Source organism: Elephas maximus, chromosome 7 (assembly GCF_024166365.1).
Source record: "Elephas maximus indicus isolate mEleMax1 chromosome 7, mEleMax1 primary haplotype, whole genome shotgun sequence".
NCBI lineage: Eukaryota > Metazoa > Chordata > Mammalia > Proboscidea > Elephantidae > Elephas > Elephas maximus.
This window is the reverse complement of record NC_064825.1, coordinates 109,263,789-109,335,877: the sequence shown is the minus strand read 5'-3', so window position 1 is coordinate 109,335,877 and position 72,089 is coordinate 109,263,789. Positions and strand designations below refer to the sequence as shown.

The window sequence follows — 72,089 nt, the reverse complement described above, 5'->3', positions numbered from 1 at the left end:
TACACATAGTATTCAGGAATAGATACATGCCAAATACATAAATAGATATATAGACAGGTACATAGATGGTTAGATTGATAGATAAATAGGTAGATAGATGATAGATAGATAGATAGATAGATAGATAGATGATAGATAGATAGATAGACAGACAGATAGATAGATAGATAGATAGATGATAGGCTTATTGTAGGCCTATTGTATTTTTAAAATATCTGTGATATATTCAGATGTAGTTTTTAAAAATTATACTTAAATTGATCTCTGAAATCTCCTGTCACATAGGAGTTCCAATGTTTAATGGAAGATGCTTCATGTTTAGGAAGATTTTAATAACTTCCACTAATTTACATATATGTTATCATCAGCATGTTTTCCCTTTCTCTTATGCTATTATGTCATATAGTGATATTTTAAACTTTTTTTTCATAAAGCATAGAGGATGTTTTTTAACAAGGTAGTGTTTGTGAGATCAACATTTCACTATTTGTTCAGATTTCTTCATATATCTTAAGTTTCTGCACAAGAAACAAAAATATAAATGTATCTGATTTGTTCCAATTGAAGGACAAAATATTTTAAGTAGGCCAACAAAGAAAGTCACCTAGGGAATGGCACTTTTGGACACTTTAGTCATAGAACTGGTGTTACAGAATATGGGGCTGGATCAGTTGCAAGGATAGCAGCATAATAAATCTACTCATCATGAAAATGGTGACAAAACACTTAAATCAAGACTAGAAGAATTTACCTATAAATATCTTGAAGATGAAAATAATTAATGAGAACAAAAAAATCATTTTAAGTAATTACTGTCAACATCCAGAAAAAGATAGTTGATGGTGATGATACACAAATGCATGATAGATAGATACACAAATGGAGAGAGAGACAGACAGGCAGACAAGTAGGTAGGTAGGTAGGTAGGAAGGTAGTTAGGTAGGCAGACAGACAAATAATACTAGGGATACACTACTGTTATTTTTATGTATCAGGAACACATTCAAGCATTTATTTCACATTACACTTCCTAATAAAGCTGCCAGAATGTGTTGGAATATGATTTTTCAGGTGGGAATAAACAGATTCATTTAATTTTTGTTATTTGTCCAAAGTACCACTTTGTATACATTACGGAGGTATAGCAGAGGCTTTATCTATATAAATATAGCTTTAGGGATGTTTTCATGTATAAAGAGAAATAAACCACATTGTGATCAATTATCTCTCTCTCTCTATATATCTGTATATCTACATGTACACATGAAATTACATATCTGCCTTTGTTGCTTAGTGCTGCTATAACAGAAATATGACAAGCCAATGGCTTTAACAAAGAGAAGTGCATTCTTTCACAGTCCAGTAGGCCAGAAGTCCAAATTCAGGGCACCAGTTTCAGGGGAAGACTTTCTCTCTCTGTTGGCTCTGGAGAAACATCCTTGTCCTCAGTCTTCCCTTGGTCGGGGAGCATATCAGCCCAGAAACCTCAGGTCCAAAGGACTTGCTCTGTTCCTGGGGCTGCTTTCATGTTGGTGTGAGGTCCGCATATCTTTCTGCCCACTTCTGTCTTTTATATTTCAAAAGAGGTTGGCTTAAGACACTAATTCTGTAGCTCTTATCACTGTAACTGCTGCTAATAAATCTTTTTTTTTTAATTCAACTTATTACATAATACCCAACCCAGTGCCATCGAATAGTGATAGGATTTACAATACAGAGAAATCACATCAGATGATGAAATGGTAGACAATCATACAATACTGGGAATCATGACCTAGCCAAGTTGACAGATATTTTGAGGGGACATAATTCAATTCATAACAATAGCTATCCAAAATCTGTCTAGTATGTTGACTGTTCCATCCTGGACCATCTATAATCATGAGTATTCATAAGACAATGTTTTGAAGTAGAGAGTTCAAAATGCATCCATGTATTTCTTTCAGGTGTACAAAAAAGACAAAAGTTTTAAGAAAAGTACAACTTATCATACTGTGGGGTCTTATGTGTTGCTGTGATGCTGGGAGGTATGCCACTGGTATTCAAATACCAGCACGGTTATCCATGGCAGACAGGTTTCAGCTGAGTTTCCAGACCAAGATAGACTAGGAAGAAGGAACCAGTGGTCTACTTCTGAAAAGAATTAGCCAGTGAAAACCTTATGAATAGCAGTGGAACATTGTCTGATATAGTGCTGGAAGATGAGCCCCTCAGGTCAGAAGCCACACAAAATACGGCTGGGAAAAGTTGACTCCCCAAAGTAGAGTCAACCATAATCACGTGGATGGAGTCAAGCATTTGGGACCTTCATTCACTGGTGTGTCAGGACTGAAAAAATTGAAGAAACAGCTCCAAGCATCTATTAATAATAGGAATGTGGAATGTATGAAGTATGAACCCAGGGAAATTGGAAATCATCAAAAATGAAATGGAACACATAAGCATCGATATCCTAGGCATTAGAGAGCTGAATTGGACTGGTATTGGCTATTTTGAATCAGGCAATCATATGGTCTACTATTCCGGGAATGACAACTTGAAAAGGAATGGCCTTGTATTCACCTCCAAAAAGAACATTTCCAGATCCATCCTGCACTACAACTCTGTCAATGTTAGGATAATATCCATCTGCCTACAAGGAAAAACAGTTAATACAACTATTATTCAAATTTATGAACCAACCACTAAGGCCAAAGATGTAAAATTGAAGATTTTACCAACTTCTGCAGTCTGAAATTTATCAAGCTTGCAATCAAGATGCACAGATAATTACTGGTGATTGGAATGTAAAAGTTGGAAACAAAGAAGGAATGGTAGTTCGAAAATATGGCCTTGGTGATTGAAACGATGCCAGAGATAACATGCTAGAATTTTGCAAGCCCGATGACTTCTTCGTTGAAAGTAACATTTTTCACCAACATAAACGGCTACTATACACATGGACATCGCCAGATGGAAAGCACAGGAACCAAGTCTACTACATCTGTGGAAAGAGATGACAAAAAAGCTCAATATCATCAGTCAGAACAAGGCCAAAGTGTGACTTTGAGTATATCCCACCTGAATTTAGAGACCATAGCAAGAGTAGATTTGACGCCTTCAATACAAATTACCTAAGGCCAGGCGAGTTGTGGAATGACACCAAGGGCATCATAAATAAAGAAAGCAAGGGGTCACTAAAACGACAGAAGAGAAAGAAAAGACCTAAATAGATGAGACTCTGAAACTTGCTCTTGAATGTCGAGTAACTAAAGCAAAAGGAAGAAATGATGAAGCAAAAAAGCTGAACAGAAGACTTCAAGGACTAGCTGAAGAAGACAAAGTACAGTATTATGATGACATGTGCAAAGACCTGGCAATGGAAATCCAAAAGGGAAGAACACGCTCAGCATTTCTCAAGCTGAAAGAACTGAAGAAAAAATTCAAGCCTCATGTTGCAACGCTCTACAGGAAAAATACTATACGACCAGGAACCATCAAAAAAAGATGGAAGGGACACACAGAGTCACTATACCAAAAGAATTGGTCAACGTTCAACCATTTCAGGAGGTAACATCTGATCAGGATCCGATGGTGCTGAAGGAAGAAGTCTAAGCTGCACTGAACGTGCTGGTGAAAAACAAGGCTCCAGGAATTGACAAAATACCAAATGGATGCAGTGCTTCAAGTACTCACTCATCCATGCTAAGAAATTTGGAAGACAGCTTCCTGGCCCACCAACTGGAAGAGATCCTTATTTATGCTTATTCCCAAGAAAGGTGATCCAAGTGAAAGCAGAAATTATCCAACAATATCATTAATATCACATGTAAGCAAAATTTTGCTGAAGATCATTCAAAAACAGCTGCAGCAGTATATTAGACAAGGAACTGCCAGAAATCCAAGCCAGATTTAGAACAGGACGAAGAGCCAGAGATATTCCTGATGTTAGATGGATCCTGGCTGAAAGCAGAGAATACCAGAAAGATGTTAACATGTGTTTTATTGACTATGCTAAGGCATTCGACTGTGTGGATCATACCAAATTATGGATAACATTGTGGAGAATGGCAATTCCAGAACACTTAACTGTGCTCATGAGGAATCTGTGCAAGGGTCAAGAGGCAGTCGTTCAAACAGTACAACAGAATACTGCATGGTTTAAACTCAGGAAATGAGCATCAGTGTTATATCCTTTCACTATAACTATTCAATCTGTATGCTGAGCAAATAATCTGAGAATCTGGACTATATGAAGAAGAATGGCACATCCGGATGGGAGGAAGACTTATGAATAACTTGCACCATGGAGATGATACAACTTTCCTTGCTGAAAGTAAAGAGGACTTGAAGCACTTACTGATGAAGATCAAAGACCATAGTCTTCAGTATAGATTACACCTCAACATAAAGAAAACAAAATCCTCACAAGTAGACTGACAAGCAACGTCACAATAAATGGAGAAAAGATTGAGATTATCAAAGATTTCATTTTATTGGATCCAAATCAACAGCCATGGAAACAGCAGTCAAGAAATCAAAAGACATTTGCATTGGGCAAATTGGCTGCAAAAGGCCTCTTTACAGCTGAAAAACAATGATATCACCTTGAAGACTAATGTCTGTCTGACCCAAATCATGGTGTTTTCAATTGCATCATATGCATGCCAAAGCTGGACAATGAATAAGGAAGACTGGAGAAGAATTGATGCCTTTGCATTGCGGTTTTGGAGAAGAAGACTGAATATATCACAGACTGCCAAAAAAACGAACAGATCTGTCTGGGAAGAAGTATAACCAGAATGTACCTTAGAAGCAAGGATGGAGACACTATGTCTCACATAATTTGGACCTGTTATCAGGAGGGATCAGTCACCACGATTTGTAAAGTGGAGGTTCAGAGAAAAACAGGAAGACCCTCAACAGGATGAAATGACGCAGCGACCTCAAAAATGGGTTCAAGCATAGCAACAACTGTGAGGATGGTGCAGGACCAGGCAGTGTTCCATTCTGTTGTGCATAGGGTAGCTATGGGTTGGAACTGACTCGACTGCAGCTAACAACAACAACAATAAATATCCATGTACCTAACACCTGAACGTTTAACTGTTTATTCATTTTTGTTTCATCTATTAATATGTCACGTATGTATATGTGTGTGCAAAAATTGTAGGAGGTGGGCATACATTCAAATATCCTAAAAAGAAAAGTTAGAATTTATATTTTTCATACTAGCTTTTTGTATTAAATATCTAACAGATGATACTACGTAAAAACTATTGACTATGTTGATGTCTCTATCCAGAATAGGCTTCCTGAAAGACCTAGAAGGACAAACACAATCTAACAGTGCTGAATGAATTCTTTCTGATGGGATTTACAGACCTCTCTGGGTTTGGGCTATTCCTCATCACCTATTTGATCTCAGTGTTGGGAAAGTTGGGCATGATTATCCTCAACAAAACAGGCTCCAATCTACAAATGTCCATGTACTTTTTTTTCAGAAACCTGGCCATCACTGATCTCAACAGCTGGGGACCCGAAATGTTAGTTAATTTTGTTGTGGAAGAAAACACAATCTCCTATTATTTTGTGCCACAGAGCTATCTAGCTTTATTATGTTCATAACTAGTGAAGATTTCATTCTGTCAGCAATATCCTAAGACCCCTATGTGGCCATCTGTAACCCTCTGCTATACACAGTCATCATATCGCAAAGGATGTGTTGGGTGCTGGTGGCAATTCCCTATCTCTACAGCACATTTGTTCCTCTTCTAGTCACCATAAAGATTTTTAATTTATCTTTGGTGCCTATGAGGCCATCAGCCTCTGGACACCATTACCAACCCCCAACCTCCTTGTAAGTAGGGTAGCATGAACCACCTCACTTTCTAACTGGTTTCTCCAGATAATTGTTAGGGAATTGACCATCTTCCTGCCCAAAGTAAAAAAAAAAAAAAAATGAGAAGCTGAGGTCGCATATCACAGAAGAAGTTAAGACCAGATCTAACCCCCCTGACATGAGCAGCACCATCAACCCGTTCTCTGGTTGAACCCAGAACTTTCCTCCCTCTGGACAGAACCAAACTTTAATGGCCCAAGAATGGTGGAAGACTTTCAGAACAAAGGGTCTGAGCCTAAAATCTGGTTTGAGAGACTCTCCTTTTGGACTGAGTAAGGGCAGATAACAAAACCACAACAGAAATGCCTCTTTGGGCCAGACCAATCAATGATCTTGCTCCTTCCTGCCAGGGCCCATCCTCAATATTTGCCCTAATAATTTTTTTCTAGCTATTGTTTGGCAACATGAGTCCCAGTGTACTCCTTTGCTTGGCCAACCAAATAAGGCTTCTGCTTTCACCTTCACACCTTTCATGTGTCCATGGCCACACCAAGCAATATCCGAGAACCCCGTAAAAACTACAAAGTCATTAGTCATTTTTACTGTGACAACATCCCCTTATTATCCTTGCTTTATCCAAATCCTCCTGAAATGGAATTGATCATTCTCATCTTAGCAAATCTTTTGATTTGATTTCATCCCTCCTAATAGTTCTTGTTTCTTACCCACTCATTACTGTAGCCATTTTCAGGATGAACTCAGCTGAGGGCAGTCACAAGGCTTTATCCACTTGTGGGTCCCACCTGACAGTGGCAGTATGTTCTATGGGACTTTGATCTTTATGCACCACCAACCTAAGACCAGTCATTCCCTTGACACTGATAAAGTGGCTTCCATATTTTACAGTCTAGTTCTGCCCGTGTTGAATCCCTTGATCTATAGTCTGAGGAATAAAGACATAGGACTTTGGGACAACTATGCAATATACTCTATCTAAGTTCACTATACCATATGACTAACATAAATTACATTATACAATGTAAACTTTTTTCTGTGTGCCTTGGAGGAGATAGCAGCACCAAACCTCAAAAAAATTCAGCATATATTTCTATATTGCCTTCTATCAGTTAGTCTAAAAAGAAAACCAAGAAAAACCAAACCCATTGCCATCGGGTTGATTCTGACTCACTGGAACTATGGGAAGGAGTAGAACTGCCCCGTGAAATTTCCAAGCAGTACCTGGTGGATTCGAACTGGTAACCTTTTGGCTAAGAGCCACAGCTCTTATCCACTACACCACCAAGGTTTCCAGTCTAACAAAAGCTATAAATAAATTAATAAATAAGACAACAGAAAATGATGCCTTCCTTTTGCAGGAGAGACGCATTATAAGTATAATAATGAAGACATTGTGCAGTATATTAGAATGTGTTAGGGTGTGATAGATTAAAATAAAAAAAAGAAGAGTGAATATGCTGATTGGGATAGGGATGTTGTGATAGACACAAACAAGTGTTTGTGTGTGTGTGTATGTGTGCATGAACACACCTTCTGTTTTAGTGCTCATCATCTGCCCCAGGCGACTAATCCTAATTGCAAGAAGGCTCAGCGCTGTGGAATGAGTTGAAGTACTCAGTCTTCTGAATTTGCTCAAATGTCCACTTTCAAAACCTTGAAATCCCTCACTTTCATCATCAGTGTCTTTGCTTTCATACATGATCCATTACAGTCTGTTTACTTTGTTATTATTTTAAATAGTAATGTAAGCAGTAACAAAATAAAGGTATATATTCACCTGGATCAAGTAGGTCTGGTTTGCCTAGATCAACCCATTTTTTCTTTATCGTGGATATACTAAAAAAAAAAAAGTGGATATACTGGTTAAGATAAATTTATTGATATCAACCATGGAAGTTTCCAGGCTTTTTCTTCTTTTTCTCTACTGGATTGATATTAGTTCCTAATTGCATACTTTTGTCTCGTAGATTGTTATCTTTATCTCTCTAGAAAACAATAATTACTCTTCTTTAGAAGTCATTATCTAATTGTTTATGTATCCTTGCATAAGAGGTCTATTTTATGATGAGTTAGGTTTCTTACCTTATTTTTGGTTGGCAGAATTTTCTCAAATTTGGTTGATATGAATGTGCAGTATATTTTGATCAGAACTATAGTTTGAATTCATCATTTTGATTCTTCTACTTGGAAGAAGCAAAAAGAGATAATCCCAAATTTGGATTATGGTGCATTTTGTAGTGAGTGAGCTGTGATAGTTAGCATTTTACATATTTGTTATGATTTCTGGACATCCTTGCTCCATATTCCTTCCAAATTTTCCATGCATATTTTCTTATTTTTATTCTTTTAATACTAAAAAAAAATTGTAATAAGAAAAAATAAATTCTAGATACATTAATGTTTCCTACTTAAAATAAAAAAAAAAAAAATCAATCTGGGTTTTAGGTCAGGACCATACAAGGAAGGGTATGATGTTTCCATGTATATATATATATATATATATATATAAAAATGTATATAGAGACTGGAAAACACATAAGGAAAAAAAAATTGATAAAAGGAATATCAAAATGGTAATTTAAATTAAAATACCATCCCCAATCAAGTCCAAATGGCTTGATTGGGAAATTCTATTATATGTTTAGTTCTCCACAAACTTTTCCAGAAAACTGAAGAGAAGGATATATTTCCATTTTCTATATCAGGATAGCTTTATTCTGATATCAAAGGTAGACAAAAGCATTAAAAAAGAGGAAACAACAGAGCACGTATGTGAAAAACATTTAAAAAATTTAAAGAAATTGTGTCTTGAAACATGTAAACCAAACTAGGTGTGCTCTAAGAATGCATGGTTGCTTTTTAAAAACCAGGTAATGACATTCACCATTAACACTTATTAGAAATGCAAACAAAGTAACAGAGACAGATGTAGAAAAGCATTTTCAAAGTCCCAATATTGTGATAAAATTTTAACCAAATTAATATTACGTAATCCAACAGATTATGGAAATTATCTAACAGAATCGTTAATATCACACACAAATAAAATTTTGCTGAAGATCATTCAAAAGTGGTTGCAGCAGTGCCTCAACAAGAATTGCCAGATTTTCATCCTGGCTTCAGAAGAGGACGTGGGATGAGGAATGTCATTGCTCATATAAGATGGATTATCCATGAAAGCAGAGAGTAACAGAAAGACGTTTACCTGTGTATTATTGATGACACAAAGGCATTGGACTGTGTGGATCATAACAAAAAATGAATAACATTGAGACAAATAAAAAATTCCAGAACACTTGATTGTGCTCAAAAGAAACATGTACTTAGACCAACAGGCAGTAGTTGGAACACAAAAAGGGTATACTGAATGGTTTAAAGCGAGGAAAAGTGTGTTTCAAGGTTGTATCCTTTCACCATACTTTTTCAATCTATATGGTGAGCAAATAATCCAAGAGGCTGGATTACATGAAGAAGAACAGGGCATTAGGATGGGAGGAAGACACATTAACAATGTGAATTATGTAGATGGCACCATCTTGCTTGCTGAAAGTGAAGAGGACCCGAAACCCTTCTTGATGGAGACCAAAGACCACAGCCTTCAATATGAATTACACTTCAACATAATGAAAACAAAAATCCTCATAACTGGACCAATAAGCAACATCATGATAAACAGAAAAAAAAAAATCGAAGTTGTCAAGGATTTCATTTTACTTGGATTCACAATCAGCACCCATGGAAGCAACAGTCAAGAAATCAAAGGACACTTTGCATTAAGCAAATCGGAGGCAAAAGGTCTCTTTAAAGTGTTGAAAGCAAAGATGTCACACTAAGTACTAAGGTGTGCCTCGCCTAATCCATTCTGTTTTCAATCAGCTCATATACTTGTGAAAGCTAGACAATAAATAAGGAAGACCAAAGACAAATTGATGTCTTTAATTGCTTTGAATTGTGGTGTTGGGGGAGAATATTGAATATACCTTGGACTACCACAAGAACGAAAAATCTGTCTTGAAGAAGTACCAGCAGAAGGCTCCTTGCAAGCGAACATGGTGAAGCTTCATCTAATATACCTTGGACATATTTTCAGGAAGGATCAGTCCTTGAAGATGGACATCATGCTTGGTAAACTAGAGGGCCAATGAAAAAAATGGAAGGCCCTCAATGAGGTGGATTGACACAGTGGCTACAAGAATGGGCTCAAGCATAACAACTATTGTGAGGATGGTGCAAGACCAGGAGGTGTTTTTTTCTGTTGTACATAGGGTCGCAATGAGTCAGAACCAACTCAAAGGCACCTAGCAACAACAACAAAGTCGGGGTTCTGCGGAAAAAAAAATGAAGACCATCAAGACATGGACTGATACAGTGGCTCCAAGGATGGGCTCAAGCATAACAACGATTAAGAGCAGTACTGGGCAGTGTTTCATTGTGTTGTACACTGGGCTGCTATGAATTAGAAATGACTCAATGGGCACCTAACCACAAGTAGTAACAATATTGACATGGAATTTCCTCAAACTGATAGAGGGCACCCATGATTAACCTACAGCTACCATCACACAGGGTATGAAAGACTGAATAAATTCTCAGAAAGACCAGGAGCACAACATGTAAATCTACCCTTACCAAATCTATCAGTCATTTTAGCAGATGTTCCAGAAAACACAATAAGGCAATAAATAAATAAATAGAAAGCATTCGGATTGGAAAGGAAGAGGTAAAGCTCTTTTTATTGATAAATGACATGATTTTTTTTGTGTATAAAATCTAATAGAGTCTACAATAGAGCTGTAAATTAAAAAGTTAACATAGCATTTGTGAATTTGCTTTCAGGTTAGAGGTCAATTTAAAAAAATGCCTGTTTTAATTTTAAATGGGTTTGCATTTACTATATAAATACATTTGGAGATTTCTTAGATAAAACGCTGGTAATGGATTGAATTGTGTCCACCCAAAATATGATTCAACTTGGCTTGGCCAGGATTCCCAGTGTAGTGTCCTTGTCCAATATTTGTGATCTGATATGATTATGGTATGTGTTGTAAATTCTAACCTCTATGATGTTAACGAGGCAGCGCGAGAGACAGCTATGTTAATGAGAAAGGACTCAATCTACAGGATTAGGATGTATTTTGAGTGAATCTCTTTTAAGATACAAAAGAGTAAAAGGAGCAGAAAGGAGTAGGACCTCATGTCACCAAGAAAAAATCTCCACTAATGGAGCACGTCCTTTGGACCCAGGGTCCAGGCTGAGAAGTCCTGAGATCAGGGGAAAGTTGATGACAAGAACCTTCCCCCAGAGCCAACAGAGAAAGAAAACCTTCCCCTGGAGCTGGCATCCCGAATTTGAATTTCTAGCTTCCTAAACTGTGAGATGACCCGGAATTCACTTGAAGCCAAAGGGTAAATGGTGAGAAATAAACTTCTGTGTGTTAAAGACAGCCACTTGTGGTATTTCTGTTATACCAGCACAGACGTCTAAGACAAACAGGAAAAGCAAAATACATGAAAAGTTTGACCACATCAAATTTTAAAACTTCTGCTTTTCAAAAGACGCTTGTATAAAAACAAGTTATATTTTGGGAGAAAATATTTTCCAAAAATACATCTAATAAGTGAACTGTTCTATAATAAATACAGAGTTCTCAAAACTGAAAAAAAAAAAGGAAAGAAGCAGTCTACAAATATAGTCATAAAAATAAACAAACATTAACTTATCCAAAGAAAATATGCAGCTGGCAAGTAAGCATATGAAAATGCTCAGCATCGTTCTTAATTAATAAATTTCAAGTTAAAACATTAATGATGTACCTCTTTAACCTATTAGAATGCCAGGTAGTTGGTAAATATGTGGAGGAATCTGGAACATTCATAAACTGCTAGTGGGTAATTAAAAGGACATAAATACTTTAAAAAATAATTTGTTTTAAAGATTAGGGCCTTAGAAGGCTAACCATAGTTCTGCCATGAAATTTAGCCATTCTGTTCATATATATCTAACCAGAGACATGACAGTATTTTTCCTTATGAAGATGTGTGTTCAAATGTGCATCCCAACTTTATTTGTAATAGTCAAAAACTGGAATCAATCCAATTGTTCATCTACTTGAGAATTAATAAATAAATTGTGGTCTATAGAATGAAGTGAGTACCACTCAACAATAAAATCTCCTGAATTACTGTTACACGCAAATATAGTGCCGAAAAGTACAAATCAATAAATTGGAATTTGTCAAAATTAAAACTACTCACACTTAGATATTTACCCCAGAGAAATGAAACCTATGGTCATACAAAATCCCTTACACAAGTTAGTAGACAAGTGGTAACTTTGGTGAAGTGTAAGACAGTACACAATACTGGGGAAGTCCTCCCCACTTGACAAGGGGAAAGCCACAGAAGCTTCACAGACATCCAAATGCCCTGAGAGACTGAACTACTCTGCTGAGGGCAGAAAACCATGATCTCAGGGGACATGTAGCTCAAGTGGCATAACAGTCTATAAAGAGAATGTTTTACATTCAACTGTTTGTGGTGAGTAAAGGGTCTTAAAAACATGAGAGTGAAAATCTAAGATACATTTACTGAACCCATCCTGACTGGAGCAATGGAGAATGAAGAAGACCAAAGACACAAGGAAAAGATTAGTCCAAAGGACTAAAGGAATGCAATTAGTACAACCTCCACCAGACTGAGCTGAGAAATACCAGAAAGTACCCGGTTCACACCATCAACTATCTGACAGGTATCACAATAGAAGGTCTCAGAGAGAGTAGGAAAAAATGTAGAATAAAATTCAAATTCACACACACGCACAAAAACAGCAGGCTCGCTGGTCTCACAGAGACTGGAGAAACGCCCTGAGTATGGCCCCCGGACACCCTCTTAACTTAGCACTGGAGTCACTCCTGAGGTTCGTCCTTCAGCCAAAGCTTCAACAGGTCTCCGAGGGCCAGAATGGCCCACTTGAGGGATGTAATTCATAGTTCAATCATGTATTTAAGACTAACAGGCACATTAGCCCAAAAGCAAAGATGAGAAGGCAGGAAGGGACAGGAAAACTGGGCGAATGGAAACAGAGAACCCAGAGTGAAGAAAGGAAAAGTGCTGACACTTTGTAGTGTTGTCAACCAACGTCACAAAACAATTTGAGTGTTAACCATTTAATGAAAAACTAATTCGCTCTGTAAACTTTCACTTGAATCACAATTAAAAAAAGAAGGAAAAAAATGTTCGTAGAAACATTATTTATAATAGTTAAAAACTGGTAACAACCTAAAATGTCCTTCTATGGGTAAATTTCTAAGCAAATTGTAATAAACACATACATGAGATAATACTCAGCAGGAAAAGAAACAAATTACTGATGCACACAACAGCGAGGCGGAACCCCAACAGAGTCATTTGACGTGAATGAAGTCCATCTCAAAACGTTGTTGTTCTCTGCCATTGATTTGAATACAACATATGGTGACCTTATGGAAAACAGAACAAAACATTGCCCGGCCCTGTGCTATCCTCACAATCCTTGGTATGTTTGCATCCGTTGTTGTAGCCACTGTGTTAATCCATCTCATGGAGAGCTTCCATCATTCCATTTGGTCCTCTGTTTCACCAAATATGATGTACAATTCCAGAAACTGGTCTTTCCTGATGACATGCACAAAGCAAGAATGTCAGACAATGTTCTGCTGGAGACAACAAAATATCTACCAGTAAAGAATTTTTGTTTTATTATGTGTCTTCCAGTTGATTGAGACTTATAGCAACTTATAAGACAGGATAGAAATGCCCCAAAGGTGGCCTAGGCTGTAATCTTTATTGGTGCAGAAGGCCAGGTTTTTCTCCCCTTAACGGCTTGTGGGTTCAAACTGACAAACTTTCATTTAGTAGTGAGTGCTTAAACATTGGAAAAAAAAAAAAAAAATATATATATATATACACATATTTTTGTGATATATATATCATGAATGTATATATATCACAAATAAGCAAAAAAAAGCATAAATGAATACATTATGAATATTTAAAATGTCAAAATGCCCCAAAAAGATATACCATGATAGATGTATATTCATAATAAAACATTACACATAAAATATCACACTTTACAAGGTGTGACAGTTAAGGTAGTGTGTCAACTTGGCTGGGCCATGATTCTTAGTGGTATGATAGTCATGTGATGTTATGATCATCTCCACGATGGGCTCTACTGTGAGTAGCCAATCTGTTGATGTGTGTGGCCTGCATGGAATATAAGTAGATATTCTAGCAAGGTTCACTGGCTTTTTGTCACTTTGAATCCTACACCAGGCTCCTGTTCCTCTGACCTCTGGTTCTTTGGAATCGAACGAGCAGCTTACCTGTAGTCTTGCCTGTTGATCTTGGGATTCTTCAATCTTCAGTTCATGAGCAAGAGCCCTGCTGTCTGACCTGCAGATGTTGGGTTAGCCAGCCGCTGCAGCTACATAAATCAGAAGAAGCTTCTATCCTGACCCATGGACTTGGGACATTCCAGCCTCTACAGCCATGTGAGCTATTCCCTTGATATAATTTTTTTATATATATACATTTATACCCTTTACCGGTTTTGCTTCTCTACAGAACACAGCCTAAGACACAAGGTTATGTTGATATGGTAGAGCATATGTGAGGCACAGCCAGATCTGTATGAAGGTGAGAAAGATGTTTTGGGATGAGAATTGGACAGAATGAAAAAGCAGAAAATATTGAAATGTAATAAAAGAAAATAAAACAAACAAGTAAAATCCTAAGCAGACTGATGATCACACTTGACCATGAAATGAGAAGCAAGGGTAAGGTTTCTGTTTCTGAGGTCAAAAACAAAACCAACCAACAAACAAAAAAACCCTGAACAATAGCGGTAACAGCAACAATTACAACAGCAAACTATGAAGTGATACCTCACACATGCACAATGTATTACTTTAGTTCCTTTTAAGTCTTTTAAATAATGCAATAAGAAAGCGTTTAAGCACACCTTCATTCTGTCATCCATTTGAGGAGGCCCCTATAGAAACAGGGAGTATTGACAGTTCTGTTTTATAGACACAGTATTTTAATTCAGATCCCTGTGTGGTAAAAATGGAAAGTGAGAAATAGTAAAAGACAAGACTGTATGAAATAGATAAATACAGGCATGTATACATACTATATGATTGAAAACTTGCTTACTGATGAATAAAAATTGTCCTGGGCAATTAAAAAACAACCCCTAGATATTTTAAGCTTTTAAATGGTTCAGGAATAATCAACTAATTGCTTGTCATCTCCTCAGGGAGCGTATCCATGGGTGAAAAAATTCCATAAATTCGTCTCACTCTGCCGTATTAATCACACGGGGAAGTCCAGACAGAAACTTCGTTACAGGTAAAATGATAGACTATTTCTATGTTTTTGTAATATCCAGAATGTTTCTGTGACACTTGCAAGTTCCCACTGCTATTCAATGGCAAATTCATTGCAAAATATTAGGATTTCTGAGTCAGTTCTGTGTGCATTCTACTTTTCAGTAGTGCCTGAGACTAGAATTTCTCTACGTTTTTCTGTCATGCTTCTTTTTTTTTTTTTCAAATATTCACACTTTGTTTCAGAGGCTAAATGCTCATAAGCATCTATGAAACATTATCCTCAAATGCCTAAATACCATTTTATATTATAGAAATAATTATATGAATAAACAAGAAACAAAGAGAAAAAAAAAGAGTCCTGGCATCAATTTTGCCTCATAATTGCCCCACGTGTGTCAGAGAATCGTGCTCCATGGATTTTTCAACAGTTGCGACCTTTCAGACGTAGGTCTTCCTTTCTTCCAAGGCATCTCCGAGTGAACTTGATCCCCAAACTTTCAGTTTATAGGTGAGTGCTTAAGTGTTTGCTCAACTCAGGTGGTCTACCTATGTGAATAATAGGGCTCAAATAGAAAGCAAAGGGAGCATATGCAGTATTAAAAATTACCGTAGCAGAATGATGAAGCTACAGTATTCAGTCTCCAATGTTGATGTCCTTCAAAATCCTTAGTTTTATAGTGGCTCTAGGCTCTTCTTATGTCCCTCTCAAATGTAATTTAATTTTTAAAATATGTTTAAATAACTGTGCAAATGTGCGTTTTTGCTAATCTCTTGATGAGAAAGCATACATTTCCATCTCACACCTTTTGTTGAGATGTGAAAAGCAATTTTGGGAGTTTAGGAAACTTCTAAGTAGCCAGTTTGATGATGATAGTATACTATATACCATATTCTCAACTTCCAGTGGAATCTACCATAAGAAGATATAATTTTCTGAAAGAATATAGCTTTATATAATAAGAATTACATGCTCAACAGAGATAGTAAACTATGGAAAACAACTTCGTGCTCTCCATGGAACTCCAGAGCTGTTGAGAGGAAGTCCTCTTACCTTCCCTTACCTTATAGGAAAAGCAGTACTTACCAATACAAGGACTTTTTTAATTTAGTCTTTCATCATAGTAACTAAAGAAGAGTTATGCTGATTTTATTGGATTCATTGCAGAGAGTTGACTTGCTAACTGTAATATCAACTGATGCTCAATTCAGTTCTTCTTTAAAAAAAAAAGAAAATTGTGCTTTAGGTGAAAGTTTACATAGCACATGAATTTTGCAATCAAAGATTCTTACACAACGTGTGCCAGCACTCTCCTAATTTCCTCCCCTGCTTCCCTGTTTGCATTTGTCAGGCTTCCCTGTACCTCCCCGCCTTCTTGCCCTTTTGGTCTCCTATACTTGGTTATCCAAAGTGGCACCTCCTTCACAGATGCTGTCTTTTAATTTAACAGCCCTGTCTGTTATGAGCTGAAAGCAGGCCTCCAGGAGTGCCTATAGTTTCATGTTAGAATCTATCTTAAGGGATCAGTCTCAGGGGCTTCTCCAGCCTCTTTCAAACCAGTATATCTGGTCTTTTGTTGTTGTTGTTGTTCAAATTGAATTTTGTTCCACATTTTTTACCCATCCTGCCCCAAACCTTCTATTGTAATCCTGGTCAGAGTGGTCAGTAATGGCAGCCAGGTACCATCTAGTTTTCTGTTGTCAGGTTACAGGAGGTTGGGATTCAAGTGGCCCGTTATTTCTTTGGACTAATTGCTTCGTTATGTCCTCAGTTTTCTTCATTTTCCTTTGTCTAGTCGGGAAAAGACCAATAGTTGCTTTCTGACATAGGCATTTTGTCGGTGTAGGTCACAACTTTTTCAGCAATGTTTTATATGAGATAGTATATTTCCATTTTATTATTTAATATGATACTGTTTTTTTTGTTTTTTCTATTTCCTTGATTATTTCTGTCTCAGAGGCTGCTGGTACTGCTGTTTTCATGTAAGTAGTATCATTTCAAACCACTCATTCTTTTACCTTAAACTGGCATCCTCATCCTTTTCTGGAATTTTTTTTCTTTAATCTGTGGTTTATTAGGGATATGTATATACATTATAATTTAAATATTATGCATTATGTACTATATAATAGTTTAGATTAGAGAATTTCATTAACCAGATGGAATTTTTTAATGAAAGTTCCTTTTAAAATCAATGGCGGTGACCTCACTTTCTCTCAATTTCCTCCCACTATTGTAATTAACATACATTTAAATGTTTTAAGTGAGGTAGAAGATATATGATCCAGAAGACTGGTACACTGATGGTCCAATTTTAGTCAGGGAGTTGAAGATGGGGGAAGGAAGGGCTGGGGTCAGTTACATGGATAACACACTACGCAACCTACTCATTTTCATAGCCTGGCTGGCATAGAAGCTAGGTCACACTAGAAGGATTTACATATACATATATAAAGAAAATTCCTTTCAGATATCTTACTGTCATCATTTTAAAAACAGCAAGGACACTATATATTTCATATTTGAGAGTTATGTGCTGATACTTTAAACACATTGAAACATGTAATCCTCATTTAGTTTTCAACAACCCTGAAAGGAAGTGGTCATTTTACAGGTGTGGATAAAGAGATTAAGGTATCTTACTCCATAAGCCACAGGACGAGGTATAACAGAGATTGTATCTGCATGTGTCTACCACCTTGGATATTCCCCTGTATAAAGACGAATAATCCCCACCAGGATCTATTAGATTTTCCCTGGCGAGACATGTGTTTGATTCTTGTCAAGTATGTTGTTTCAGTCTGCACCATCTGTGGCGCAAGGGTTTTATTGGACTATGTTTTGAAGTAAGACATGGTTCCACGCCTTCTGGGAATTTGCAGTTTAAAATTTTTGTAATCAACATATGTATTACAATTTTGTAAATGCCATTATGTGATTGTCATTAAAGACATAACAAAGAGAAAGTTTAGTAACCATTCACACAGCTAACACCTAACATTTTTAATATTTTTAAAGAATTTTTTGCTTCATATATTTATCTGTATATCAAAAAAAAAAACCAAGCCCATTGTCATCAATTCGAGTTTTTTTTTTTTTTTATGACTCATAGAGACCCTTTAAAACAGAGAAGAACTTCCCCTTCGGGTCTCTAAGTAGCGGCTGGTGTATCCAAACAGCTGACTTTTTGGTTAGCAGCCAAGCCCTTAACCACTGCTCTGCCAGGGATCCCATCTATGTGTGTGTATGTGTGTACGTGTATGTGCATGAAGGTGAGCATGTGCATGAGCATGTGTACATATATATGTACATATACATCTACATGTACAGACATGCCTACGAGCACATATACACATACACATACATGTACACCTATACCTACACCTGTACCTTTATCTGTGCCTACATGCACATCTGCATTTACATCTGTATCTATATCTATATCAGGGTTTCTCATCTTCCCCCCCCCCACCCCAGGGACAGTTTGGACTGGAAATTTTCTTATTCTGGGGAGTTACCTGTATATAGTAAAATATTTAGCAACATCCCGGGCTTCCATTAGATACAAGTAGTGCCCTTCTCCTAGTGTGACATCCAAAATGTCTCAGACATTGACCAATGTTCTTTGGGGAGCAAATTTTCCCCAACTGATAGCAAGTTAGATTTCTCTTTCTCTCTCTATGTTTCTCTCTCTATCTCAATCTCTATCTTCATGTACTTATATTTTATTTGTCGGAGGTAGGTTTACTTTCAAATATCTAGGAAAGTTTGGATTTATCTTATTCACTTAGCATATTACCTTTGTATACTAAAAATCCACCAGATGATACCACATACACCCTGTTGACTATGCTGATGTCTCTATCCACCATAGGTTTCCTAATAGACCGAGATGGACAAACACAATCTAACAGTGCTGAATGAATTCATTCTGACGGGAATCACAGACCGCCCTGAGCTGCAGGCTCCATTGTTCGGGCTGTTCCTCATCATCTACATGATCTCAGTGGTGGGCAACTTGGGCATCATCATCCTCACGAAGATGGACTCCAGGCTACAAACACCCATGTACTTTTTTCTCAGACACCTGGCTATCACTGATCTTGGTTATTCAACAACTGTTGGACCCAAAATGTTGGTAAATTTTGTTGTAGATGAAAATACAATCTCCTATTGTTTTTGTGCTCTACAGCTAGCTTTCTTTCTCTTTTTCATCACTAGTGAATTATTCATTCTGTCTTATGATCGCTATGTGGCCATCTGTCATCCTCTGCTCTACACAGTCATCATGTCACAAAAGGTTTGTCCAGTGTTGGTGGTAATCCTCTATCTTTATAGCGTATGTGTTTCTCTTCTTATCACCGTAAAGATTTTTAATTTATCCTTCTGTGGCTACAATGTCATCAGTCTTTTCTACTGTGACTGTCTCCCCTTAGTATCTTTGCTCTGCTCAAACACACATGAAATTGAATTCATCATTCTCATCGCAGCATCTATTGATTTGATTTCAACCCTTCTAATAGTTCTTGTTTCTTATCTGCTTGTTTTTGTAGCCATTCTCAGGATAAACTCAGCTGAGGGCAGGCACAAGGCCTTCTCCACTTGTGGATCCCACCTCACCGTGGTAGTCGTGTTCTATGGGACTTTAATTTTTACATACGTGCATCCCGAGTCCAGTCATTCCTATGAAAATGATAAAGTGGCTTCCATAGTTTACACCCTGGTTATTCTAGTGTTGAATCCCTTGATATATAGCTTGAGGAACAAAGATGTAAAACATGCCATTCGTAGAACATGGAACAAATTAAGCAATATCTTTTCTACCACTTAACACATCATATGGTTCTTATAAATTATATCATGGGCTTCAAACCTTGTCTGTGTGTCTCTATAGGGTATAGTGAGCAAAAATACATTCCACACATATTAATAAATTTACTTTTATGTGCCAGTCACTCTTCTAAATGCACTGATGAACAAAAGAGGAAACTAAACAGTAAAAACCTTTGTCTTCCTTGCAAGGAAGAGGTGGATCACACACTTAATAACTACGTAAATGTTATAGTGCAGAATAACATGTTGGGGCCCTGGTGGTGCAGTGGCTAAATTGCTCTGCTGCTAACTCTAAGATCACCAGTTGAAACCCACTAGCCACTCCATGGGAGAAAGATGTAGCAGTCATCTTCCACAAAGATTTACAGCCTTGGAAACCCTATGCATGAGTACTACTTTGTCCTATAGAGTTGCTAGGAGTTGGAATCTACTCAACAGCAGTGCATTTGGTTTTTTTTTTTTTTTTGAGAATGTGCTAGAAAACAAAATCTTTTGTCATTGAGTCAATTCTGAGTCATAGAAAACTTAATGGACAGGGTAGAACTGTTCCATAGGGTTTCCAAGAAGCAGCTGATGGATTTGAGATGCTGACCTTTTGGTTAGCAGCCAAACTCTTAACCAGTGTACCAACAGACCTCCAGGAGAATGTGTTGGGAACCATGAAGTCAGGGAAGGAGAGTGGATATTCTCAGCAGAAGTGGGAAAAGGCACTAATTACAAAAGTGGAGCTACAATGACTCTGGTGTTTTTTCTTCTATTAAAATAAGCTTTGCATTGTCAGTACTTTCATTTGTGTATGTGTGTTTGTGTAAGCACTTACCTTCTGTTTCAGTCTTCATAGTTTCTGAGGGGAGTTAGATTTGGGCCAGGTTGGAAGGAGTCACAAGGTAGTGTGATGATTTGAAGTACTCAAGTTATCTAAATTTGCTCAAATTTCCCTATTCTGGACTTTGGGGTTCCATTCTTATTAATGCATTTAATTTTACATATCAATCTGTTAACTCAACATACCTTGCAATTTAGCAGTCTACAAGTTCAGCTCTCCATCTGACTTTGTTATAATCAACCCATTTTGCCTACATCTCAGAGTGCGGAAGGAATCCCAAACCTGGGAGCAATTCTGGGTAACCTCGAGGATTTATCTTAATTAATATATGTTCTGATCTATGTACCAATTAAGATAAATTTCTTGATGTCATCCAGAATTGCTCCCAGGTTTGGAATTCCTTCCTCACTACTTGTTCTTATTTAATAATTATCTTTTGTTTGTTTTTGTTTCATGGGTTGTTATCTCTTCTTATCTATATGAAAAACTTTTAAAAATATTCATTCAGTTATCTTTTGTGCAGTTCCTTGGGTAAAAGAATATTCTGTTTCACAGGTTTGACTTTCCTAAACTTTGGTCAATATTTGTTATGTACTATATTTTCATTGACTTTTGTTCACCCTACTTATGAGAGGGAAAATGAGATAATTGCATGTTTTATACCGTGCTGTATATCTAATGAAAGGAAGGTCTGCTCTGTGGCAAGGATACAGCTCTCTTGCCTTATGGACATATGTGCTCCAGATTACTCCTCAAAATTTTTCATGTATTCTTTTTCCAACATTTCTAGGATTTTATTGAAGCTCCTAGACTCTAAATTATTTTCTTCGTTCAAGATTGTGAAAGAAGATCCCCTGTGTAGCCAATGAAATTTGAATAAAAATAGCTCATTGGAATATAAGAAAAAGATGCATGTTACATTGTCATGTGAGCATAAATATTTTTGAAAGTTTGAAGCATTTAGAAGGTGAAGATGGTCATGGTAAGACAGAGCTCCCCAGGCTGGGGAAGATCCCACTTCCTTGAGCAGCTTGCTTGACACAGCACTAGCTTTACATTAGAATCCTGGTTCCTTTGCTTGGCTGCTGCAAAGCTTCACATTAAAATCATGATTCCCCTCTCCTTAACTGCTTCCCAAAACTAGAGGAAATTGGCAAAAACAAGTTTAGACGCCATGTTGACATTCAGGACAACCTTTCAGTTCTCATATATAGTAATACCGTGGCTCTGGCTGTAGTTTAACCACCATATTCTGAAGATGTGATGCATGAAGTTATATGTAAACCTATTGCAGCTCTGCAATGTGGTTAATAATGTTGCTGCTGTAACTTGTATGAGCTTCCAATTTGTAAACCCCTTATAAGTAATGTTTCCCCTCGGCCTGTCTGAGCAGTCTGGGCAGAAGCAGCCCCAGCTGTTTCTCATCCTTGCACAATGACATAAAGACTTCTTTCTACTCTCCCACTCTTCTACTTTGGTCTATTGTTTATTGGCTGAGATGAGTTGCGCTGGGCAGAGCCTGAAGTTCCCAGCCGGCAACATTTCTGGTGAGCCAGCCAGTAGTCATCTTCCCAGTTCCAGAGGTGGATAGGACAACAGGCCACCCCAACATCTGGTGCCACCAGGAGATTTCTCCTAGAGACCTTCCAGTAGCCCTGGTAGATGATTCGCCTGGCACCCAGCAATGACTTCTTGGGAGATACGAAATGCACCTGGGTTATACGGTAAGTGTCTACATAAAACCTTAGAAGAGGACCAAGAAGCAGGAGGAATTAACTATTTAGGGCAATAAAGGCCCTAGATATTTGGAGTTATTTGGCAAATAACAGGATAATTCCTAGGTAAGACCTTTAGAGTCCCAAGAAGGGGCAGGAATTGACCCTTGAGGGTGTAAAAGGCTCTAGGTATCAGTTATTAGGCTGGTAAAACTAACTAGGTTGTGTGAGTGTGTAACAGTGTGTAGGAAGCATTTAGACAGTTCTCAGACACAGACTCTGAGAGTCTTGAAATTGCTCACATCCTGAATATGATTTTTATTAGACAGAGCACCCAGGATATACAGAGAAAACTCCAAAACCTTGAGGAAGATGCTGAGATGGGGATCTTGTCTTTTTGAGCTTACCTACCAAGTGTATTCCTATCAGGATCAGGAAGAAGAAAAGAGAAAAATCACCGATCAGAAGAGACAGGTTGCATTCCAGGACACCAGCTTGTAGGGAAATGACTGGTTTCCTGGTGGCTAGAGAAGAGGAGGGGCCCTGAAGAGACAGGGAGTTGGGAGACCCTGGACCCCATTAAGCCGAGACCAGAGCGCCTAGTGCAAAGAGAGCGGGCATTGGAAGAAAGAAGCCCTAAGTTCTTACACAGAGGAAAGAGAGAACATGGGGTGCTCAGTGGCCCATGGTGTCAATCTGTAAAGCCCATAATGAGGAGGACTGGGAGAAAGTCTCCCACCTGAGCCACTGGTTATAATGGATGTGTGTGGGGGGGGGGAAGAGCTGTACAGTTTCCAGTGGAAATCAGAGCAGCCCACTCTGTCCTGAGCCTGAAAAAGACAACCTGACAAACTGTCAGTCTGGGATTCTCAGGTAAGGGGAGAACCATCCCTTCCTCCAGCCTCTAACCTGCTCTATACAAGGAAAGTCATTAACACATTTTTTTCTCTATATCCCTGACTGTCCCTTTCTCTTGCTGAGAAGAAACTTGTGCAAACCGGAAACACAAATTTCTTTTGATGAAGAGATCATGCAGATGCAGGTACCACCAGAGAATGGATGGTGAGTGCAGATGGCCCCTACCACACAGCCACCCATCAATTACAGCATGGAAGGACACTGCCAGAGATCAGCAGTGCCAGACATCAAGCATGAAGTGGTCCTGTGGTTATGGGTATGGGCCACAATGTGCCAGCACATGCTAAAAATGTGAAAGAGCCAAAATTTCCGGTATATTAGCTATTGCCATGATTACCATAAACATCCAAGAGCTTCCCACCAAAGTAATCATGCAGATCAAAAGGATCAATACACAATTCAGGAATATCCATCAACCCAAAGGAAAAAAAAAAATGCCTAATATAACTACATAGGTTTTCACTGAAGAGGCTCCTGAAAATAAGACAGACAGAGAAAAAGAGAGAGAAGGTTAAGAAATACTGAGGAGCTTGAGTATACAAGTTAGATATTATTGAAATTAGAATAAGAACTAACCTGTGATTCATTAAAATATTGAATGATCCCCAATAATCTTAATACTTCTTTTTGTGAGGTGTCATCGGGTGGGTTCTAATCACAGAAACCCCATGAACAAGGGAAGAGTGCCTGTCCTGCACCACCTCACAATCCTTGCTCTGTTTGAGCCTGTTGTGGCAGACACTGTGTCAATCCATCTCACTGAGGGACTTCCTATTTTTCCCAACCCTCTAGTACAACAACCATGATGTCCTCCTCCAGGGATTGGCCCCTCCAATCACATGTCAAAAAGTACCTACATATAATTTCTGTATTAGAGTAAGTTACCACCAAGCAGAGGGAGCTGAGGGAATTGACAAATTTCTACTACCTACATTGCTGGACTCCCTAGAGAAAGAGTAAACCATTGGAGAGCTGAACAGAAATGCTTTGAGGTAGGGAAGACTCAGAAGTCAAGGCACAGGAGAAGTGATACTCGAGTTTCCAGCATATGTGACTGACACTTTCCTAGAACTGTGAGGGGCATGCCCTTCACTACAACATGTGGTGTTTCTCCCAATTTCCACAGTGTCATATTCTAGCAGAAGTTCATGTTGTATTCATAGCCAGTCTTACCTATATACAACAGCACCTAACAACAATAACAAACCTGTCCTATAGGGTCGTTATGAGTCGGAATGGACTAGACGGCAGCGGGTTTTTTTGTATAGTCTCCTTGATGAGAAGAAGAAAAATATTTAGTAAAATAAATTACTTAAAACCCAGCAAACAGGTACAACATACGAAATAAAAGCAAAGTATAAGATCAGATATTTCTCTATTTACATACTTCTTAGCCTAAATTGTTAGTTTATTACTTGAAGCAATAGAAATTAGTCCATCCTAAGTTAAATAGGGAAAATAAAAATTGGACACACTCTCTCATAGAAAATGCAGGTATTTTTAAAACTCATTCTTTCATTGAACTTTCCTTTGTCTGTCTTAACCAATTGATTCTATGGAAATTTTGAACTTATTATAAAATGACTGACACAGAAATAAAGTATAAGGATTTTTTTAAAGGCTTTATTTTTTACAAAGCCAGTAAATTTTCATGGTTTTGTTAGTGATAAAATCATTTAATATTTTTTTTTAGAGGAAATATGGGTTCTGCATCTTTTAAAGTGCTTATACATAGATATATCACTCATTTCATATCTAGAAAGTCAGATAAATTGGCTTTTTTTCTTGTTACTTTTATTTATTAAAACCTTTATTAAGATGTGAATAACATACCATATTATTCACTCACATGGCTTGAATTTTTTCTTCAGTTCTTTCAGCTCTAAAAATGTCGAGCATATTCTTCCCTTTTGTTTTTTTGAGCTCCAGATCTTTGCCCATTTCATTATAATACTTTACTTTGTCTTCTTGAGTTGCCCTTTGGAAATCTTCAGTTCAGTTTTTAACTTCATTATTTTTTCCCTTCTCGTTAGCTACTCTATGTTCAAGAACAAGTTTCAGAGTCTCTTCTGACATCCATTTTGGTTTTCTCTTTATTTCCTTTAATGACCTTTTGCATTCCTCATCTGTGATGCCTGATGTCATTCCAAATTTGTCTAATCTTTGGTCATTAGTCTTCAACGTGTGAAATTTATCCTTGAGATGATCTCTAAACTCAGGTGGAATATGCTCAAGGTTGTATTTTGGCTCTCTCAGACTTGTTTTAATTTTGCAGCTTCAATTTGTACTTGCCTATTTTTTTTATGGAAACCCTGGTGGCATAGTGGTTAAGTGCTACGGCTGCTAACCAAAGGACTGGCAGTTCCAATCCACCAGGCACTCCTTGGAAACTTTATGGAGCAGTTCTACTCTGTCCTATAGGGTCGCCATGAGTCAGAATCAACTCAACGGCCCTGGGTTTGGTTTTGGTTCGAGTGATCAATGGTCTGTTATGCTGTTGGTCCCTGGCTTGGTTCTAACTGATGGTATTTTTTCAACAGGTGCAGTCAATCTGATTCCTGTATATTCCATTTGGCAAGGCTCACTTGTGTACTCTCTGTTTCTGTTCTTGAAAATATATTCGTGATGAAGAATTTGTTGATCTTGCAATATTCCAACATGTAATCTCTGGCATCGTTTCTATTACCAAGGCCATGTTTTCCAACTACAAATACTTCTTTTTTTTAGAACTTTCACATTTTAATCCACTCTTAATGATTAATGCATCTTGATTGCAATTTTGATGCATTTCAGACTTCATAAGTTAGTAAAGTCTCCAATTTCCTCATTTTTGACATTAGTGCTCAGTTGGGAAATTTGAGTACTAGTAGTACTAACTTATGTTCTTTGGATGCTTTTTGAGATCATCCTGTCACTGACAACATTGCGTTTCATGACAGGTTTCTTGAAATGCCCTTGTTGAGGATGAGTTTGATGTCATTTCTCCTCTATTTTTCATTCTAGCGTCATATATCATGTGACTGTCCAATTGGAAATGCACAAGATCAGACCATTTCAGCTATCTAATGCCTAGGAGACTGATCTTTATGTTTTTCATTTTTTCAACTTCCACTTTCCTGAGATTCCTACTCCGTACATTCCATGTTCCAATTATTCATGGATATATGCAGCTGTTTCTTCTCATGTTGTGTCATGCAATAAAATAGAATAGGTTCATCTAATAAAACAAAAAGAGAGAAAACTTAGAAAGAAAACTGGCAATAATTGGAGCTGTCGAAGTCACTAATATCTGTTCCCAAGGTAAAAAAATATGGTAAAAAAATATATTAAAAATATAGAAAAAAAACTCAAAGAAAGGGTGTGTTATATTTATGAATTGTACTACTTTAATTCCATTTTAGAACATGAAGCAAATGGGGGCATATTGAGTATGGTCTGACCTAAAGGTAAAATATTTTACTCTAGATCCTTGGATGGACAAATTGAAACTTAACTGAGAATAAATGTATAAATATCTAAAAGAGATTTACTTCCGGGTGAATACAATTTGTTTAGAAAATTAACAATATCCTACACATTTCATTAAGCTTTCAGGAGCTTCAGATGTAATTAACACATTGCTTGGTATCTCCCCAGGGAGATGCTCAAAGACTGAGAGAAAAGTATATATTGTTTCCTCTATGCCATGTTGCATTCTTCATCTCTGATGGTTGATGTCATTCCAAACTTGTCTAATCTTCAGTCATTAGTGTTCAATGTGACAAATCTACTCTTGAGATGACCTCTAAACTCTAGTGGAATATGCTCAAGGTGTCCAGACAGATTCATTACAGGTAAAAGGTAGAATTTTTTGATGCATTAGTAGGGTTTACTAACATCTAGAATATTTTCGTCACAATTTCACAGGCTCATTTTTATTTGATAGCAAAACCACAGAAAAATATTAATAATTTTAATTCAGCTCAGTCTGGTTTCTACCATTATTCTTGATATGTTTTATATGAGATAAAAATGCACTTCATTTATTCACTTTTATAATTTAATGGTATGAAATTTAATGTCTGAATTTGTTGACTAATAATTTACTCAGAGACTCCACTACTCATAGTATTCAGGAACATATACATGCCAGATAGATAGATATGTAGATGGATACATAGATGGATAGATTAATAGATAGATAGATAGATAGAGAGGTAGAGAGTTAGAGAGATAGATGGAGAGGTAGATACACACATATTCTTATAAGGCAGTGATGATCACAGAGTTTTAAACCTATAATTTTGGCATATTAACCAGCAGGGCTATTCTTTTATTTTTAAAACCTCTGTGGTATATTCAGGTGCATTTTTTACAGATTATACTAAAATTTATCCATGATATATCATGCCACATAGGAGTTCCAATGTTTAACGGAGCATGTTTCATGTTCAAAAAGTTTTTGAATGACTTCTGGTAATTCACATGGATGTCATCATCAGCACGTTTTCTTCTTCTCCAATGCTACTGTATCATACATTTCTTAAAATTTATTTTCATGAAAGTAGAGGATACTTTTTAACAAGCAGGAGTTTTTGGCATCACGTTTTCACTATTTGTTCAGTTTTCTTTTTATATCTTAGGTTTCTCCATGAGAAAAAATATATATACCTGTTTTCTTACAAAAAAATTAGAATGTGTCAGTTACAATACAAATGCCCAATTAGAAATGAAAGTATTTTAATTAGACCAGAAAAGAAAATAATCAAAAGTATGACACTTTTAGACACTTTAGTCATAGAATAGGTGTTATGGAACATAGGGCTGGGGTCAGTTACAAGGATAACGTTTTAATGAACCTATTCATCATGAAAATGGTGACAAAGATCTTAAGACAAAGTCCAGAACAATATACCTATAAATATCTTAAAGATCAAAACAATTAACAACAAAAATAATAATTCCAAGTAACTACGGTCAACATCAAAAAACAACAGATGATGGTAACGATAAATATACAGACAGACAGGTAGACAAATAGTCTAGACACAGTATTTTAGAATTATTTTCAAGTATCGTAGACACATTGAAGCCTTTAACTCTCATTTATCCTTCCTAACAACCCTGCAAAAAAGAGATAGAATATGATTTTCCAGGTAGGGATAAAAAGATTCACATAACTTATGTTATTTGCCCAAAGTACCACACTGTATGCATTACAAATGGAGGTATAGCAGAGGTTGCATCTATGTACATATATCTCTAGGGATGTTTTCTGTAAAAAGACAAATAATTTCCACTGTGATCAATTATGTATCTATTGAAAACCTGTCTAATATGTTGATTGTTCCATCCTGGGCCATCTATATATATATATATATGAGTTTTCGTAAGATAGTGTTTCGAAGGACAGGGTTCAAAATGTATCCGTGTATTTTTTGGGTATGTGAAAAAGATAAAAGTTTTAAGAAAAGTATAATAAATACCCATGTACCTAACACCTAAAGATTTAACATATTATTCATTTTTATTTCATCTATCTACCAATGTATCCATCAATCTATCTTATATGTGTATGTGTGTGTAAAATTTGTGTCAGTTGGATATGTATTCAAATATCCTACAATGGAATGTTTGGATTTTTACTATTCATGCTGGTTTTGTATACTAAAAACCGACCAGATGATATTGCATAAAAGCTATTGATGATACTGATGTCTCCATTCAGAACAGGTTTCTTGATAGACCTAGATGGACAAACACAATCTAACAGTGCTGAATGAATTCATTCTGATGGGAATCACAGACCGCCCAGAGCTGCAGGCGCCATTGTTTGGACTGTTCCTCATCATCTACATGATCTCAGTGGTGGGCAACTTGGGCATCATCATCCTCACCAACATGGACTCCAGGCTACAAACTCCCATGTACTTTTTTCTCAGACACCTGGCTATTACTGATCTTGGTTATTCAACAGCTGTGGGACCCAAAATGCTAGCAAATTTTGTTGTAGATGAAAGTACAATCTCCTATTATTTTTGTGCTATACAGCAAGTTTTCTTTATTATATTCATAACTACTGAATTGTTTATTCTGTCAGCAATGTCCTACGACCGCTATGTAGCTATCTGTAACCCTTTGCGCTACACCATCATCATGTCACGAGGGGTGTGTTGTGTGCTGATGGCAATCCCTTATCTCTACAGTTCATTTTTTTCTCTTCTGGTCACTATAAAGATTTTTAAATTATCCTTCTGTGGCCACAATGTCATCAGGCATTTCTACTGTGACATTCTCCCCTTGTTATCTTTGCTCTGCTCAGACACACATGAGATCAAATTGGTCATTTTCATCTTATCTGTTTTTGATCTGATTTCATCCCTTCTAATAGTTCTTGTTTCTTACATAGTCATAATTGTATCCATTCTCAGACTGAACTCAGCTGAGGGCAGGCACAAGACCTTCTCCACCTGTGGATCCCACCTGACTGTGGTGGTAGTGTTCTATGGAACTTTAATCTTTATGTATCTGCAGCCCAAGTCCGGTCATTCCTTTGACACTGATAAAATGGCTTCCATATTTTACACCCTGGTAATCCCCATGTTGAATCCCTTGATCTACAGTTTGAGGAATAGAGATGTAAAATATGCCTTACATAGGGCTTTAAGATGATTATGCAATATATTTTCTCAAAGTTCATTCTAACATATGATTCATATAATTTACATTTGGGCTTTAAACTTTTTTCTGAGTGCCCCCAAAGGGAATAAAAAAGAATAGCAAGCACAAAATACACAGATAAGTTCAACATATATTTCTATATCGCCTTCTACCAGTCACTCTACTAAGGCTGTAAGTAGATTAATAAGTGAAACAGTACAAAGCATTGCCTTCCTTGAGCAGGAGCGATGCATTATAAGCATAATAATTAAGAAAGTTGATAGTATATTAGAATGCGATGAGGGTGTTAGATTTAAAAAAAAAGAAAATTGAATATCTTCAGTGGGATAGTGAAACTGTAACAGATACAGGAAGATTTCCTAGTGCCTGGCGTTTTCCTCACCTAGTAGAAAAAAAAAAAGAAGGAGAAGGTGTGTATGTGCTTGTGCCCGCGTGCACACTTCCACAAACTTTCTGTTTTATTGCTGACACTCAGCCCTGGGTAGCTAATTCTGATTAAAAGAAGGCTCCGTGTGGTGGGTTGATTTAAAGTACTCAGTCATTTGAATTCGCTCAAATGTTCACTTTCTAAACCCTGCCTCTACTTTCATATTTGAGCCCTTAGAGTCTGTTTACTTTGTTTTTATTTTTACTATTACTGTACTGTAATATTAGTATAAACAGTAAAAAAATAAACTTATATTCAACGAGATCAACTCGGTATCCAGTTTTGTGTAAGTTAGCCCATTTTATCTGTATCAGTGGGTATACCTGTTAAGGTAAATTTCTGAGCTCAGCCACAGAAGTTCCCAGGTTTTTTCATTTTTTCTGTCCCGGATTAATATTGCTTCCTATTTCCAAGCTTTCGTCTCAAAAATTGTTATCCTTATGTCTCTAGAAAAGAACAATTACTCTTGTTTAGAAGTCATTTTCTAATTGTTTATGTGCCCTGGCATAAGAGGTCTATTGTAGGATAAGTTAGGTGTGTTGCCTTGTTTTTGTTTGGCTGGATTTTCTTAACCTTGATGAATATGAGTGTGAACTTTAGTTCGATCAGTATCTGTTGTTTGAATTCATCGTTCCGATTATTCTGCTTGGAAGAAGCATAAGGAGATAATCCATGGTTTGGGCTATGCTGTGCTTCTAGTGAGTGAGGTGTAATATGTAGCATTTTATATATTTGCCATGATTTCTGGACATAGTTGCTCCATATTCCCACCTAATTTTCCTGCATATTTTTTTATTCATACTCTTTTAGTATTCAAAAAATTTATAATGAGAAAAAAATAAATTTTAGGTATGCTAAGGTTGTCTTTAAAAAAGAATCCAATCTGCGTTTGAGGTTAGGACCCTACTACATAGGTTCTGATATATTTCCATGTATGTAGAGACTAGAAAACACATGAGAAAAATATCATTGTAAAGACAGGATACCAAAATTGAAATTTAAAACACACCTCATTCCCAACCATTCCAAGTGGCTGGATTGGGAAATTCTGATAAGCTTTTAGGGAAAAAGAATTAACCAATTGTACACAAACTCTTCTCCAAAACTGAAGAGTGGTATTTTGCATTTCCTACATGAGGCTAGCTTTACTCTGATATCAAAGGCGGACAGAAGCATTAAAAGAAAACAACAGAGCACATATGTGAAAAATCTAAAGTAAAAATTAAGAAACTGAGTCTGGCAATATGTAAAGACAATAGTACACCAAATAGGCATGCTTCAGAAATGCGTGGATAGTTTTGCATTAAAAAATCAATTATTGACATTCAGCATAATTACAAATAAAAATGGTAACAAAGCCATATAATAGAGGTAGAGAAGCATTTTAAAAGTACCGATAATTGTGATAAAACCTTAACCAATCTAGTATTAAAATGGGACTTCCTCAAGCTGATAGAGGGCACCCATGAACAACCTACAGCTACCATCACACATGGTATGAAGACTGAATACATTCCCAGTAAGACCAGGATCAAAATAAGTAAATCTACTCTCACCTAATCTATTCCACATTTAGTGGCTGTTCTAGGCCACACAATAAGGCAATAAAGAATTAAATAAATAAATAGAAAGCATCCAGATTGGAAAAGAAGGAGGAAAACTTTAATTATTGGTAGATGACATGATTTTTTATGTAAAAAATCTAATAGAGCCTACAATAACTAAAAAATTAACCTAGCATTTATTTGTGAATTTATTCTCAGCTTATATTTTTATTTAAAAAAAAGTTTTTTTTGGATTTTAAGTAGGCTTTCATTGATTCTGTAGATACATTTGGAGATTTTGTAGCTATAACACCAAAAACAAAATTCATATAAAGTTTGACAACAGGAAATATTAAACTTCTGCTTTTCAAAAGACACGTGTATAAAAACAAGTCATATTCTGGGAGATAATATTTTCAAATGGTATATGTCATAAATGGTCTGTGTCCATAATATATATGTCCCTCCTCTCTTCCCTCCCCCCATTGCTATCAAGTAGATTCTGACTCATAACAACCCTATAGGAAAGATTAGAACTGTCTCGCAAGGATTTTAAGGATTGGCTGGTGGATTCAAACTGCCAAACTTTTGGTTAGCCACCCAGCTCTTTAACCACTGTTCCATCAGGGCTCCATAATATATACAGAGAAAGGCCTCAAAGCTCAATAATAATAATAAAAGAAAAAGAAAAAAAACAGTCCACAAAAAAGGATCACAAAAATTAATATTCACTTATTCATAGGACGTATTCAGCTGGTGAATAAACATGTTAAAAATGTTCAGTTCATTATCCATCAGTGAATTTCAGGTTAAACCCTGGTGACAAAACTATACATCTATTAGAATATCAGGTGTTTGGTAAGTTTGCGGGGGAACAGAACATTCATAAACTGTTAGTGGATAATTATAATGATAAAAATACTTAAAAAAAATAATTTGTTTTAAGTACCAGGGTCTTATAAAGCTGAACATAGTTTTATCCTAAAATTTATCCAATTTACTCATATCTACCCAAGCGAAATGACAGCATTTATTCTTATAAATATATGTATACAAATGTCTATAACAAGTTTATTTGTAATACTCAAAAACTAGAATCAACCCAAATGTTCATCTACTTGAGAATGGATGAATAAACTGTGGTATTTCCAAGCAAGTTAACACCACTCAGTAATAAAAACTACTGAATTATTGGTACATGCAAATACATGGATGAAAAGTACAAATTGATACATCCGGCTTTGTCAAAATTAGAACAACCCACACTTAGACATTTATCCCACACGTGTGAAAACTTATGTTCATACAAAAATCCTTAGGTAAATGTTCAAAGAAATAATTTTTATAATAGCTAAAAACTAGTAACAACCCATAATGTCCTTCTATGGGTAATGGGTAATCGAACTGTACTAAATCCATACCTAAAGTCATACTCAGCAGTAAAAAAGAACAAAGTATTGATGCACACAACGGCGTGGATGGGCCTCAGTAGAATCATGTGAAGTGAAAACAGTCAATCGCAAGAGGTTGTTGTTACCTGTCACTGAGTTACCTCAACTCAGGGCGACATTATGTAAAACAGCACAGAACATTGCCTGGCCCTGTCCTATCCTCACCATCTTCAGTATGTTAAAGTTCATTGTTGCAGCCACTGTGTCAATTCGTCTCATGGAGGGATTCCTTCATTCTTATTGGCCCTCTACTTCACCAAATATGATGTTCTCACCCAGAAACTGGTCTTTCCTTATAACATGCCTGAAGCAACAAAGTCAGACAGTGTTCTGTTGGAGGCAACAAAATATGTACCATTCAAGACTTTTTTTGTTTTGTTAGGTGTCATTCAGTTGATTGAAAATCATAGTGATGCACAGGACAGAGCAGAAATGTCCCTTAGAGTTGCGGGTACAGATGAACAGGTCTTTTTTCCCTGGGAAGGCTAATAGTTTCAAACAGCTAATTTTCTAATTAGCAGTGAGTTTTATAAATACATATGTATGTGTGTGTGTATATATATATATATACACATACATATATAAAACCAAAATCCAATGATGTCAAGCCGAATCTGACTTATAATGATCCTATAGGACAAAGTAGAACTGCCCCACAGGGTTTCCAAGGAGCACCTTGTGGACTTGAACTGCCGATCTTTTGGACTCTTAACCACTACGCCACATACATACCATTATATAGGAGAAATAAGCAAAAAAAAAAGTCACAAAGGGATGCATTAGAAATATCTACAATGACAAAATGCAGCAAAAATATTTATAGCATAGTAAATATATATTCATAGTGACACATTACACACAAATATCACACTTTATGAGGGTGTGTTGATATGGCAGAACATTATATCAAGCATAACAGAACATTTATTAAGGTGAGAAAAAGTTTTGGAATGACCATTGGACAAAATGAAAAAACATAAAATACTGAAATATAGTGATGGAAAATAAAACAAACAAGCAAAAAACATAAACACCTGATGGCAATTGACTATGAAATGAGAAACAAGGGTAACATTTCTGCTCCTGAGGTCAAAATGGAAAAAAAAAAAAAAGAAAAGAAACCTTGAAAATAGCAATAACAGAGACAGTAACAAAAATAACAGTAAACTAGGAAGTGATACCTCACTTATGCACAATGAATTACTTTTATTCCATTTCAGTCTTTGAAATAATGCAATAAGAAAGTGTTTAAGCACAGCTTCATTTTGTCATCCATTTGAAGAGGCCATTGTAGAAATGTGGAATACTGATAGTTCTGTTTTACGGATACAATATTTTAATCCTGATCCTGGTGTGGTAAAAATGGAAAGTTAAAGTAAAATGCAAGACTATATGAAATAGATAAACATAGACATGAATACATACTATATCAATAAAATTTTGGTCACTGGTGAATACAAATGTCCTGGACAATTAAGAAACAACCCCCAGATATTTTGTTAAGCTTTCAAATGCTTCAGGAACAATCAACAAATTGCTTGGCATCTCCTCAGGGAGAATCTCCAAGGGTGAAAAAAAATGTATAAATTCTTCTCACTCTGCCATGTTAAGAAACACTTGGGGGAGTCAAGACAGATGATTCATTACAGGTAAAAAGACTGTTTCCATATTTTACCAAGAAGTGAAATGTTTCAGTGACACTTGCAAGGTCCCACCTTTATTCAACGGCAAAATCATTGCAAAATATTAGGATTTCTGAGTCAGTTCTGTGTACATTCTACTTTTCAGTAGTGCCTGAGACTAGGATCTCTCTGCATTTTTTTTTCGCATTATTATTTTTTTTTCAAATATTCACACTTTGTTTCAGAGGCTAAATGCTCATAAGTATCTTTGAAACCTTATGACTAAATAATATTTTTACTTTATGTAAGTAATTTTATGAATAAAAAACTAACAGAAAAAAAAAAAAGTCCTGGAGTCAATTTTGCCTCAAAGCTACCCCACGTGTGTCAGAGAACTGTGGTCTGTGGTTTTTCAATGGCTGTGAACTTTCAGAAGTTTCTTTCTTCCTTTCTTCCAAGGTGCCTCTGAGTAGATTCGATCCCCCAACCGTTCAGTTTGTAGCTGAGTGTTTAACTGTTTGTGCCACCCAGCTGGCCTAATTATGTGAATAATAGAGCTCAAATATGAAAGTAAAGGAAGCATAAGCAGTATTAAAAATACTGTAGCAGAATTATGAAGCTACAGTATTCAGTCTCCAATGTTGAGGTCCTTTCAAATCCGTATTTATAAGCTGGCTCTAGGCTCTTCATATGTCCCTCTTAAGTGTAATTTTGATATTTAATGTATATTTAAATAATGTATAAATGTAGATTTTTGCCAGTCTCTTGATGAGGAAATATCAACCAAGCCCTTAACCACTGCTCCACCAGGAATCCCATCTGTGTACATATATAGGTATCTGTATATGATCATGTGTTGTGTATATGTTCATATATATGTAGGTATATGTATGTCTACATATACATGTTCACCTACACTTACAACTATGTCCTTATCTGTGTCTATCTCTATCTCTATGTTTATATCAGGGTTTCTCAACTTCTGTCGCAGTGACATTTTGGATCAGAAATTTTCTTATTGTGTGGAGTTACCCTGCATATAGTAGAAAGTTTAGTAACATCCCAGGCTTCCATTAGATACGAGTAGTACCCTTCTTCTAGTTGTGACATACAAAATGTCTCAAGGATTGACAAATGTTCTTTGGGGAGCAAATTTTACCCACTTGATTACAAGTTAGATTTCTCTTTCTTTCCCTCCTTCCTTCTCTCTCTCTCTTCATGTGCCTATACTTTATTTGTGAGAGGTGGGATTAATTTCAAATAACTGTATTGGAGGGTTTGGATTTATCTTATTCATTTAGCATATTGCCTTTGTATACTAAAAATCCACCAGATGATACTACAGAAAACCTATTGACTGTGCTGATGGCCCTACTCAGAACAGGTTTTCTGGTATACCTAGATGGACAAACACAATCTAACAGTGCTGAATGAACTCATTCTGATGGGAATCACAGACCGCCCAGAGCTGCAGGCGCCATTGTTTGGGCTGTTCCTCACCGTCTACATGATCTCAGTGGTGGGCAACGTGGGCATCATCATCCTCACCAAGATGGACTCCAAACTACAAGCACCCATGTGCTTTTTTCTCAGACACCTGGCTATCACTGATCTTGGTTACTCCACAGCTGTGGGACCCAAAATGTTAGTCAATTTTATTGTGGATGAGAACACTATCTCCTATTTTTTTTGTGCTACACAGCTAGCTTTCTTTATTGTGTTCATAACTAGTGAGCTTTTCATTCTGTCAGCAATGTCCTAAGACCACTATGTGGCCATCTATAACCCTCTGCTCTACACAGTCATCATGTCACAAAGGGCATGTTGGGTGCTGGTAGCAATCACCTATCTCTACAGCGCATTTGTTTCTCTTCTCATCACCATAGAGATTTTTAATTTATCCTTCTGTGGCTACAATGTCATCAGCCATTTCTACTGTGACATTCCCCCCTTGTTCTCTTTGGTCTACTCAAACACACATGAAATTGAACTGATTATTCTCATCTTATCAGCTTTCAATTTGATTTCATCCCTCCTAATTTTTTAATAGTTCTTGTACCTTACCTACTTGTTTATGTAGCCATTCTCAGGATGAACTCAGCTGAGGGCAGGTACAAGGCCTTCTCCACATGTGGATCCTACCTGACCGTGGTGGTCGTGTTCTATGGGACTTTATATACATGCAGCCCAAGTCCAGTCATTCCTTTGACACTGATAAAGTGGCTTCCATATTTTACACTCTGGTTATTCCCATGTTGAATCCCTTGATTTATAGCTTGAGGAACAAAGATGTAAAATATGCCCTACATAGAATATGGAAAAAAATATGCAATATCTGTTCTGTACTTTGATGGATCACATGGTTCCTATAAATTACATCATGGGCTTCAAACTTTGTCTGTGTGCCTCCATAGGGAATAGTGAGCACAAATATTTTCAAAATACATTTATAAATTGCCTTCTATGTGCCAGTCACTCTTCAAAGTGCACTGATGAACAAAAGAGTACAAACCGTTACCTTCATTGGAGAGTGATGGGTCACAAACAATAATTAAGAACAATTTATTGTACAGTAGAACATGTTGGGGCCCTGGTGTCTCAGTGGTTAAAGTGCTTGACTGCTAACTGAAAGGTCAGTGGTTCAAACCACCCATCTCTCCTTGGGAAAAAGTTATGGCAATCTGCTTCTCTGAAGATTTACAGCCTTGGAAACCCTACGGGGCAATTCTACTCTGTCCGATAGTGTTGCTGTGAGTTGGAATCAATCAACAGCAGTGCATTTTTTTGTTCATTTGTTTTTTTGATAATGTGTTAAAAAATAGCAAACCCATTGTCCCTGAGTCAATTATGACTCACAGTGACCATATAAGACAGAGTAGAACTGCCCTATAGAGTTTCCAAGGAGTGGGTGGTGGGTTTGAATTGCTGACCTTTTGGTAAGCAGCCGAGCTTTTAACCGTGGCACCACTAGGCCTCCAGGAGAATGTGTTGGGAACCATGAAATCAGGCAAGGAGAGTGGTTATGCTGAGTTGGAATGGGAAAAAGTACTAGGTGCAGAAGTGGAGTTACAATGATTTTTTTTTTTTTTTTTTAATATTAGAATAAACTTTGCTGTGTCAGCATTTGTGTTTATGTACGTGTGCGTGTTTGTAAGCCCTTGCCTTCTGTTTTCATCTTCATAGTCTTCTGAGGGCTAAATTAGATCAGGGCCAGGTGGCAAGGAGTCTCAGAGTACATGATTATTTAAAGTACTCAGCTGTATAATTTTACTCAAATGCCCCCATTGCAGACCTTGGAGCTCCACTCTTTACTCATCAATGCCTTTACCTTCACATATAAATCTGTTAACTCAACATACCTTGCAATTTAGCAATTCAAAAGTTCAACTCTGCATCTCACTTGTTTTTGTCTAGGTCAGAATATACACCAATGAAGATAAATTTCTTGAGGCTAACCATAGAAGATCCCTGGTTTGGAGTCCTTTTCCCAATGGTGGTTCTTATTTCATAATTATCTTTTTTGTTTAATGGGTTGTCCTTTCTTATCTATATCAACAAATTTTTAAAATGTTTTTTCAATTACTTTCTGCATATTTCCTATGGTAACAGGGTATTCTACGGTGAGTTAAGTTTACTGCCTCTCTTTCATTGGTTTGGCTTTCCTAAACTTTGGTCAATATTTATTATGCATTTTATTGTCATTGACTTTTATCTACCGTACTTGTGACAGAGAAAATGAGATAGTCCTATGGTTTGCATCATGTTGTATTTCTAATTCAAGTAAGATCTTTTATGTGGTAAAGATACAGGTATCTAGTCTAATGGACATAGCTGTAGCACATTACTCCTTGAATTTTTCCACTTATTTTTTTTATTGTTATTATTTTAAAATTTCTAGGATTTTACTGAAACTTCAAAAGTCTAAATTATTTTCTTCATCCATGATCATGAAATAAAATTCCCTGTGTAGCCAATGAAATTTGAATGAAAACAGTCCATTGGAATTTTAAAAAAGATGCATGCTATATTGTCATGTGAGCATAAATAGTTCTAAAATGTTGAAGCACTTAGAAGGCTGTAATGGTCATGAGCACTAAACCAAACAAAACCCTGTTACTGTCCAGTGGATTCTGACTCATAGTGACCCATAAGATAGAGTAGAGCTGCCCCATAGTTTCCAAGGAGAGTCTGGTACATTCAAAATGCTGAACTTTTGCTTAGCAGCTGTATTTGTGGCTTTCTGCCTTGAGAAGTTCAGTCACCTTTTAAAAATTAAGATAGAAGTAGAATAAAAAAAAAGAGAGACAGAGAGAGAAAAAAAGCTAAATCACTATTAGTAATGATTTGTAGAAGTCTGCTGGGGGTTTTTCAACTCTTCATTAAAAAGGGAGGTCCGTAAGGAGAAGACTTATTCCCCATCATCATCTGCTTCCTGGACTTTATTGCAGCATAAGCTTCAATTTTTTTTTTTTTTTTATTAGAGTATAATTTAAACACAAGAGGTTCGTAAATGTATTAACTTTGCTGTTGCTAAACTACTGAACAAATGAGAGCCATCAGGCCCTGCTACTGGACTTTTTTTTTTTTTAAGTAAATTAAACCCTCTTTCTTGAGCTAATTTTGGGTGATCCTTTTCCTTATTGTTTCATTACATGCATGGGAAATCATTTTCAAATGATACAGTGCAGACAGACAGAAGATCCATAAGCAATTGTGACAGTTGAGCACCATGGTCTTGTAGGCTTTGCCATTCATGTAGACTAAGATGTAAAAGAACCAGCTGAAAATGTGCAATATATTGAGTATTGCCATATTTGATGTAAACATCCACCTATATAGTTTTTCATTGAAGGAGCTCCTGAAAATGAGACAGAGAAAGAGAGAGAAAAAAAAGAAAACACTAGCTGAGGAGCTGGAGTATACAAGTTAAACATTATTACAGTTAGAATATGAAATAATCTGTGATTCATTTAAAGAAAATTACAGACCTATATCCCTCATGAGCTTTGAAGCAAAATTCCTCTTCAATGTTCTTTTTGTTGATGGAGAGGAATCCAACTGATTTTTGTATGTTTATCTTGTATCTCGATACTCTGCTGAACTCTTCTATTAGTTTCAGTAGTTTTCTGGAGGATTCCTTAGAGTTTTCTGTGTATAAGGTCATGTCATCTACAAATAGAGATACTTTTACTTCTTCCTTGCCAATCTGGATGCCGTTTATTTCTTTATCTAACCTAATTGCTCTGGCTAGGACTTCCAGCACAATGTTGAATAAGAGTGGTGATAAAGGGCATCCTTGTCTGGTTCCTGATCTCAGGTGGAATGCTTTCAGGCTCTCTCCATTTAGGATGATGTTGGCTATTGGCTTTGTATAAATGCCCTTTATTATGTTGAGGAATTTTCCTTCTGTTCCTATTTTGCTGAGAGTTTTTATCATGAGTGAGTGTTAAACTTTGTCAAATGCCTTTTCTGCATCAATTGATAAAATCATGTGATTCTTGTCTTTTATATATATGATGGATTACATTAGTTGTTTTTCTAATGTTGAACCATCCCTGCATACCTGGTATGAATCCCGCTCGGTGATGGTGAATTATTTTTTGGACATGTTGTTGAATTCTATTGGCTAGAATTTTGTTGAGGATTACACTTTTTTTTTTTTTCCCCCTTTGGGTTGAAGGATATCCCTGAATTGTATGTTATTCCTTTTGATCTGATGATTTCTGTGGTGGGAAGCTCTTAGATGTCAAATATCAAACACCCACCTCTCTGCTGCACAGCTGAAATGGTTGGATTCTGCCAGCAAGGGCTAATTCTCCTGAAGTAGGCCCATACAGGCCCATGCAGAGGGGGAAGGTGCTCAAAGTACACGGACTGTTTATGCCTGGACATAGCTGCTCCTGTCGTGAGCTCTCCTGGTTAGCAGAGCTGGCAAGGTATCTTTTCATCCAGTTGCAAATTATTCCTTCTCAAAGGCCAGGAGGATGGCATTAGGCACACAACAGGGCCTATCTCAGGCCCGGGGAAGTCAGCATCTGAAGCCAGCTCGGGAGGGGGCTGGGGTGTGTTAAAATATACTCAAGTGCTTAGCTTTTGCCGAGAGCGCCATTCTTCTCTGGTTCCAGAGTTGTGAGTAGGCTGTGTGGCTGGGTGCTTCTCCCTGAGGAAACTGCAGCCAAAAGCTAGCACCAGCCTGCCACCGCCAATCCCAGGAATGGTCCCTGAGCCTTCCTCGCAATTCAGGTCTGGTAACTCCTCTCCGCTTCTGAACTGTCTTTTCATCTCCCCGCCTCTCAGTTCATTTTCTAAGCTTGCCTTTGATGCTCAGGGCTCCTAGCTTGTCATAAATATACTCATTTCACTTTTTGGGGGGAGTCTTTTTTGTAAAGAGGGCTCGCAGGAAGCGTCTGTCTATTCCGCCATCTTGGTTCTGCCTCCTTGTTAACTTATTTTAAAAATAATTGATAAGGAAACAAAATATGAAAATATTTTCAAGGCTTTATTTTTTACAAAGTCATTAAATTTTCTTTCTTTCTTTCTTTCTTTTTAACCACAAAAACATTTAATACCTACTGGAGTAAGCAGGGATTCTACACATTTAAAGTCCTTTATATATGCATAAATCTCTTAGTTCACATCTAGAAGTCAGATAAATTGGCATTTTCTTGTTACATTTGTTTTTTAAAGCCTTTTATCGAGATATAAATTATGCTTACATGGCCTGAATTTTTTCTTCAGTTCTTTCATTTTGAGATGTGTCAATGAGTTCTTCCCTTTTGGTTTTCCAACTCCAGGTCTTGTCATGTTTCATTATAATAATTTATTTGTCTTCTAAAACTAACCTTTGAAATCTTCAGTTCAGTTTTTAACTTCATTATTTCTTCCATTTGCTTTAACTACTCTACATTCAAGTGCAATTTTCATAGTCTCCTCTGAACTCCTTTTTTTTTTTCCCCCCTTTTCTATTTTTTTTTAATGACCTTTTGCTTTGTTCATGTATGATGTCCTTGAAGCCATTCCATATTTGTCCAAGCTTTGGTCATTGGTGTTCAATGTGTCAAATATATTCCCGAGATGGTCTCTAAATTCAGGTTGGATGTACTCAAGTTCATGTTTTGCCCTAATTTTCTTCAGCTTCATCTTGAACTTGCATATGAATAATTGTCGGTCTCTCCTGCACTTGGCTCCTGCCCTTGCTCTGACTGATGATATTGAGCTTCTTCATCATCTATTTTCACAGATACAATTGATTTGATTCCGGTATTTTCCATCTGGGGAGTTCCACGTGTATAGCCTCATTTCTGTTGTTCAAAAAAGTTATTTATAATGAAGAATTTGTTGGTTTTACAATATTCGAACATGTGATGCCTGACATTGTTTCTAACACCAAGGCCCTATTTTCCAACTACCAATCCTTCTTCTTTGTTTCCAACTTTCACATTCTAATAACCAATAATTATCAATACATCTTAATTGCAATTTTGATTATTTTCATACTTCGTAAGTTGGTAGAATCTTTAATTTCTTTATCTTTGGCATTAGCGCTTGGTGGGTAAATTTGAATAATCGTCATATTAACTGGTTTCCCTTGTTGGAGTATGGATATATTCTATCACTGAGAGCATTGTACTTCAGGATAAATCTTGAAATTTTCTTTTTTGAGAATGAGTGTGATGCCATTCCTCTTCAATTTTTCATTCCTGGTGTAGTAGACCATAAGATTGTCCAAGTCAAAATGGACCATACCAGTCCATTTCAGCTCAATGAGCCTAGGATATCTGTCTTTCTGTTTTTTGTTTCATTTTTTGTGATTTTTATTTCTCAGAGATTCATACTTAATACACTTCATGTTCTGATTATTAGTAGATATTTGCCACGCTTTCTTCTCATTCTGTGTCATGCTAATAAAACTGAATATCTTAATAAAGTAAAATAAGAGTGGAGCCTTAAACAGATAATTTGCAATGAAAAGAGGAGTGAAGCAGCTAATACCTGTCTCCAAATTAAATAAAAAATAACAGAAATATAATGGAAAAAAACACACAGAACATATATATGAAATGTACTAATTTTATTTCATTTGAGAACATTGTTGAAATAGGGAAATATTGACTGGCCTGTACTAAAGGTAACTTTTTTTAATCAAGGTCCCTGGGTAGGACAATCTGAAAGTTAACTGAGTTAAATTAATAAATGTATCTAAAAGAAACCTACTCCTTGGTGAATACAAATAGTTTAGAAAATTAACAGACACCCTAGATATTTTCTTAAGCTTTCTAGGGCTTCAGGCATAATGAACACATTGTTTGATATTTCCTCAGGGAGATCCTCAAAGGCTGAGAGAAAGCTATAAATTGTTTTCTCTATGCCATATTAAGAAGACACAGTATGTCAAAACAGATTCATTACAGGTAAAAGGCATAACTTTTTATGCAGTGCCATGTTTTACTAATATCTAGAATGTTTTGGTGACAGTTTTTAGGACCCCATTTTAATCAATGTCAAAGCCACAGCAAAATATTAAGAATTTTGTTTCAGTTCTGTCTGCTTTCCATCATTATCCCTGATAAGTTTTATATGAGATAAATGTGGACTTCATGTATTCACTTTTATAATTTAATGCTATGAATTTTAATGTCTGCATTTGTTTGCTAATAGTTTGCTCAGAGACTGCTCTGCTTATAGTGTTCAGGAGTACATATATGCAAGTTAGATAGAAACATAGATGAGAGATCGATACACAAATAGGTGATAGAGAGATAGAGAGATAGATAGATAGATAGATATGATAGACAGATAGGTAGATAGACACACACACATAAAAAAATTTTTTTTTTTAAGTGATCATCACAAAATTTTAAACCAACAATTCTGTTATCTTAACCTATAGGGCTACTCTTATATTTTTAAAACATCCGTGGTAAATTCAGTTACATTTTTTTGAGATTATAATTAAATTGATTTGTGATATCTCATGGCACATAGAAGTTCTAATGTTAAATGGAAGTTGCTTCATGTTCAGACAGATATTAAATAACTTCCAGTAATTCACATATATGGCACCATCAGTATGTTTTCTTTTTCTCCTATGCTATTGTGCCATATGGTGATTTTTTAACTTTTTTCCTTGATAAAAAGTAGAGAATTTTTTTTTACAAGGCAGAGTTTATGACATCAATGTTTCACTATTTGTTCAGATTTCCTCATATATCCTAGGTTTCTCCATCAGAAAACTCCATATATCTGATATGTTACAAAAGTCTTAGAATGTGTCAGTTATAATACAAATGCTCAATTGGTGGAAAAATTATTTTAAGTAGGCTAACAAAGAAAGACATCTAAAGAATGGCACTTTTAGACACTTCAGTCATAGAACAGGTGTTATGGAAATGTGGGGCTGGGGTCACTTACAAGGATGGAACCATAATGAACCTAATCATTGTGAAAATGGTGACAAAGAACTTAAGTCACAGTCCAGAAGAACTTATCTATAAATATCTTAAAGATTAAAACAATTAACAACAGCAAAAAATCATTCCAAGTAATTACTGTCAACACCTAAAAAAAAAGATAGGTGATGATGATGATAGACAAATACATGATAGATAGATATACAGACAGACAGATAAATGGATGGATCAATGGATGGGCGGAAGGGTGGAAGGATGGATAGATAGTCAGATAGATAAGTTATTCTAAACACACACTATTTTGGAGTTATTTTCAGGTAACAAAGACACATTGAAGCATTTAATTCTCATGTATCCTTCATAACAATCCTGCAAGAAAGTGTTGGAATATGATTTTTCAGGTGGGGGTAAACAGGTTCATATAACTTATGTTATTTGCCCAAAATACCACTTTGTATATCTTACAAATGGAGGTATAGCAGAGAATAAAACATACAAAGGAATATTTTCATCTATAAAGACAAATAATCCCCATTGTGATCAATTATATATCTGTCTAAAACTCATCTACTATCTTGATTGTTCCCTCCTAAACCAACTATAATCATGAGTTTGTGTAAGATAAAGTTTTGAAGTAAAGTGTTCAAATATTTTCACATATTTTTTTCAGTATATGAAAAAGAAAAAAGTTTTAAGAAGAGTCTACTAAATACCCATGTATCTAACACCCAATAGTTTAACAGTTGATCTGTTTTTATTTCATCTATCAACCTATCCATTAATGTATAATGTGTGTGTGTGTAAAATTTGTGGGAGTTGGGTATATATTCAAATATCCTAATAAGTAAAGATTGGATTTATATTATTCATACTGTATTTGTATACTAAAAATCCACCGGATAAGACTATGTTAAATCTATTGACGATGCTTATGTCTCTATCCAGAATAGGTTTCCTGATAGACCTAGATGGACAAACACAATCTAGCAGTGCTGAATGAATTCATTCTGACCGGAGTCACAGACTGCCCAGAACTGCAGCCTCCATTGTTTGGACTGTTCCTCATCATATACATGATTTCAACGGTGGGCAACTTGGGCATCATCATCCTCACCAAGATGGACTCTAGTCTACAAACACCCATGTACTTTTTTCTCAGACACCTGGCTATCACTGATCTTGGTTACTCAACAGCTTTGGGGCCCAAAATGTTGGTAAATTTTGTTGTGCATGAAAATACAATCTCCTATTATTTTTGTGCTATACAGCTAGCTATCTTTATATTGTTCATGACTAGTGAACTATTTATTCTGTCAGCAATGTCTTATGACCGCTATGTGGCCATCTGTAACCCTCTGCTCTACACAGTCATCATGTCACAAAGGATATTTTGGGTGCTGGTGGTGATTCCCTATCTCTACAGCACATTTGTTTCCCTTCTCCTCACCATAAAGATTTTTAATTTATCCTTCTGTGGCTACAGTGTCATCAGGCATTTCTACTGTGATGCTCTCCCCTTGTTGTCTTTGCTCTGCTCAAACACACATGAAATCAAATTGATCATTCTCATCTTAGCAGCTTTTGAGTTAATTTCATCCTTCCTAATAGTTCTTGTTTCTTACCTTCTCATCCTTGCAGCCGTTTTCAAGATGAAGTCAGCTGAGGGCAGGCACAAGGCCTTCTCCATCTGTGGATCCCACCTGACAGTGGTGGTAGTGTTCTATGGGACTTTAATCTTTATATACGTGCAGCCCAAGTCCAGTTCCTCCTTTGACACTGATAAAATGGCTTCCATATTTTACACGCTGATTATCCCCATGTTGAATCCCTTGATCTATAGTTTGAGGAATAAAGATGTAAAGTAAGCCTTACATAGGACTTTGGGACAATTATGTAATTTATTTACTCAAAGTTCGCTCTACCATATGATTCATATAAATTACACTATGGGCTTTAAACTGTTTTCTGTGTGCCTCCAGAGGGGATAGCAAGCACAAAAGTACAGATAAGTTCAACATATGTTTCCATGTTGCCTTCTACTACAACCTCTACTAAAAGCTGTAAATAGATTAAGAAATAAAACTATAAAAAATGTTGTTTTCCTTAAACAGGAGAGATGCATTATAAGCATAATAATTAAGAAATTGTATAGGATATTAGAAGTTGTTAGGTGGTGATTTTAAAAAAAAAAACAAACAAGGGTAAATATATATGCTCAGTGGGACGGGATGGGGAAACAGTAGTAAATAGGAAGAATTCCAAGTACCTGTTGTTTTCCTCATTTAGAAGAAAAAAAAATTGTAGAAAGTGTATGTGTGCGTATGTGTATGTGTGTGTTTGGCATGTATACATGCATGTGTGTGCATGTGTTTATGTGTGTGCATATGTGTGTGCATGTATGTATGTGCATGCTTGTGTATATGTGCTTGTGAGTATATTCCTGTGTTTGTATGTGTGTGTACATGTGCATGTATGTATGTGTGCCTGTGCGTGTGTGTTCGTGTCTGCATATCTTCTGTTTTGTGCTTATTCTCTGCCTGGGGGTGGCTAATTATAATTGGAAGAAGACTCAGTACGGTGGGATGATCTGAAGTACTCAGTCATCTGAATTTGCTCAAATGTTCGCTTTCTAAACCTTGAAATTCATCTCTTTCACCATCAGTGCCTTTACTTTCATATATGAGCCCTTAGAGTCTGTTTACTTTATTATTTTTATTATTATTATAACAGTAATGTAAACAGTAACAAAATATAGTTATATTTGACAAGACCAGATTAGTATGTTTTTTTCTAAATCAGCCCATTTTGTCTGTATCATTAGATATATCAATTAAGATAAATTTATTGAAGTCAGCCACAGAAGTTTCCAGTTTTTTTCATTTTTTCTCTCCCAGATTGATTTTGCTTCCCAATTGCATGCTTTTGTCCCATAGATTTTTATCCTCATCTCTTTAGAACACAATAGTTACTCTTATTTAGAAGACATTATCTAACTGTTTAAGGTATCCTTGCAGAAGAAGTCTATGGTATGATGACTTAGGTCATTTGCCTTGTGTTTTTTTTTTTAGCCAGTTCTCTCAAATTTGGGTAATATGAGTGTGCACTATATTTTGAGTGATTTATGGTTTGATTTCATTGTTTTGATTATTCTACTTGGAAGAAGCAAAAGAAGATAATCCCATGGTTTGAACTATGCTGTGTTTCTAGTGAGTAAGGTGTGATTTGTAGTATTTTATATATTTGCCATTGTTTCTGCACATGTTATTGTTGTTAGGTGCTGTCGAGTTGGTTTTGACTCAAAGCGACCCTATGTCCAACAGAAGGAAACACTGCCAGGTACTGTGCCATCTTCACAATAGTTGTTATGCTTGAGCCCATTGTTGCAGCCACTGTTGTCAATTCATCTCCTTGAGGGTCTTCCTCTTTCTTGCTGACCCTCTACTTTACCAAGCATGACATCTTTCTTCCTGAACTGACCTGTCCCGATAACAGGTCCAAAGTATATGAGATGTAATCTCGCCCTTCTTGCTTCTAAGGAGCATTGTGGTTGTATTCTTCAGAGATATATTTGTTTGTTCTTTTGGCAGTCCATGGTATATTCAATATTCTTTGACAACACCAGAATTCAAAGCCATCAATTCTTTGGTCTTATTCATCATCCAGCTTTCATATGCATACGAGGCAACTGAAAACACCAAGCCTTGGGTCAGGGCACCTTAGTCTTCAAGGTAACATCTTCACTTTTCAACACTTTAATGAGGTATTTTGCAGCAAATTTTCCCAATGCAACTTGTCTTTTTATTTCTTGACTGCTGCTTCCATGGGTGTTGAATGTGGATCCAAGTAAAATGAAATCTTTGACAACTTCAATCTTTTCTCCATTTATCATGATGTTGTCTATTGGTCCAGTTGTGAGGATTTTTATTTTCTTTAAGTTGAGGTGTAATCTATAATGAGGTTACGGTCTTTGATTTTCATCAGTAAGTGCTTCAAGTCCTCTTCACTCTCAGCAAGCAAGGTCATCTGCATAACACAGGTTGTTAATAAGTCTTCTTCCAAACCTGATTTTGCATTCTTCATAAAGTCCAGGTTCTGGGATAATTTCTTAGCATACAGATTGTATAGGTATGGTGAAAGATACAACCCTGATGCACACCTTAACTGACTTTAAACCACACATTATCCCCTTGTTCTGTTTGAACAATTGCCTTTTGATCTGGATACAGGTTCCTCAAAAGCATGATAAAGTGTTCTGGAATTCCCATTATTCTCAATGTTATCAATAATTTGTTATGATTCACATGGTCGAATGCCTTTGTATAATCAATAAAAAACAGGTAAACACATTTCTGGTATTCTTTGCTTTTAGCCAGGATCCATCTGACAGCAGCTATGTGTTTTTTTCTGGACAGAGTTGCCCCATTTTCCCTGCTAATTTTCCATACATATTTTCTTATTTTTATTCCTTTAATATTAACAAAACATTTGTAACAAAAAAGCAAAATTAAAATTTACATACACTAAGGTTGTCTAAAAAAAAAAAAAAAAAAAAGATGCAATCTAGATTTTAATTTAGCACCATACAAGGAGGGGTATGATATAGTCCATGTATATAGAGTCTAGAAAACGCATGAGAAAAAAAAAAAAAAAAAAAAGAGTCACTAATAAAGAGAGTATTGAAATGGAAATCTCATTTAAAGTGCTCTGCATCCTCAATCAGGTCCAAGTGAACTGACTGGAAATTCTATTAAGTGTTTAGGGAAAAAAGAAGCAGCCTATTCTATACAAAATCTTCCACCAAAACTGAAGAAAAGAGTATATTTGCATTTTCTATATGAGGATACCTTTAACTGTGATATCAAACTCAGAACAAAACATTAAAAGAAGAGAAAATAACAGAACACATAGGTATAAAATCTAAAGAAAAATTTATGAAATTGAATCTGATGATGTGAAGACAATAACACACCAAATGAGGTGTGTTCCAGGAATACACATAGTTCTACGTTAAAAAAATCAATTACTGACATTAAACATAATAAGAAATTATAAATGAAAGACAATACCATATGAATAGATATAGAGGAACTTTTATAAGTTCCAATAATTGTGATAGAACTTAGAGTAAACTGGTATTAAAATGGAACATTATCAAACTAATAGAGGGCACCCATGAACAACCTACAGCTACCATCACACATGGTATGAAAGATTGAATACATTCTCAGGAAGACCATGAACAAAACAAGTAAATCCACTCTTACCACATATATTTGATATTTTAGTGGATATTCTAGGGAACACAATAAGGCAATAAAAAATTAAATAAATAAGTAGAAAGAATCCAGATTGGAAAGGAAGAAGGGAAACTTTTCTTAATGGTAGAAGACATGATTTTTTTATGTAAAAAATCGAATAGTGCCTACATTACATTTATAGAGCTAAAAAGGTAATTTAATGTATTTTTATGAATATACTTTCAGCTTATTAAAACCAAAAAAAGAAAAACCTGTTTAGATTTTAAGTGGGCCTTCATTGACCCTATAGATTTATTTGGGGATTTCATAGATGTAACACCAAAAGCAAAATCCATAAAAAAGTTTAGCCACATCAAACATTAAAACTTCTGAGGCAGGGCCAAGATGGCAGACTAGGCGGATACTACCGCGGATCCCTCTTGCAACGAAGACTTGGAAAAACAAGTGAATCGATCACATACATAACAATCTATGAACTCTGAACAACAAACACAGATTTAGAGACAGAGAACGAACAAATATGGGGAGGCAGCGATTGTTTTCAGAGCCTGGAGCCAGCGTACCAGTCAGGTGACCTTCGGGGCCCAATTTGGGGCAGAGCCCAGGGGGGCAGACAGCACAAACAAGGGGCCCAGCCCTAGCCCCTGAACTCATTCCAGGAGGGGGCCCAGCCAGTTCCTGGGGCAGCATGGCGGTGCAGCCGGTGGGAGAAGACCCCGGGAGGCAGTGACTGGTCTTGGAGCGGGGACAGCGGCGTTCCAGCTGGGGAGCCGTCCCGCCTGGATTTTGGCGGAGCGGGTGTGGCAAAAGCGCGGGGAGCAGCTCCATCCCCCTGAACTGACCCCGGGGTGGGGGATCCAGCCAGTTCCCGTGGGCAGCGTGGTGGCACAGCCGGTGAGAGAAGTCCCCGGGAGGCACTGACAGGCCTTGGAGAGGGGAGAGTGGCGTCCCAGCTGGGGACGCAGGCGCAGGGAGCTGCTCCACTCTCCTGAAACGAGAAGGACCACATCACAACAGAACCAAATGAAATTAAAAGAATCGTTTCATATTACTACGAAAAATTGTACTCTAACAAATTTGAAAACCTAGAAGAAATGGATGAATTCTTGGAAAAACACTACCTACCTAAACTAACACATTCAGAAGTAGAACAACTAAATAGACCCATATCAAAAAAAGAGATTGAAACGGTAATCAAAAAACTTCCAACAAAAAAAAGCCCTGGCCTGGACGGCTTCACTACAGAGTTCTACCAAACTTTCAGAGAAGAGTTAACACCACTACTACTGAAGGTATTTCAAAGCATAGAAAATGACAGAATACTACCTAACTCATTCTATGAAGCCACCATCTCCCTGATACCAAAACCAGGTAAAGACATTACAAAAAAAGAAAATTATAGACCTATATCCCTCATGAACATAGATGCAAAAATCCTCAACAAAATTCTAGCCAATAGAATCCAACAACACATCAAAAAAAATAATTCACCCTGATCAAGTGGGATTTATACCAGGTATGCAAGGCTGGTTTAATATCAGAAAAACCATTAATGTAATCCATCACATAAATAAAACAAAAGACAAAAACCACATGATCTTATCAATTGATGCAGAAAAGGCATTTGACAAAGTTCAACACCCATTTATGATAAAAACTCTTACCAAAATAGGAATTGAAGGAAAATCCCTCAACATAATAAAGGGCATCTATGCAAAGCCAACAACCAATATCACTCTAAATGGAGAGAACCTGAAAGCATTTCCCTTGAGAACGGGAACCAGACAAGGATGCCCTTTATCACCGCTCTTATTCAACTTCGTACTTGAAGTCCTAGCCAGGGCAATTAGGCTAGACAAAGAAATAAAGGGTATCCGGATTGGCAAGGAAGAAGTAAAGTTATCACTATTTGCAGATGACATGATCTTATACACAGAAAACCCTAAGGAATCCTCCAGGAAACTACTGAAACTAATAGAAGAGTTTGGCAGAGTCTCAGGTTATAAAATAAACATACAAAAATCACTTGGATTCCTCTACATCAACAAAAAGAACACCGAAGAGGAAATAACCAAATCAATACCATTCACAGTAGCCCCCAAGAAGATGAAATACTTAGGAATAAATCTTACCAAGGATGTAAAAGACCTATACAAAGAAAACTACAAAGCTCTACTACGAGAAATTCAAAAGGACATACTTAAGTGGAAAAACATACCTTGCTCATGGATAGGAAGACTTAACATAGTAAAAATGTCTATTCTAGCAAAAGCCATCTATACATATAACGCACTTCTGATCCAAATTCCAATGTCATATTTTCAGGGAATATAGAAACAAATCACCAATTTCATATGGAAGGGAAAGAACCCCCGGATAAGCAAAGCATTACTGAGAAAGAAGAAGAAAGTGGGAGGCCTCACTCTACCTGATTTCAGAACCTATTATACAGCCACAGTAGTCAAAACAGCCTGGTACTGGTACAACAACAGGCACATAGACCAATGGAACAGAATTGAGAACCCAGATATAAATCCATCCACGTATGAGCAGCTGATATTTGACAAAGGACCAGAGTCAGTTAATTGGGGAAAAGATAGTCTTTTTAACAAATGGTGCTGGCATAACTGGACACCCATTTGCAAAAGAATGAAACAGGACCCATACCTCACACCATGCACAAAAACTAACTCCAACTGGATCAAAGACCTAAACATAAAGACTAAAACAATAAAGATCATGGAAGAAAAAATAGGGACAACCCTAGGAGCCCTAATACAAGGCATAAACAGAATACAAAACATTACCAAAAATGATAAAGAGAAACCAGATAACTGTGAGCTCCTAAAAATCAAACACCTATGCTCATCTAAAGACTTCACCAAAAGAGTAAAAAGACTACCTACAGACTGGGAAAGAATTTTCAGCTATGACATCTCAAACCAGCGCCTGATCTCTTAAATCTACATGATCCTGTCAAAACTCAACCACAAAAAGACAAACAACCCAATCAAGAAGTGGGCAAAGGATATGAACATACATTTCACTAAAGAAGATATTCAGGCAGCTACATGAGAAAATGCTCTCGATCATAAGCCATTAGAGAAATGCAAATTAAAACTACGATGAGATTCCATCTCACTCCAACAAGGTTGGCATTAATCCAAAAAACAGAAAATAATAAACGTTGGAGAGGCTGCGGAGAGATTGGAACTCTTATACACTGCTGGTGGGAATGTCAAATGGTACAACCACTTTGGAAATCTATCTGGCGTTATCTTATACAGTTAGAAATAGAACTACCATACAACCCAGAAATCCCACTCCTCGGAATATACCCTAGAGATGCAAGAGCCTTCACACAAACAGATATATGCACACCCATGTTTATTGCAGCTCTGTTTACAATAGCAAAAAGTTGGAAGCAATCAAGGTGTCTGTCAATGGATGAATGGGCAAATAAAATGTGGTATATTCACACAATGGAATACTACGCATCGATAAAGAACAGTGACGAATCTGTGAAACATCTCATAACATGGAGGAACCTGGAAGGCATTATGCTGAGCGAAATTAGTCAGAGGCAAAAGGACAAATATTGTATAAGACCACTACTATAAGATCTTGAGAAATAGTAAAAACTGAGAAGAACACATACTTTTGTGGTTACGAAGGGGGGAGGGAGGGAGGGAGGGAGAGGTTTTTTTATGGATTAATCAGTAGATAAGAACTGCTTTGGGTGAAGGGAAAGACAACACTCAATACATGGAAGGTCAGCTCGATTGCACTGGACCAAAAGCAAAGAAGTTTCTGGGATAAAATGAATGCTTCAAAGGTCAGCGGAGCAGGGGCGGGGGTCTGGGGAACATGGTTTGAGGGGACTTCTAAGTCAATGGGCAAAATAATTCTATTATGAAAACATTCTGCATCCCACTTTGAAATGTGGCGTCTGGGGTCTTAAATGCTAACAAGTGGCCATCTAAGATGCATCAATTAGTCTCAACCCACCTGGAGCAAAGGAAAATGAAGAACACCAAGGTCACACGACAACTAAGAGCCCAAGAGACAGAAAGGGCCACATGAACCAGAGACCTACATCATCCTGAGACCAGAAGAACTAGTTGGTGCCCGGCCACAATCGATGACTGCCCTGACAGGGAGCACAACAGAGAACTCCTGAGGGAGCAGGAGATCAGTGGGATGCAGACCCCAAATTCTCATAAAAAGACCATACTTAATGGTCTGACTGAGACTGGAGGAATCCCGGCAGCAATGCTCCCCAGACCTTCAGTTGACACAGGACAGCAACCATCCCCGAAGACAACTCATCAGACATGAAAGGGACTGGTCAGCGGTGGGGAGAGAGATGCTGATGAAGAGTGAGCTAATTAAATCAGGTGGACACTTGAGAGTGTGTTGGCAACTCTTGTCTGGAGGGGGGATGAGAGGATAGAGAGAGAGGGAAGCCGGCAAAATTGTCACAAAAGGAGAAACTGAAACGACTGACTCAATAGGGGGAGAGCAAGTGGGAGTAGGGAGTAAGATGAATGTAAACTTATATGTGACAGACTGATTGGATTTGTAAACGTTCACTTGAAGCTTAATAAAAGTTAATTAAAAAAAAATTAAAACTTCTGCTCTTCATAAAGGCTGTTGTGCAAAAACAAGTTATATTCTGGGAGATAATATTTTCAAAGAACATATCTCATAATGGTTTGTTCCCATGATATATACAGAGGTCTCAAAACTCAAAAAACAGAAAAGAAATAAGGAGAAGGAAAGAAAAGAAAAGAAACAGTCCACAAATATGGCCATAAAAGCAAATAACAACTTACCCATGGAACATACGCAGTTGGCAAATAAGCACATAAAAATGTTGAATTCAATGATCACTGATAAATTTCAAGTGAAAACATTAGTAACACAACTCTACACATCTATTAGAATATCAGATATTTGGTAAGTATGTGAAGGAACCAGAACTCTCATATGCTGCTAGTGGAAAATTAAAACTCTGTAAATACTTTAAAAAATATATTTTTTTTAAGCATCAGGGTCTTAAAAAGCTGAACATGGTTTTACCATATTATTTCGCCATTTTTCTCGTATATACTCAAGAGAAATGACAGTATTTTTTCTTATAATGATATGTATACAAATGTCCATAACAACTTTATTTGTAATACTCAAAAACTAGAACCAACCCAAATGTTCATCTAGTTGAGAATGAACAATAAACCATAGTATATCCAAAGACTGAATATCATTCAATAATAAAAACTACAGAATTACTGGTGCATGCAAATATATGGAAGAAAAGTACAAAATTGGACTTTGTCAAAATTAAAACAACCCACACTTAGACATTTACCCCAGAGAGGTAAAAATTTATGTTCATACAAAGACTCTTACACAAATGTTCACAGAAATACTATTTACAATAGCTAAAAATTGGTAACAACCCAAAATGTCCTTCTATGGGTGAATGAGTAATGGAACTGTAGTAAATCCATATATGAAATAATACTCAGCAGTGAAAAGGAACGAATTATTGATGCACACAACAGATTGGATGGACCTCAGTAGAATCAATGTGAAGTAAAAAAATCTATCTCAAGAGGTTGTTGTTGTCGTTATCTGACATTAAGTTGGCTGCAACTCACAGTGACCTTATGGAAAACAGAACAAAACGTTACCTGGCCCCGTGCTATCCTCACAATCATTGGCATGTTTGAGTCCATTGTTGCAGCCACTGTGTCAATCCGTCTCATGAAGGGCTTTCTCATTCTCATTGGCCCTCTGCTTCACTAAATATGATGTTCTCCTCCAGCAACTGGTCTTTCCTGAAGACACGTCCAAAGCAAGGAAGTCGGAAAATGTTCTGTTGGAGGAAAAAAAAAAAAAATTACCATTAAATAAATTTGGTTTCCGAGGTGCTTTTGAGTAGATTGTGACTTGTGTGACCTATAGAACAGAGTAGAAATGCCTCATAGGGTTGTCTAGGCTGTAATCTTGATGGATGCAGATGGCCAGATCTTTTCTCCCTGGAATGGCTAGGGAGTAAAAACTGACAACCTTTTGGTTAGCAGTGAGTTTTGAACACTGCACAACCGTGCCTCCTTTCCGTTAAAGAATACATATGCATACATACCCATTAAACCATTGCCGTCGAGGGGATTCCGACTCACAGTGATCGTGTAAGACAGAGTAGAAATGTCCCATAAGGTTTCCAAGGAGCACCTAGTGGATCTGAACTGTCAACCTTTTGGATAACAGCCATAGCTCTTAACCACTACGCCACCAGAGTTTCCTCATGAGCACAACCAGGTAATAACATCTCATACATACTGAGTGCTATATCATAGCCATTTTATACACACACACACACACACACACACGTATGCACACACACACACTGCCACATAGGACAAATAAGCAAAAAAAAATTTAAAAGAAAGGTCACAAATGGATACAATACAAATATTTACAATGACAAATGCAACAAAAGGACTTCTAGTACAATCAATATAAATTCATAGTAAAACATCACACACAAAATATACTACAAGGGTATATGGTAATGGTAGAGCATATATCATACAAATACTGAAACATAATAAAGGAAAATAAAACACATAAGCAAAAAACCTAAACAGACGGATGATGACAATTGATCATGAAATGAGAAGCAAGGGTAAAACATTTCTGTTCCTTATGTCAAAACCAAAGCAAAACAAAACAATCAAAAAATATCCTGAACAATAGCAATAACAGTGACAATAACAACAGCAAATGAGGAAGTGATACCTCAAATATGCACAAAGCATTACTTTCATGCTATTTAAGTCTTTTAAAAAATGCAATAAAAAAAGTGTTTAAGCACTTCTTCCTTTTGTCATCCGTTTGAAGAGACCACTGTAGGAATGAGGCATATTGATACTTCTGTTTTATACATACAATATTTTAATCCAGATCCCTGTGTGGTGAAAACAGAAAATTAACACAGAGTAAAATGTAAGACTGTGTGAAATAGATACAGACATGCGTAAACACTGTATGAAGAAAAACTTGCTCGCTGGTGAATTCCAATTGTCCTGGATAATTAACAGACAACCTTCAGATGCTTTGTTAAGATTTCAAAGCTTCAGGGACAGTCAACAAATTGCTTGGCATCTCCTCAGGGAAAATCTCCAAAGGTGAGAAAAAAATCTTTAAATTGTTCTCACCACGCCATGTTAAGAAGCACTTGGGAGAGTCAAGACAGAGGCTTCATTGCAGGTAAAAAGGTAGATTATTTCTACATCTTACCCATACCCAGAATGTTTCAGTGACATTTGCAGGGACCCACCTTCATTCATTGGCAAAGTCATTGCAAAACATTTAGGATTTCTGATTCTGTTCCTTGTGCACTTTACTTTTAATAGTGTTTGAGACTAGGACCTCTCCTCTTTCTTCATATTTTTTTTGTTTTCAAATATTCTTCCTTTATGTCAGAGGCTAAATGCTTATAAGCATCTTTGAAACATCACTCTGTGGCAAAATAATCATTTTACTTTATATAAATAATTATATGAATAAAAACCAAAATAAAACCAGTTGTCGTGGAGTCAATTCTGACTCATACCCACCCGATGTATGTCAGAGAACTGCTCAGCAGGGTTTTTGAATTATCGGTGCACACAACAGCCTGGATGGACCTCAACAGAATCATGTGACGTGAAAAAGTCTGTCTCAAAATGTTGTGGTGGTGGTCAGCTGTTGTTGAGTTGACTCCAACTTGTAGTAACCTTACGTAAAACAGAACAAAAAATTGCTTGGCCCTGTGACAGCCTCACAATCATTGGTATGTTTGAGTCCTTTGTTGCAGCCACTGTGTCAATTCATCACATTGAGGGTCTTCCTCTTTCTCCCTTACCCTCAACTTTACCAAGCACGATGTCCTTCTCCGGGGACTGGTCCTTCCTGATAACACGTCCAAAGTATGTAAGTTGAAGTCTCACCATCCTTGCTTCTAAGAAGCATTCTGGTTGTATTTCTTCCAAGACGGGTTTATTCACTCTTCTGGCAGTTCATGGTGTATTCAATATTCTGTACCAAAACCGTAAATCAAGGGCATCAATTCTTTGGTCTTTACTCATTGTCCAGCTTTCACATGCATATGAGGCAATTGAAAATATCATGGTTTGCCAGGTGTGCTTTCGTCCTCAAAATGACATCTTTGCTTTTTAACACATTTAAATCTATCTTTTGTAGCAGATTTGCCCAGTGCAGTAAGTCATTTGATTTCTTCATTGTTGTTATCTATTCAGTAGATGTCAAGTGTGTTTTTTCAGTCTGCAGCTTCTGAGGCAAAAGGGCTTTCATAGGACTATGCTTTGAAGTAAGCAATATTGAATGTTTATACACATTTGAGCTTTAGTTTTTTTAATAAATTAACATATATATTATAATTTTGCAAGTGTCATTACATAATTCTCAAATGACAAACAGAAAGTTTAGTAACCATTAATACACATAACACCTAAAATTTTTAGCTTTTATCATTTTTGCTTCATGTATCTATACACATATTTATATGTATATCTATATCAGGGTTTCTCAACACGGGCCTTGTCCTGAGGAGGGGATCGCAACGACTACTCCAAACGATTTGTGTCTTCCCACAATGTCTTTATTAGTTTTTAATATTATAGGCACATAGGTTCTTGACTACCCCAGACCCCAGAGATCTCAATTCACCAGGGGAAAGGGAAGGTGAAAGCAAGCAAGCTTATGACAAATGAGGGCGGTGTTGAGCCTTGTTGTTTTCTGGTCCAGGCCAATTCTTGACCACGCCATCATCGATGGCTCACATGTGAAATCAGCCTTGATCCCTGAGAATCTCTCGTGGATCCCTATCACACCTTTTGAGCACAAGGTCTTATTATCCCTTTGCTCTCAACGTATGCCCGAAGCAACGTGTATCAGGTCAGGAGTGAACTTAGAGTAAGCTCAGGCTAGCTGCTGCAGCCCACTGCTTCCTAGCCTACTGAGTCTCCACCCTCAAGGTATGACCAAGATAGCAGAGCAGCAAGAAATGTGTTTTAGACTAGGAGGAAGGTCGAGAGTAAGCCCGGGCAAGATGCTGCAGCCCAATGCTTCCCAACCTTCTGGACCCAAGTCCTCAACATATGAATGAGATAGGCAACGTCTCTAGGACTTGGGAGTAAGCCCGGGCGAGTTGCTGCAGCTCCACTGCTTCCCAGTCCGCAATGTATGACTGATTTGGCTCTGGTTATGACTCCAAGCAAAGTTGAGTTTCAATGTTCCTTCTTTTGTACTTGTTGGAGCTCTGTTTGGTTGGTGTTGATAAATTCTTGTTTACAACTTAGTGAGTACCAGTGCCTTCTGTTCATAAGGTTATTTTTGTCCTCTCATCTTCCATATTTCCCTTTTTCATATGTTGTTTACTTCCTCATGTCCTCTAAGTTCCATCATCCTCTTTATCTCCTTTTTCCTTATGTTGTTTACGTCTTTCTTTGTTTTCAGCGAGCCTGCCCTCCACAGGCCCTATTGACATTTTGGGCTGGAAAATTTGCTACTGTGGGAAGTCACCCTGTATACAGTAGAATATTTAGCTATAAACCAGTCCTCTAAAAATTAGATACAAGTAATACCCTTCTTCTAGTTGTGACACCCAAAGAGTCCCAGGCATTGATAAATGTTCTTTCAGGAGCAAATTTTCCCCAACTGATAATCATTTAGCAGTCTCTTTCTCTCCCTCTTTGTCTCTCTCCCTTTCCCTCTCCTTCTCTCGCTCTATGTATATATGCTTTATTTGTTGGAGGTGGGTTTACTTTCAAATACCTATACTGGAAAGCTTGGCTTAATCTTATTCTTTTAGTATATTGACTTTGTACACTAAAAATCTACCAGATGATACCACATAAAAGTTATTGACAATGTTGATGTCTCTATCCAGAACAGGTTTCCTGATAGACCAAGATGGACAAACACAATCTAACAGTGCTGAATAGATTCATTCTGACGGGGGAATCACAGAACGCCCAGAGCTGCAGGCTCCATTGTTCTGGCTGCTCCTCATCGTCTACATGATCTCAGTGGTAGGCAACCTGGGCATCATCATCCTCACCAAGATAGATCCCAAGCTACAAACGCCTATGTACTTTTTTTCTCAGACACCTGGCTATCACTGATCTTGGTTATTCAACAGCTGTGGGACCCAAAATGCTAGCCAATTTTGTTGTGGATAAAAATACAATCTCCTATTATTTTTGTGCTATACAGCTAGCTTTCTTTCTTGTGTTCATTGTTAGTGAAATTTTCATTCTGTCAGCAATGTCTTATGACCACTATGTGGCCATCTGTCACCCTCTTCTCTACACAGTCATCATGTCACAAAGGGTGTGTTGGGTGCTGTTGTCAATCCCCTATCTCTGCAGCACTATTGTTTCTCTTCTGGTCACCATAAAAATTTTTAAATTATCCTTCTGTCATGACAATGTCATCAGGTATTACTACTGTGACTGCCTCCCCTTATTATCTTTACTCTGCTCAAAGACACATGAAATTGAATTGATCATTCTCATCTTACCAGCTTTTGATTTGATTTCATCCCTCCTAATAGTTCTTGTTTCTTACCTACTCATTCTTGTAGCCATTCTCAGGATGAAGTCAGCTGAAGGCAGGCACAAGGCCTTCTCCACCTGTGGATCCCACCTGACAGTGGTGGTAGTGTTCGATGGGACTTTAATCTTTATGTACGTGCAGCCCAAGTCCAGTCATTCCTCTGACACTGATAAAGTGGCTTCCATATTTTATACCTTGCTGATCCCCTTATTGAATCCCTTGATCTATAGCTTGAGGAACAAAGTTGTAATAAATGCCCTATATAGGACACTGAAAAAAATTTGCAATACATTTTCTACAGTTTGATGTACCACATGGCTCCCATAAGTTACACCATGAGCTTTAAACTGCATCTGTGTTCCTCCATAGGGAATAGCAAGCACAAATATATACATCATATATTTATAAATTGCCTTCAATGTTCTAGTCACTCTTCTAAGTGCTGTAAATTCGTTGATGAACAAAGAAGTAAAAACCTTTACCTTCTTTGAAGGGGAGAGATGGATCGCGAACATAATAACCCACAGCTATCAAGTTGATTCCAACTCATAGCCACTGCATAGGGTTCCGAGGCTTTAAATATCCACAGAAGATGACTGCCATATCTTTCTCCCATGGAGCTACTGGTGGTTTTGAACTGCCAATCTTTAGGATAGCAGTTGATTGCTTTTAAAAGCAGGGCTCCTTACAAACATAATAATTTAGTAAATTTTATGGTAGACTGTGTTGGGGATCATGAAAGCAGGTAAAGAGAGTGGGTATGCTGAGTGGGAGTAGAGAAAAGCACTAGGTACAAAAGTGAATTTACAATGATTCTGGTGTTTTTTTTTTTTTAACTAGTAGAATAAAATTTGCAATGTCAGCATCTGTGTTTGTGTATGTGTATGGTTGTCTAAGTCATTGCCTTGTGTTTTATCCTTCATAGATTTCTTACGGGTGCAGTAGATTCGGGGCTGTTTGCAAGGGTCTTAGTGTATGTGATGATGTCAAGTAGTCAGTTATCTGAATTTACTCAAATGCCCCCATTCCAGACCTTGGAGCTCCACTCTTTTCTCATTAATTCCTTTACCTTCGCATATGTCTGTTAATGAAACATACTTGACAATTTAGCAACCCACAAGTTTAGCTCAGCATCTGACTTTGTTTTAATCAACTCTTTTTACCTAGATCAGAATATACCCCAGTTAAGATGAATTTCTTGAGGCCAACTGTAGAGGCTCCCAGGTTTGGAATACTTCCCCCACTGGTTGTTCTTATTTAATAATGATTAGTTTTGTTTTATGGGTTATCTTTTCTTATCTATATGAAAAACTTTTAAAAACATTTGTTCATTTTTATTGTGTATGTGTGTGCATGTATAGTTCCTTGGAAAACAGGATATTTTGTGATGAATTAATTTTGCTGCCTCTCTTTCACTTGTTTGGCTTTTCTAAACTTTGGTCGGTATTTATTATGCACTATATTTTCATTGATCCTACTTGTGAGAACCAAAATGAAATAATCTCTGGGTTTGCACCATGCTAAATTTCTAACTAAAGTGAGGTATGTTATATGGCAAGGATATAATTACACTGCCTAATGGACATAAGTGTTGCATGTTACTCAAATTTTACCAAGTATTTTGTACCTAATTTTTTTTTAATTTTTTAAACTTCTAGAATTTTATTGAAGCTAGTAAGAGTCTAAATAATTTTTCTGGTTCACATTTGCAAAATATAATCCCCTGTGTAGCCAATGGGATTTGAATAAACACAGTTCACTGAAATATAAGAAAAAAGTGCATGTTATATTGTCATGTGAGCATAAATATTTTTAAAGAGTTAAAACACTTAGAAGGTTACGATGGTCATGAGCACTACCAGGTAATAATATCTCACATGTATTGAATGTTATGTCATAGTCGTTCTTCAGGTTTTAATTAATCATCACAACAGCTCAGTGAAGTAGCTTCAATTAATATTTATACATTTTAGAAGGTAAAAATAGAGGTTCAGGGAGGGTAAATAAATTATCCAAGTTCAAATCATGAAGGATAAATTACCCAAGCTCATAGAAGTCTTAAGCATTAGACCCAAGTTTCAAAGGCACATGTTCTAGCTCCATTTTCCATGCTCATAACAGCCACTCAAAATTACCTCTTAATGTCAGTTTCCTGACTCATTGGTGTCAGCCCTGAGATGACAGAGAGTAAAACTTCACTCTGACAGGTATCAGATTAAAATAAGAGAAGTAGTAGTGGGGTTCATAAATAGTGAATACTTAGGATAATGTCTGTGAGAGAAAATAAATTTTAAAAAATGAATTAATGAATTGACTCACAGTAAGCTAATTGGTTCATTTGGGATGTGTGACATTGCTGAAACCAAATAATGGAAAATCATCACAAAGTGAATGCAGGATATAGTCTGATTGGGTTTATGATACAATTGCAGTGGGGGATATCTGAAATAATCATTCAGTAGTAGGAAACAAGAAAAAAATAAATAAACAATGAAGTTCCCATTTTAATAAATGATTTCTGCCTGAGAAGTTCAGTTTGCTTTTAAAAATTAAAAAAAACTAGAATTAAAAAAAAATAAGAAGCTAAATCACTATTGTTAATGATTTGTAGAAGTCTGGCAGGGATTTGTCAAGATTCACGTTACATCCTTAAAAAGGGGAGGCATGTGAGGAGCTGCAAGGAGATTTATTCCCCATCACCTTCTGTCTCCTGGACTTTCTTGCTATGTGAACTTCAATTTTTTGAGAATTTAATTTAAGAACAAGAGATTGGCAAATATATTAACTTTGATATTGATGAGAACCATGAGGCTCTACTACTTGATATTTTTTTTCTGTAAAAATTAAACCCTCTTTCTTGAGTTAGTATTTATTTAGTGACCCATTTATTTATTGTTTCACTACATGCATGGAAAAAGCATTTCTAGATGATACAATGGGGAGAGGCAAAAGCACATACAACTGTGAATGTTGGGGACCATGGAATTCTAAGTTGTGCCATTCATATAGGCTAAGATGTGAAAGAGCCAGCTGAGAATGTGCAATATTTTGGGTATCACCATGCTTAATGTAAACATCCAAGAGTTCCTCACCACAATAATCATACAGATCAAAAGGGACAAAGTACAAATCAGGGATATCCATCAACCCAAAGAAAATAAATCTGTCTAATCCACCTATGTAATTTTTCATTAAAGCAGCTCCTGAAAATAACAGATACAGAGAAAAAGAGAGACAGAGAGAAAGAGATAAAAGCAATAAGAAAATATTAACTGAGGAGATTGAGTAAACAAAGTAAATATTATTACAGTTAGAATAAGAATCTGTGATTCATTAAATTATTTAATAGTCCCAGATAATCTTAATACTATTGTTGTTGTTAGTAGTTGTCATCCATTCAGTTCCAACTCCTAGAAACTTCATGTATAACAGAACAAAACAGTGCCTGGTCCTGCACCATTCTCACAATCATTGCTATGTTTGAGCCCATTGTTTCAGGCACTGTGTCAATTCATCTCATAAGGTCTTCTTCTTTTTCACTGACCCTCTACTATACCAAGCATGATGTCCTTCTCCAGGAACTGGTCCCTTCCACCATGTGTCAAATAATATCTGCATATAAGTTCACAAATAGAGAAACTTACCACAAAGCAGAGGGGACTGAGGGAATTGACAAATTGGTACCACATGTATTCCAGGATTCCCTGGAGAAAGGGTAAACAGAAGAGCTGAACAGCAATGCCATGACGTAGGGAAGTCTCAGAAGTCAAGTAACAGGAGGAGTGATATTCTAATTCCCAGCATATGGAGATGACACATCCTAGAACAGTGAGGGGCATGTCCTTCGCTACAACATGTAGTGTTTCTCCCAGTTTCCACTGTGTGGTATTCTAGCAGAAGTTCATCTTGTATTCATAGCCGGTCTTACCTATATACAATGGCAACTAACAACCACAACCTATGCAGGCTCCTTGATGAGAAAAATAAAAATATTTAGTATGATATTATATGACTTAAATCCCAACAAACAAGCACAATATATGAAGTAACAGCAAAGTATAAAATCAGGCATCTCTCACTATTTTACATAATTCTTAGCTCAGAATATTAGTGTGTATTACTTGGAGCAACAGAAATACATCAACCCTAGAATAGGCAAAATAAAAATTAATTTTCTCATAGAAAACACTGGCATTTTTAAAACTCACCTCTTCATGGGACTTTTCTTTGATCATCACAACCAGTTGATTCCATGGAACTTATAAGCTTATTTTAAAGTAATTGATATAGAAATAAAGTATAAGGCTTTTTTTTCAAAGCTTTATTTTTTTACAAAGTCATTATATTTTCATGATTTTTCTAACCATAAAGATAATTCATACCTACTTGAGTAAGCATGAGTTCTGTATGTTTATTGTGCTTCATACATGAAAAAATCTTCTATAACAGACCTTGAAAGTCAGATAAATTGGCCTTTGGCCTTTTTTCTTGTTATTTTTAACTTCACCGGGATATTGTTAGAGATCCCAAAACCTTCAGATTTGGTTGCTGTCTTAATACCAAATAAAGGAGAAAATTAATTATGGAGCAGCCTTAAAAAACCTTTTAGAATTCTTCTTGTTTTCCTCCCTTTTTAAGACAAAGTAAAGTATTATAATGACATGTGCAAAGAGCTGGAGATGGAAAACCAAAAGGGAAGAACATGCTCAGCGTTTCTCAAGCTGAAAGAACAGAAGAAAAAATTCAAGCCTTGAGTTGCAATAGTGAAGGATTCCACGGGGAAAATATTAAATGATGCAGAAAGCATCAAAAGAAGATGGAAGGAATACACAGAGTCATTATACCAAAAAGAATTAGTCGATATTCAACCATTTCAAGAGGTGGCATATGATCAGGAACCGATGGTACTGAAGGAAGAAGTCCAAGCTGTTCTGAAGGCATTGGTGAAAAAAGAGGCCCCAGGAATTGATGGAATATCAATTAAGATGTTTCAACAAACAGATGCAGCACTGGAGGTGCTCACTTGTCTATGCCAAGAAATATGGAAGACAGCTTCCTGGCCAACTGACTGGAAGAGATCCATATTTATGCCTATTCCCAAGAAAGGTGATCCAACCGAATGTGGAAATTATGGAACAATATCATTAATATCACATGCTAGCAAAATTTTGCTGAAGATCATTCAAAAACTGCTACAGCAGTATATCGACAGGAAAGTGCCAGAAATTCAGGCTGGTTTCAGAAGAGGACGTGGGACCTGGGATATCAGTGTTGATGTCAGATGGATCCTGGCTGAAAGCAGAGAATACCAGAAGGATTTTTACCCGTGTTTTGTGGACTATGCAAAGGCATTCGACTGTGTAGATCGTAACAAACTATGGATAACACTGCGAAGAATAGGAATTCCAGAACACTTAATTGTGCTCATGAGGAACCTTTACATAGATCAAGAGGCAGTTGTTTGGACAGAACAAGGGGATACCGATTGTTTTAAAGTCAGGAACGGTGTGCGTCAGCGTTGTATTCTTTCACCATACCAATTCAATCTGTATGCTGAGCAAATAATACGAGAAGCTGGACTATATGAAGAAGAACAGGGCATCAGGATTGGAGGAAGACTTTTTAACAACCTGTGTTATGCAGATGACACAACCTTGCTTGCTGAAGGTGAAGAGGACTTGAAGCACTTACTAATGAAGATCAAAGACCACAGCCTTCAGTATGGATTACACCTCAACATAAAGAAAACAAAAATCCTCACAACTGGACCAATGAGCAGCATCATGATAAACAGAGAAAAGATTGAAGTTGTCAAGGATTTCATTTTACTTGGATCCACAATCAACAGCCTTGGAAGCAGCAGTCAAGAAATCAAAAGACGCATTGCAATGGGCAAATCTGCTGCAAAGGACCTCTTCAAAGTGTTGAAGAGCAAAGATGTCACCCTGAAGACTAAAGTGCGCCTGACTCAAGCCATGGTATTTTCAATCACATCATATGCATGTGAAAGCTGGACAATGAATAAGGAAGAGAATTGACGCTTTTGAATTGTGGTGTTGGTGAAGAATATTGACTATACCATGGACTGCCAAAAGAACGAACAAATCCGTCTTGGAAGAAGTGTGGCCAGAATGCTCCTTAGAAGCAAGGATGGCGAGACTGTGTCTTACATACTTTGGACATGTTGTCAGGAGGGATCAGTCTCTGGAGAAGGACATCATGCTTGGCAGAGTACAGGGTCAGCGGAAAAGAGGAAGACCCTCAACGAGGAAGATTGACACAGTGGCTGCGACAATGAGCTCAAGCATAACAACGATTGTAAGGATAGCGCAGGACCGGGCAGTGTTTCATTCTGTTGTGCATCGGGTCGCTATGAATTGGAATGGACTCGATGGCACCTAACAAGAACAGCACAATGCTTAAGGCAACTTATACCCTATTCCCTGAAAGTCTTCTCAACCATGCAGGCTACCCAAATAATCAACCTCAAAATTGAAGTCGAAATATCAAGAGGTCACTGGGGGAAGTCAGCACAACTTGACCAAGGCAAGGTCATGGAGGCTTCATAGACATATGTAAATTCCCTGAGGGACTGAATTACTGGGCTGAAGGCTGGGGACTACGGTCTAACTCAAAGGGCATAGCATAGTTTATAAAGAAAATGTTTTACATCCTACTTAAGCGAGTAGTGTCTGGGGTCTAAAAACCTTGTGAGCAGCCATCTAAGACATTCTGTTAGTCCTACCTCATCTGGAGCAAGAGAGAATGAAGAATGCCAAGGACACAAGGGAAAGATTAGTCTAAAGGACTAATGGACAACTACCACAGCCTCCACCGGAGTGAGTCTGACACAACTGGATGGTGCCCAGCTACCACCTCCAACTGCTTTGACAGAGATCACAATTAAGAGCCCCAGAGTTGGAGAAAAATGTAGAACAAAATTCTAACTCATAAAAAAAGACCAGCCTTATTGGTCTGACAGAGACTGGAGAAACACCAACAGTATGACCCCCAGAAACTCTTTTAACTCAGTACTGAAGTCACCCCTGAGGTTCAGCCTTCAGCCAAAGATTAGACAGGCCTGTAGAACAAAAGATGATTAAATGGGCACAACTGCCCAAGGACAAGGATAAGAAGGGAGCAAGGGACATGGAAGCTAGTAATGTGGAACCCAAGGCCTAGAAAGGGAGAGTGTTGACATGTGTTGGAGTTGGCAACCAATGTCATAAAATAATGTGTATATTAATTATTTAATGAGAAACTAATTTGCCTTGTAAATCTTCATCTAAAGTACAATTATATATATATATCTACCTCAAGAGGTCAGTTGCAGTATCTTTTTCTTTAATTGCTATGTTGACCGTTTTGAGGCCCTGGGTGGATGCCAGTCTGCTCTATTTCTTGAGCAGTTGATTATTTCCACTCTCTACTCACTCCGCTTATTAGTCCCTCACCCTCCTGGGCAACTATATACCCATCCTAATCACCCAGGGGACAAAGTACCAAATAATTAGGGATAGTCCTATACATTCTGAGTCAGAAAAAATAATTCAAAATGTCAAATATCCAGGAAAATTGAGAAAGCTAAATAACACCACTCTGCTTGCCATACATAAGCCTTCTCATGCAATTCCAGTTGGTTGTTACTTTCTCCTCAGTGGCAACCCCCTGTGTGGTCCTGAGTCAAGGCATGATGTCCCTCTTCACTTCTGGGAACCACTACTATAATCAACTTAGTTACTTTTCTTGGCCTCCGTGACTCCTCTTTTCTGTGTCTCATCGGACATACCATCCCTTGGATTCTTTAGAGCAATAAATGCCCTCTAGTTACCCTTCTGGTTTCAGGAAGTATATGATATAAGAAAAGAGGACATTTTTGTTTGGAAGTTCTATTAAAATAACATGACTGATACGTAGTAAGCCAAACATCGTTTTAGTCACTCTGCCCTCATCTACCTAAGCGGTGTAATACAGGATTCATAACATCGCTTGTAAAGCTGAACAGAAGTAATACTTATGAATATATTGATCTTGAGGAAGATATTATGAGAAAGGGACCAAAGAATGTAATTAATGTAAAACCCATCAGGGACTGATTGGTTATGAAATTTCAAGAAAAATAAAATTGTTCCTTGGATAAACATATGAAATTATTCTAAAATTGATGCTGGGAGACATGAGTCAACATCAAGGTAATAAGAATTGATAGACAGTACTTTTAGAAATTTTTGCTCGTCTTGCAATTATTAAATGCTTTATACCCAAGCAATACTCTAAAGTATATGAATTTACAATTATTACCTTCATATTTATTTGACATGATGTATTTTTACTGAAGTTAATTTACACACAGCAAAATTCACATTTTTAAAGTATTTTTCTAATCTTTTTTTATTACCACTACATCTAAAATACAGAAAAATTCCATTACTATCAATTTTTTTTGATATCCCCTTTGTGTATTCCTTCCATCTTATTTTGATGCTTCCTGTGTTGTCGTTCCTATTTGCTGACCAAATCCTGCAGAATAAGTAAATAAACTCATTGTAAAATTTATCTGAATGGTGAAAAAGCTACTATACTCCAAACAATATGACCAAAAAAAAAAAAAAAAAAAATTAGAACAAAGTTGGAAGATTTAAACACTTACACCCACTTTCTTATTTATTGTTATTGTGTACAACACAGAGTAAGGTAAAATGGAAGCTAACTATGCAAAACATAACAAATAATTAGCATATGTAAAATAGTCACAGAACTAGAAATATAATCCAAGAATTCTAAAGAGGTTGGGCAAATTGATGTTTTATTGACTGAACATTCAATTGCAAACATTAATGCTGGCCATATCTAATAGCAAGATACTTGGGAATCTCACAGATAATATTATATCTTACTGTCTATATCAAAGTCTGAAGTTCTTTATTCTGTACGTATATTCCCATTCCCATTAAAACCTACTGCCATCGAGTCGATTCCTGTTATGCATTATTCCCATTATGCATTATTAATATACACCAACCTATAAGGTCAAAGAAGAAAAAAATTTAAAAATTTTCCCAACCTATGCAATCTGAAATTGGTCAAACATGCAATCAAGATGCATTAATAATTACTAGTGATTAGAATGTGAAACCCAGAAACAAAAAAGGGCATGTAATTGGAAAATATGGTCTTGGTGATAGAAACAATGCCAGAGATATCAGGATAGAATTTTGCAAGACCAATGACTTGCTCATGGCAAATACCTTTTCTCAACAATGTAAATGGCAACTATACACATGGACCTTACCAGGTGTAATACACAGGAATCATATTGATTACATCTGTGGACAGAGGCAATGAGACTCAATATCATCATTCAGAACAAGGCCAGGGGCCAACTGCAGAACAAATCAATTAATCATATGCAAGTTCAAGTTGAAGGTGAAAAAAATTAAAACAAATCCACGAGTGCCAAAGTATGACCTTGAGTGTATCTACCTCAATTTTGGGTGCCATATCAACAATAAATTTGAAGCATCGAACACTAATGGCCAAAGGCCTGATGAGTTGTGGAATGACATCAAGGTCATCATACATGAAGAAAGCAAGAGGTCCTTAAAAAGACAGAAAATAACAAAATGGATGTCAGAAGAGACTCTGAAACTGGCTCTTGAACATCGAGTAGCTAAAGCAAATAGAAGAAATGAAGTAAAAGAGCCGAACAGAAGATTTCAAAGGGCGGTTTGAGAAGACAAAGTGACGTGTGCAAAAACCTGGAGATATGAAACCAAAAAGGAAGAAAAAGCTCACCATTCTTCAAGCTGAAAGGAATGAATAGAAAATTCAAGCCTCAGTAGTAATTTTAAAGGATTCTATTTGACTCGACAGCACTGGGTTGGGTGGGTTTTATTGGAAACATATTGAACAACACAGGAAGCATCAAAATAAAATGGAAGGAATACACAGAGTCACTGTACCAAAAAGAACTGGTCTTAGTTTAACCATTTCAAGAGGTAGCATATGATCAAGAACTGATGATATTCTTGATCATAAGCTGCACTGAAGGCATTAGTGAAAAACAAGACTCCAGGAATTGACCAAATACCAATAGAGATGTTTCAACAAATCGATACAATACTGGAAGCCCTTACTCATCTCTGACAAGAAATTTGGAAGACAGCTAGCTACCTGGCTCACAAACCTAAAGAGATCCATATTTGTGTCTGTTCCAAAGAAAGGTGACCTAACAGAATGTGGAAATTATTGAGCAACATAAGTAATAAAACAACAAAGTAAAATTTTTGGTGAAATTAAAAGTATTTGCAGCAGTACATCAGAGAGAAACTGCCAAAAATTCAAGCGGGATTGCGAAGAGAGCATGTGAGGGCAGATATCATTGCTGATGTCAGAGGGAACTTGGCTGAAAGTGGAGGATATCAGGAAGATGTTTGTGTTGCATTGACTATGTAAAGGCATTTGACTGTGTGGATCACAACAAATTATGGATAAAGTCACTGAGAATGTGAATTTCAGAAAACTTACTTGTGCTCATGAGGAACCTGTACACAGACCAAGAGGCAATCATTCAAACAGAACATGGGGATACTATAATGTGTGGTTTAAAATCAGGAAAGGTGTGTGTTGGGGTTGTATCTTCTCACCATACTTATTCAATCTGTATGTTGAGCAAATAATCAGAGAAGCTAGACTATACGAAGATGAAAGCACGGTCAGGATTAGAAAGATAAATTAACAACCTGTGATATGCACCTTGCTTGCTGAAAGTGAAGATGACTTAAGTACTTACTGATGAAGATCAAGGAAATCCTGGTGGTGTAGTGGTTAACAGATACAGCTGCTAATGAAAAGGTTGGCAGTTCAAATCCACCAGGCACTCCTTGGAAACTCTATGGGGCAATTCTAATCTGTCCTACAGTGTTGCTATGAATAGGAATCAAATTGGTGGTAATATTTTTTTTTTTTTTCTTGATGAAGATCAAAGCCTACAGCCTTCAGTATGGATTTCACCTCAACACAAAGAAAAACAAAACTCCTCACAACTGGACGAATGAGCAATATCATGATAAGCTGAGATAATATCGAAGTTGTTAAGGATTTAATTTTACTTGGATGCACAATCAAAGCCCATGGAAGCAGCAGTCAAGAAACCAATCTACTTATTGCAATGGGCAAAACTTTTGAAAAAGACCTCTTTAAAGAGTTCAATAGCAAGGATGTCACTTTGAGGACTAAGATGCACCTGACCAAAGTCAAGGTATTTTCAATTGGCTCATATGCATTCAAAACCTGGAGAATGAATAAGGAAGCCTGAAGAAGAATTGATGGTCCTGAATTATGGTGTTGGCAAAGAATATTGAATATACCATGGACTGCCAGAAGAATGAACAAATTTGTCCTGGAAGTAGTATAGCCAGAATGTTCCTTTTAAGTGAGGATGGTGAGATTTCTTCTCACATAGTTTGGACATGTCCCTGAAGAAGGACATCCTGTTTGGTAGAGTAGAGGGCCAGCGAAAAAGAGAAAGATCTTCAAGGAGATAGATTGGCACAGTGGCTGCAACAATGAGCTCAAATACAGCA

The 72,089-nt window shown here is 36.9% G+C and overlaps 3 protein-coding genes across 3 annotated transcripts; all 3 read left to right on the top strand.

Annotated features, from left to right (window-relative positions):
• The first annotated feature begins 29,233 nt into the window (after positions 1 to 29,233).
• On the top strand, positions 29,234 to 30,154 carry LOC126080309 (olfactory receptor 8K3-like). Its single transcript, XM_049891560.1, has one exon. It carries the CDS (start codon positions 29,234 to 29,236, stop codon positions 30,152 to 30,154), a length of 921 nt encoding a protein of 306 aa, XP_049747517.1.
• A 15,431-nt stretch (positions 30,155 to 45,585) lies between these two features.
• LOC126079662 (olfactory receptor 8K3-like) lies at positions 45,586 to 46,482 on the top strand. Its single transcript, XM_049890795.1, has one exon. It carries the CDS (start codon positions 45,586 to 45,588, stop codon positions 46,480 to 46,482), a length of 897 nt encoding a protein of 298 aa, XP_049746752.1.
• A 12,442-nt stretch (positions 46,483 to 58,924) lies between these two features.
• On the top strand, positions 58,925 to 60,810 carry LOC126080308 (olfactory receptor 8K3-like). The gene is made up of 2 exons (XM_049891559.1): positions 58,925 to 58,981; positions 60,016 to 60,810. The coding sequence occupies exons 1-2, from the start codon at positions 58,925 to 58,927 to the stop codon at positions 60,808 to 60,810; spliced, it is 852 nt and encodes a 283-aa protein (XP_049747516.1).
• Positions 60,811 to 72,089: the final 11,279 nt, after the last annotated feature.

Excerpts from the sequence above, each read along its gene's own strand:
- LOC126080309 (XM_049891560.1), top strand. The coding sequence starts at position 29,234 with ATGGACAAACACAATCTAACAGTGCTGAATGAATTCATTCTGATGGGA.
- LOC126079662 (XM_049890795.1), top strand. The coding sequence starts at position 45,586 with ATGGACAAACACAATCTAGCAGTGCTGAATGAATTCATTCTGACCGGA.
- LOC126080308 (XM_049891559.1), top strand. The coding sequence starts at position 58,925 with ATGACCAAGATAGCAGAGCAGCAAGAAATGTGTTTTAGACTAGGAGGA. Across the intron at positions 58,982-60,015 it reads GACTAGGAGGAAGGTCGAGA|ATCCCAAGCTACAAACGCCT; the intron begins GTAAGCCCGGGC and ends TCACCAAGATAG.